This window comes from Cygnus atratus, chromosome 32, assembly GCF_013377495.2.
Source record: "Cygnus atratus isolate AKBS03 ecotype Queensland, Australia chromosome 32, CAtr_DNAZoo_HiC_assembly, whole genome shotgun sequence".
NCBI lineage: Eukaryota > Metazoa > Chordata > Aves > Anseriformes > Anatidae > Cygnus > Cygnus atratus.
The window spans coordinates 421,454-491,974 of NC_066393.1; the positions used below are offsets into that span (position 1 = coordinate 421,454).

The window sequence follows — 70,521 nt, forward strand, 5'->3', positions numbered from 1 at the left end:
TATCTTTAAATGTACAATATGAAAGCTAATTTAATGATTTCTAAATTTTACTTTGCAAAGGCAATACAGCTACTAATGTTTCCTGAGCTCAGCCTTATCTGTTTATAAAGGATCAGAAATTTACAGGTATAAATCACAGATAAAAAAGCTGTTACACTTACCTTGTTGAATGTCCTTTTGTGCATTTACTGTGAACAGAGAGAAAAATGTTTGAATCCTAAAAATAATTCAAGCACTAAACATTCAGTTTTAAAGACTACACAGAAGTGATTAAACCACAACAATTTGCACGTATATTTGTATGTATGTATTTGCATGCATATTTGTACATATACATAAATTGTTGGTTGTATCTGAATGCTAGGGAATAGCATTCAAAAATAAATTATTTTTCATAGACACATTTAAACAACTTCAGTAGTGTCATTGACTGGAACAAAAATAATAACCTTGTTTCCTCAAGTTAAGCCTGTTTCCTGCAATATTTGAAACAAAAATAGTAGAGATCAAGGGCAAAACAGATTTTGACATCTAACCTTGTTTTCTCTGCTGTTTCAAACTCATGGCAATTCAGGGACCAGCAGCTAATGACACTTTTTTGCAGTCACAAAAGAGCTGAGCTTGGAAGGGGACCTCTGGAGGCCACCTAGTCCACCCAACCTGTTCAAACAAATTTGGCCCAGGGCTGTGTCCAACTGGATTTTGAATGTTTCCAAGGAAGGAGATTCCACAACCTCTATGGGTTCCAGTATTCATACACCATCACAATAAAAAGGCTTTTTTAGGTTGTTCTCTGATGTCAGTATATACTGAGTTTTATTTCACAAGCCATACTAACTTACCATCTGAAAACTGGCAAAATGGATTAAAAATATTTCAGCAAGGACTAAATACAAATTTTATTAAAAGTTTCTGTAGACATATTCCCAATTTTAAACATCCAAAACATTTTTGTTTGTATGTAGTTTTCTAAGTTTAGTTTCTGGGTAGCAGTCCATTCCCTTAAGTATGGCAGAGAAGTATTTTCTTTTCTCTGGAGTTACGATTAATATAAAACAGCCACTGGATTTATTCTTATTCTCTTCTGTAACTCAGAAGTATTAAAAAACAAAAACAGCTTTAGGAATACAGGTAATTAGCCCTATTGTTTATACCACTGGCCAACTCTATACTGCTGTATGTATCAAGGTGTTCATGATGAAATGCAGCATTAACATTACTTACATGCACGAGTTGTAGCCTTATTGTTCACTGAGAGAGAGAGAAGGGGGAGGGAGGGAGAAAGAAAATGTTATCTAGCTTTCTTCCTTGCTTACTTCTATGTTTTCAAATGAAACTTTTCATATTCTGTAGTTGTCATGGGTACTGTTTGGTAAATACACAAATTATCTTCAAAATATCTTGATTTACATATATTTTCCACTACAATCATGAGAAATCACACATAATTTAATGAATAAAACTAGTGATATTGACAGAAAAATATCAGACAGCAAACTTCCTTGGCAACAGATTTATGTTGTAGAACTGTCCTAGAAACAGCATATAAAGCAATAAAATGACTTGCAAATAAATGAAGCCAGTGGATACATTTGGGTAGAGTAATATATTTTTGTGAGTGTTCCTTTATTTCAGTAATGAGATTAAGTTGAAACAATGATTTCACTACAGTAATGTGTTGATTCATATTGTCAAATGTAATTGTATAGATTTATAGCCCAAAATGTTGGAGTAGTTAACAGTTGCTTAAAAATGAATATGTAAGGTAATCAAAAACACATTAAAAAGTCATAGCTGAAAAATCACAAGTGTGATTGCTCATAATGCTGTTTACTCCCCAGATAACTCTGGACATGGTGACAGTCTTTCAACCAGATTGTACTAAGCATTCATCACCTTAAGAGTAGAACTTACCTCTGAGTTTATAAAATGCAGCAATAACGAGGAATACACTCAGGAGTAGGATCACAACAAAAGCTGCCAGCCAAGGGGAGGTGGCAGGAAAGAAGACATCTGCAAATTATTTAAGGTGATCAGTTATCATTTTATTCGCATAACTGACTATTAGCATTCTATCAGATTCATATGGGTAAGGAACATTGTCTGTAAAGCACTAGGAAGAGCAGTAGCTATCTCTGTTCATCTTTGATGCCTAGTTTCAATAGGCTAGTGACCAGTTTCAACTAGGCAGAACATCAGCATGAGCCTGGAAACAACCTCAAGTGTATCAGAATCCAGAACAATAAATGTTTATGGCTTTGCCTCCTGTCTTATCAAAATAAAGGTTCAAAAGCAAATCTCTGTGAATCTCAACACCTTTCAAAAGTTGTATCCTTAGGCTCAAATGAACGATGCTAAAGATATAGTTGATAGTTACTTGTGCTATAAATGTATAGCTGTGTGTTGTGACCACATTTTCACTTTACTGGAAAGCACAGAAGAAAAATTACTAGGATTAGTCTTCTTCCAAAGAAACTAGTCATCCATCTGTCAACAACTGGCAATTTACTATTGGAACTTCACATACTACAGTCTGAATAATTTTTGGAGTGGCCTATTTACTCCACTGAATGTAAAAAAGTAACTTTATACTCTGATTGTATGCCTAAAGTGAAACAAAATGAATTTGGATCTATGCTTCATTCCTAGACACCTGTAGGAGCAGTTCACCAGGACTTTTTTATCCTTGGGTTATTTTATTGTGTTAGCAAAGATTTGACCAAACCACTGCATTAGGTATTATATTAATAGAATAATAAAGGGAAGAAAATAGAGAGGGAGAGGAAGGGAACTGTATCCTCCTCCATCCCTGTGAGTGAGACTAGGTATCACCTGATCACAAGAGTTCATTTCCACCAGGCATGATCACACCCATGGAAGGGTATTTTCATTAATATTTTTACAAAGTTTTCCACTGACCTACAGAAGCTTATAGCTGTTCAGTTTTGTTAAATATATATTTATACATATATTACAGAAGAAAACTTCTGTGAAACTGATAATTCTGTTCCACTGCAAATTTGTTTTCCTGGAGCAATCTGGTCTATACACATTAGTTCACTATTTTCCCTCCCAAGCCAGAAGCTCATTCTCACCTGCAATGACAACTGAAGATTCTGTTGATGTTTTCAGCAGTTTATCTATTATTTTGCAGGACACAGAGTTTCCAGATCCTGGTTTCAAAATGATGGAGCTGCTGACATTAGCAGTGCTGGTACCAGTAGTGAGAGGAGTTCCAGTGATATTATCTCCTCTACTGTCTGTCCACAACATCTGAACTTGAGAAAACAACCTTTCAGAGAAACATTTGAGTCGAATACCATCATCCTCGTAATCATCCACAACAAGCAAGGGATCGTGGCCAGCACCTACAGAAGAGAGAGATGAACAGGTGAGCCACACACAGCAATCTCAGTGGTTCTACAGGGTAAGGGGAAGAAGACTGTGAGAAGTTTTGCATTTATAATGCCCTAACAGCACTTTCTCCACTGAAGATGCAGCCTTTATCAGATAACATCAGCATGTACTCCCACAGCTCTCATCAGAAGCAGCAGACAGATTGTAAAGCACAAGTCTGAGGATTAAAAAAAAATAAAATAAAATAAAAAAATCATGGATGCCTTTGAAGCACAAGTCATTAAAAGCTGTCCCTATTTTAAATGACCAGCAACAAGCACAGCCATGCAACTGCCAGTCAAAATTACCTTGACACCTCCATTCCCAGTACTGACAACACTAGGTTATCTGAGTATGTTCATCTCATCAAATCTTAGCTATCTAAAAGATAAGTACCTCATGGACGCAATTATCTTATAGAGAAAATGTGGAGAAACAGAACTTGCTACACAGTGTTTCATTCCTTTGGAAGATGGTAACATAAGATCTGTTATACTTTTTGAGCTCCTGTCTTCTCCTATTCACTGTACAGGTATCTTAGATAAAACTGAGCTCTCAGATGCTCAGTTTTAATGCCTGCACTTGAGCACACTGAATTCTAGAATTCGCACCTGTGCTCCCTGAAATCCAAAGAAATCATCTAAATCTGGACCTCCTGGAGAGGAGAAGACAGTCATAGGAGGCATCCATTCAAATGTATTCATAGTCTCTAAACAAATTTAGTACAGAGTGAAATTATTACAGAGCTCAATTACCTTCAGTGGGCTGGTGTGTAGATATCAACACCAAGATGAAGATGACTGCCGTCAGCTGGACTGAAAGCCCCATGCCTATATGGTAGAAGAAAAAAAAAACTGTTTGAAGGTAAAATAAAGGATGTGGGGGTCTGCATAGTTGAATTACATCATCCCCAAATTCACTCTTTCACTTTAAGATCTTGTCTACTGCTCATGTACACTACCTACATGCTTAACTGCAACCCAAGTGAAGCAGTGGCCAGAGCAGTCCTATGACTGCTCCTGTGAGCTGCATGGAGACGCTCCAATGCTGATATAGCAGTTGATGATTATGAACTGAGCAGTTCCTGAGCCAGGTAGACACATATCTCATTAGTCATACTAGTAAAAGAACTTGGGATGACTCTTTTGAGTTAAGGGCGAAGACAATATTGGTACAAAACAGAACACAAAATCTGCCATATTTGGATATGTAAAGCTATGTTATGGACACTGAAAAGTCTTTTTTTTTTCATGCCAACTAATCTCTGCAATCCCAAATTGAGTTTGATGCAGTGCTGTTGATCTGTGGCTCCCTCTTGTGATTCTTGTGGTTGCTATTGAAACTAAAACTTGAAAATGAAGTCAACAGTTTTTCAAGACATTCAAATTTCAAGCCCAGCATCTTTTTTTTTTTTTGTTTTGAGGGGCCATCCCTAATTATAGATTTCCATAAATATCCCTGACAAAGTATAATCTAAAACACATAAATAAATATACTCTTTAAATAAAAAGGCATATTGGGATTGGTATTTTCTAAATTAAATATTTCACTTTGGAAACAATATAACCATATTTTCCTTAGATATTTTAAATGAAACTGTTTAAATAAATATTTTTTAAGTAAATTAACCATGAATTTAAAGCAGAAGTTTCCAATATTTATATAACCAAACCCTCTCTTGCTTTCTGTATGTATAGATAGACATAAAACTATAAATAAATATAATTAGAATAAATGTAACTCTGTATATATAGTCAAATAAGAATGTTTCACTTTGGAAATACTAAAAATTAACTTTTAAAAAACTGTAATTTAAAAAAAGAGAGAAGGGAGGAAGGGATGAAGGGAGGGATGGAGGGAGGGAAAAGATAGATCTTCCTTTAACATAGTAAAACAAACAATGCTTTCCTTTGAAGACCACCATATCTCTTGGTAGGTTGTGTTTTCTTCTCCCTTCCCCACCGCATGCACTATCTATATATATTTTGTTCTTTGTTTTGTTTTTGTTTGCTTGTTTGATTGCAAGGTAAAATGGAACTTCTCATTACTTTTGGCCCACCCATACTTCTCTGAGAATTTTCAGCATTTCCTCTGGTTATAATGACTAAGACAACTAATCACTTAACACACAGTAAGGTCACTTTCACAGGAGAAAAAATCCATATACCATGACTGGGAGATGCCTACTTTTCTTCACTGACTGTAAAAAGAGAGCAGGAAACTAAATTATATATAATATAATATATAGTATAAGTTCTACTTTTTATACTTTTTGAGGAGCATTGTAGTCTATTCCTAAAGCCATTAAGAATGTGGGACACTGACAAATTTATGACTGGCTTTATCAACTTTTTTTTTTTTAACTTTTTAAAAATTTACTTATTTTTTATTTATTTTTTGACCCTTTACACATTTTAAGGTCTTTTTTTCATGGCAAGATACCTAGAGAAAAGTTTTCACTTTTTTTTATCATAGCTAAGATTCTGATGGAAATACAAGAACTGAGATGCCTGGGATTTGAGGAAACAGGAAAGGAAAAAGCATAATATATTGAAAGGAAAGAAAAAAAGGAAAACAAATGAATGGGATCAAAAAATTAAAGTGTCTGCAGTCTGACTGCATTTGTTGTGTCATTGTCATTGTAAAGACAGCAATGAACACTCTGAAAATGAAGAAAAACACTGCGCACTGAGTGCACCAGCTACAAGCAGGAGCAAAGGGCAAGGAGTATTATGAACATCAAAAATGAAAGTAATGCCTTATACCTAAGAAAGAAGACAAAATGGCGGAGTGAGTTAAGGGATCTGCTCCCATTTCATGCTATTAATGCATAATCTCATCTGGGTCTTACCAAAAGGATTGTACATCCACATCTCACTTCAAGAGTGTGGATTTCCCTCTGCTAAATCTGATCTTATTTGAGCCTGAAGCCAAATCTAAAAGAAAGTATGGCTTCAAGACACGTAGATATGACAGTATGTTTGAAGTTTTTACCGTCTCTTGCAAGTAGCAGCTCACCATTCAGAAATACATACAAAACAGAGTTCAGCAGTTCCCAGACATAATCCCAAGAATTCTTTCAAGACAATACCTGAAATATCTACCAATCAACACAACTCAATGCAACACAACACAACAACTGCAAGAAACAGAGAGCTAAGAAAATATTCAGAAGTCCTCCCTACATAAGCAGCTAAAGAAACCACCGTATTTGTTAATGAGAAATACAAACCTGCATTTCCACAAATGCAGCTGTACCCTAAAGAAATCTGCATGCAGGTGCTTACATTTGTTGGCGATACTCAGAAGGTTGCTGGTACCTTTGGACCCTGACAGCAACAGCTTTCCTGAGCATAAAACTAATTCATTTATTTCCATAAGTTACCCATTAACCTTTGCAATGCAACAGTAAAATAAGGGAGGGGATGAAAAAGGAAAAAAAAAAAAAGGGGTTGTGGGTGGGGTTGGGGATTTATACTGCTATTTGGGGTCAAATACTCTACGGTAGGTAAAAAGAAGTGTAAAGTGCTCTCAGAAAACTTCAGACAATGGAAGCTTTCAATAATGTTGCGGAAAATGAATCTAAGTAACTGCTAGGGCTGGCCATTATTGGCCAGTTTATACTGGTGCTAATCTAAAAATGTGAGTTTACTGTTGGATGTATTGGAGGAGGTTTTTCAAGACAAGAAGAGCATTTCTACTTAAAATTTGGCATCTGTGTCTTCACTTTTTGTGTACAAATGAATGTTAAATATTTTGCATAAAACCTCCCTCCTCAGGAAGTGTTGCATCCTTCTAAGACTATTTCACAGAATCACAAAATTGTAGGGGTTGGAAGGGACCTCGAAAGATCATCAGGTCCAACCCCCTGCCAAAGCAGGTTCCTTAGAGCAGGTTGCACAGGTAGGCATCCAGATGGGCCTTGAATATCTCCAGAGAAGGAGACTCCACAACCTCCCTGGGCAGCCTGTTCCAGTGCTCCATTACCCTCACAGTAAAAAAGTTCTTTCACATGTTGGTGCAAAACTTCCTGTGATCAATTTTGTGGCCGTTGCCTCTTGTCCTGTCCCCACCAACCACTGAAAAGAGGTTGGCCAAATACCAGTCTCCCACACTTAAGATACTTGTAAACACTGATAAGATCCCCTCTCAGTCTTCTCTTCTCAAGGCTGAACAGACCCAGGTCTCTCAGCCTTTCCTCATAGGGAAGATGCTCCAGGCCCCATATCATCTTTGTGGCCTTCTGCTGGACTCTTTCCAGGAGATCCCTGTCTTTTTTGTACCGGGGAGCTCACAACTGGACACAGTACTCCAGGTGAGGCCTGGCAAGGGCACAGTAGAGGAGGAGAGCCACCTCCCTTGACCTGCTGGCCACACTCCTTTTAATGCATGCCAGGATCCCACTGGCCTTCTTGGCCACCAAGGCACACTGCTGGCTCATGGTCAACCTGTTGTCCACCAGGACTCTCAGGTCCTTCTCCACAGAGCTCCTCTCCAGCAGGTCATCCCCCATGTACTGATACATGCGGTTGTTCCTTCCCAGGCGCAGGACGCTACACTTGCTCTTCTTAAACGTCATTTGATTTCTTCCTGCCCAGCTCTCCAGCCTGTCAAGGTCTCGCTGAATGGCAGCACAGCCTTCTGGCATGATGGCCGCTCCTCACAGCTTTGTATCATCGGCATACTTGCTGAGCATGGACACTATTCCCTCATCAAGGTCATCAATGACAATGTTGAACAAGACCGGACCCAGCACCGACCCCTGGGGAACACTGCTAGTCACAGGTATCCAGACAGACTCTGCACTGCTGATCACCACCCTCTGAGCTCAGCCAGTCAGCCAGTTCTCAACCCACCTTACTGTCCACTTGTCTATCCCACACTTTCTCAGCTTTGCTAGCAGGATGTCATGGGAGACAGTATCAAAAGCCTTGCTAAAGTCAAGGTAGATGACATCCACTGCTCTCCCCACATCTACCCAGCTGGTGATGCCATCGTAGAAGGCAACAAGGTTGGTCAAGCATGACTTCCCCTTGATGAATCCATGCTGACTACTCCTCATAATATTCTTCTCTTCCAATTGCTTGGAGATGGCATCCAGAACAAGCTGTTCCAACACCTTTCCAGGGACAGAGGTGAGACTGACTGGCCTGTAGTTTCCCGGATCCTCCTTCTTGCCCTTCTTGAAGACTGGAGTGACATTGGCTATCCTCCAATCTTCAGGCACCTCTCCTGTTCTCCAGGACCTTTCAAAGATGATAGAGAGCAGTTCAGCGATCACCTCCGCTAACTCCCTCAGCACATGTGGATGCATCCCATCCGGACCCACAGATTTGTGTGCGTTGAGCCCACTCAGACACTCCTGAACCATTCGCTCGTCAAACAGGTGGGAGATCTCCACTTCCCAGACTCTTTCTCCTCCCTCCAGGGTCGAGGAGTCCCAGGGGGCGAGTCTTTGAAAGAAAGACCGAAGCAAAAAAGGCATTCAGTGTCTCCGCCTTCTCAGCATCCCCTGTTACCAGGACACCCCCCTCGTTCAGCAGGGGACCCACATTATCTCTAGTATTCCTTTTACTTTTTACATACTTAAAAAAAAAAAAAAAAACTTCTTATCCTTTATCTCTTTTGCAAGCTTCACCTCCAGGTGGGCTTTAGCCTTCCTCGTTACATCCCTGCAGGCCCTGACAACACTCCTATACTGCTCCCAAAAGGACAGGCCCTCTTTCCACATTTCATAGACCTTCCTCTTCCTTTTGATCTTGTTGATGAGCTCCTTGCTCATCCACGCAGGTCTCCTGCCCCCCTTCCCGCATTTCCTATTCTTAGGGATGCACAGATCCTGAGCTTGGAAGAACTGCTGTTTAAATGTTGCCCAGCTCTCAAAAGCACCCTTGCCTTCTACCAATCTAGCCCACGAGATACCCACAGGTAGGTCCCGGAAGAGGTTGAAGTTGGCTCTTCGAAAACCCAGGGTAGCAATCCTGCTTTTAGCCTTACTTCTTCCACCAAGTTCCATCTTGAACTCCACCGTCTCATGGTCGCTCCAACCCAAGCTGCCCCCAACCTCTACATTCCTAACAAGCCGATCCCTGTTGGTAAGAACAAGGTCCAGAAGCCCCCCCCCCCACATTGGTTCCTCCACCACCTGCATCATAAAATTATCTTCAACACATTGAAGGAACTGTTTGGACTGCACATGCCTGGCTGAGTTACTTTCTCAACAGATATCTGGATAATTGAAGTCCCCCATGAGAACCAGTGCCCAGGATCACGAGGCTACTTCCAGCTGCTTGTAGGAGGTGTCGTCATGACCCGGAGTACACCCGCACAACAGTGTCACCCATACCAGCCGGCCCCTTAATTCTCACCCCCAAGTTCTCCACTTGTCCTTCACCCTCCCCCAGGTGGAGCCAGGCACACTCTAATTGCTCTCTCACATAAAGGGCAACTCCTCCCTCACACTTCCCCAGCCAGTCTTTCCTAGAAAGAACATAGCCCTCCATGACAGTGTTCCAGTCATGTGAGCTGTCCCACCACATAGCTGTGATTGCAATGAGATTGTGGCCCCACGACCGTACACAGATCTTGAGCGCATCCTGTTTATTTTCCGTGCTTCGTGCATTGGTATATAGGCATTTTAGGGAAGCAGCAGGCTCAGTTACCCCTAGAGGGACACATGAAGAAGATTCCGGATGGGGTATCAGGAATATTACTTTCCCTGAGGAGCCCTTGGGTGATCCTATGGGACAACTCAGAGCTTTTTCCCTACTATCTTCATCAGAGTCAGCAGTGACAACATCCCCCAGCCCTTCTGTGTCACTTCTAACTGCCCTCCCTTCCCCCGTCAAACCTAGTTTAAAGCCCTGGTAATAAGTCCAGAGAGCTTTCTCCCCAATATACTTGTGCCCCACTTGCTGAGCCAGAGTCCATCAGCAGCCCACATACCTGGCTTCTCAAAGGCCTGCCCAAGATCAAAATACCCAAAGCCTTGATCCAGACACCACCTCCTCAGCCAGTCATTTACCTGACCCATTCTCCTCCTTCTTTCTGGGTCCTAGTCACCCATCAGGAGGACAGAGTAGAACACTACCTGCACCCCCGATCCCTTCAGCATCCTTCCCAGGGATCCAAAGTCCTTTTTAATATTACTCATTTTTCTTGTTGCAGCTTCCCAGGACCCAACATGAATGACAATAAGAGGATAGTAGTCCTCCAGTTTAATGAGCTGTGGCAGAGCCTTTCTTACATCTCTGACACATGCTCCAGGAAGACAACACACCTCTCTGGAGAGGTTATCCGGGCGGCAAATGGGAGCCTCAGTGCCCCCCAGCAAGGAGTCTCCAGTCACTAAGACTCTTCGCCCTTTTTTTGTGGCACTGTTTTTGATGCAGTGCCGTCTGGCCCCACTCCCTTTGCTTGGTACTCCCCTCATTCTTATCATGCTTCTCGGAGTCCGGGTTTCTGACTACTGTCCAGACCCTCATCCTTTTCCTTTTCTTGCCCGTGAGCCTTGAATCTGTTACCCAGGGACTCCATGGAGGTTGGTGGCTCAGTGGATGTTGGGGGCAGATGCCTCCTTCTGCTTCGCACAGAGACAAGGTACCAGCCCCTTTCCTCTCGTGGGCAGTCAAGCCCTCTGTCCTGCAGGTGAGCAGCTGGATCAGCTACTGCTCCTTGCAGGGACTTTGGAGGGAGCTGCCGGGTCTCAGTATGGGCAGGCTTACACCTCCTCAAAAGACTATCCATCTCCCTCAGAGACTCCCAGAAGCCTCTCAGGCTGCCAATTTCTCGCTTCAGCCTGGCCATCTTCTCAAGCAGTTCCTTGAGCAGGGCACACCTGCACCAATGACAGTCCTCTCTTCCCTCAGGGCCCAGAGGGGCCTTCAGATTCCGGAGCTCCCCACAGTCTCCAGCCTGGACTGCCACATCACCCCTCAGAGGATCCACCTGGGTGCCCACATGAGCCCAGAGAGGCCGTGTCCTCTCAGTTTGGGTTGCCGCATCAGCCTGACTGCTGCGACAGGTGCCCACCATGGTGAATTATAAGTTATAAAAGGTAGAGTTCCCAGACGAGAGGAGAGGAAGAGAAAGGGGTTTGCGAAAGGGAGGAGAGGATCCTCCCCGCACTCCTCCCTGCCCCGTGCAAGCTGCCTGCGCTAACTGCCAAAGTCCGTCCTGTTAGTGCGTCCTGTTGGCGGTGCTCCTGGGTCGCGGCGCTACCTCGGGACTGCTTTTACACCGTCAGGGTGTTGGTTGGCTGCTCTCACCCCTGGCTTTGCCCTCAGCACGTCAGTGCCGGCGGCGGCACAAGCACAGCTCGGGGAGGGGAGGAGGGGTCGGAGTTGCGGCTCTGACCAAACGGCTCTGCGCCGCGTTATAGGGGGGTGGCGGGGGTTAGGGGTTGGCTCCGTTCGTCTCCCTGCCAGGAGCCCTCGCTGCAGCCGATCCGCGCGAGCTCCTGTTTAAAATGTTATTTCGTTATTTTTATGCACTAAAAAAATCCCTTCAATGAAAATATGCGGAGTAGGATTTTTAGCAAGTCAAAAGACATGGTGATAGAAAGTCAAACAGAATAAACTCATTCTGTTGTGTCTGACAAAACACTTCATGAAACGACAGTGTTATCCCACAAGAGGGAGTTGAAACCTCAGTTGAGCTACTCTGAGTTTGCTGTGAACCAAAAGGCAAGTTATATTCCTTCTACCAATACTTCTCCTTTTTGTGGATATGGAAACTAAGAGCCTCCTTTTCCTCCTACAGACCACTGGAAGCATTTGGATTATCTGACCAAAAAAAAAAAAAAAAAACAACAAACAAACAAACAAACCATGCTAGAAAGTACATTTTCCCCAGAGATACTCGGTTCCCTTTTTCTGTCTGGATGTAGAAATTAAGAATACTCTTTCCTTTCTCAGCCACTACCAACTGGACGTTCCTGACGACCAAGATAATAAATGCTGTTGTCTATTAAGCATGAATTTTTATAGTGTTCTTTTGGTTTTGATCAAAAGTGCATTTGGAATTATATTATTGGCTGCCTCCAAAAACCCTTAGTACCAAAAATTATGACAATGTGTCAAAATTACAATGTCATTACATCTCTTACCATTAATTCTTTTTTAATGCTACAATACATATACATGTGTAAATGTGCTGAAAAGGGAATTCAGAAAAATTAGTTGTATCTGGACATCTGCCAAAAGACAAGCTCAAACACCTCCACGTCTCTGCCAAGAGGCTGCTCAGAAGAAAAACACTCTGACAGGATTTGGGAACTTGGGTCTGTAGCCCCTTGTCCATGGGTTTCTGCCGTGGTAATTCCAGCCTGTGCTGGGCTATTCACAAGCAGGATATCTGCAAGAAGATCTGGTTTGTGTCACAACGCAGACAGCCCTTGCACAGGAAATTGAGCTTGAATGAGTAACGTAGGAGCTTCTGGCTTTTCAGCTGGTAGGAGTTCTTTAGCTTCTTTCCAGTGCAAAACTTTTATTTGAAGTACTCCATTAATTTTGCATGCAAGATCAGCTCCAGGGCAGATGTGTTCTGTAGCATCAAGAACACGAGCAGCCAGGAGCACGGCAAACAGGGCAGGTAGTCAGGACGTGGCACAACAGTTCACGCAGGCAGGGCGAGCAGGGTCAGTCATGTCTGTGTTCTGGGAAGGACCTTCTACTGAAGAAATGGTGTCTGTCCGGCGAGCCTGCCGGTCTGCAGCTGAAACCCAGACAGTGGGGCCACAGCCTCCCCGGCAGATGCCTCCACTCAAACAGACCTCCTGAGGACTGAAAGAGCAGCCAGGTGAATGACTGGCTGAGAGTCTGGTGCTGTGCCTAATGTTTTTGGTTCTATGACCTTGGACGCACTTTTGAGGGACCAGGCATGCTGATGCCAGATGGGGCACAGCTGTCCAGGTGGGGCAAGAGTGTTGAGGGAAGTAAGCTGGTTGGACTTATCAGGAGGGCTTTCAACTAGATGCAGTAGGGGAAGGGGATGAACCTTTGAGTGAAGAAAGCATACCTGACAACACTGTCACTCTAACTAACAACAGGGAAATACTTGTGAACTGTCCCAATGCAATCAAGAGGATTCTAGAAAAGCAATACAACCGATTGCCCATTTGAAGTGCTTCTACACCAATGCACACAGCATAGGAAACAGGCAAGAAGTGTTGGAAACCATGGTGCAATTAGACAAATACAACCTGATTGCTATCACAGAAACGTTGTGGGATGAATCACATAACTGGAACAGAGGACTACAAGCTCTTCAAAAGGGATAGATAGGGAAGGAACAGAGGGGGTGTTGCCCTCTACATTAGGAAGGAATTGACTGTGAACTGTTGCCTTTGAGAAACAGCCCCAGACAGGTTGAGAGCTTGTGGGTGAATGTCAAAGACTGCATCAACAAATGACAGCTTGTGGTTGGGGTCTAATACAGGCTGCCTGATCAAGGGGAGCCTGTGCATGAGGCCTTCTTGCTTCAACTGTGCTCAGGTGGCCAAGAAGGCCAACAGCATCCTGGCTTGTATCAGGAATAGTATGGCCAGCAGGATGAGGAAGGACAGCATTGAGGACATAGATGCCCTGGAGCATGTCCAGAGAAGGGCTATGAAGCTGGTGAAGGGCCTGGAACACAAGTCCTGTGAGGAACGGGTGAGGGAACTGGGGTTGTTTAGTCTGGAGAAGAGGAGGCTCAGGGGAGGTCTTATTGCTCTCTACCACTACCTGAAAGGAAGTTGTGGGGAGCTGGGGGTCAGCCTCTTCTCACAGGTAACTGTTGATAGGACTAGAGGGAATGGCCTTAAGATGTTCCAGAGGAGGCTCAGGTTGGAAATTAGGAGGCATTTCTTCTCAGAAAGAGCAGTCAGGCATTGGAACGGGTTGTCCAGGAAGGTAGTGGAGTCACCGTCCCTGGGGGTATTTAAGGAGAGGTTGGATGTGGTGCTTAGGGACATGGTCTAGTGGGCGACATTGGTATTAGGGTGATGGTTGGACCAGATGATCTTGGAGGTCTTTTCCAACCTTAATGGTTCTATGATTCTATGAACTACAAGAAGGATCGCACTCACACACCCTCATCCTGAGGGAGGATTTCGACCACCCAGATGTCTGCTGGGACAACTACACAGCAGGCTGTAAGCAATCCATAAGATTCCTAGAGTGTATTGAGGATAACTTCCTGGTCCAGGTACTAGACAAACCAACCAGAGGAGAAGCGTTACCAGACCTGGTGCTCATCAGCGTGGAAGAGCTCATTAAAGAGGTCAAGACTGGAGGCAGTCTGGGCTGCAGTTACCAAGCCCTGGTTGAGTTTGTGATCTTGAAGAATACGGACAAAGAGCAAAGTCAGGACCCTGAACTTCTGAAGAGGAAACTTCAAGCTACTTAAAGACCCAGTAGCTGAGATCCTCTGGAACACTGTCCTTAAGGACAAAGGAGCTGAGCAGAGCTGGAGACGTTTTCCTTGGAGGTCAAGAACTCTCCATCACCCTGTGTAAAAAAGAAGGCAGGGAGGGCAGGCAACTGGAATGGCTGAGCAAGGACCTGCTGGTCAAAGTGAGGTGCAAGAAGGAAATGCATAGGCAGTGGAAGCAGGGAGACCTGGCCTGGGGAGAGTATGGGGATGCTGTCCAGATGTGCACGGATGGAACTGAGACTGGCAAAGGAATGGAAAGAATAACAGGAAGGGTTTCTATAGGTACATTGGCCAGAAAAGAAGGGCCAAGGAGAGTGTCCCCCCTCTGGTGGATGAGAATGGTGAACTGGTAATGATAGACATGGAGAAGGCTGAGATACTCAACAACTTCTTTGCCTGAGTCTTCTGGTAGTCAGGCTTCCTGAGTCTTTCATTTCCCTGAACCCATAGATGGAGGCTGGAGGGGCAAAGTCCCACCCACTGTAAATGAAGACCAGGTTCAAGACCTTCTGATGAAACTAAACAAGTGTAAGTCTATGGAGCCTGATGAGTATAAGTCTAGAGTCCTGAAGGAATTGGCTGATGTAGTCACCAAGCTTCTCTCCATCATATTTGAAAAGTCCTGGCAGTAAGACGAAGTCCCTGGTGACTGGAAAAAGGGAAACATCACTCCCATTTTTAAGAAGGGTAGAAAGGAGGAGCCAGGGAACTACAGACCGGTGAGCCTCACCTCTGTGCCTGTGAAGATTATGGAAATGAACCTCCTTGAAGAAATGTTAATGCACATGCAAGACAAAGAGGTAATCCGAAACAGCCAGCATGGCCTCACCAAGGACAATTAGTGCCTGACCAATCTGGTGGTTTTCTATGATGGAGTGACTGCATCAGTTGACAAGTGAAGACCGATCGATGTCATCTACCTGGACTTCTGCAAGGCCTTTGACATGGTCCTACATGACATCCTGGTCTCAAAATTGGAGAGATATGGATTTGAATGGTGAGGCATTCAGTGGATAAGGATTTGGCTTGAAGGTTACACCCAGGGAGTAGTGGTCAATGGCTCTATGTCCAAGTGGAGGCCGGTGACGAGTGGTGTCCCTCAGGAGTGTCCTCAGACCAGTACTGTTTAATATCTTCATCAGTGACATAGATGGTGGGATTGAGTGCACCCTCAGCAAATTTGCAGATGACACCAAGCTGAGTGGTGCAGTGGATATGATAGAAGGAAGGGATGCCATCCAAAGGGACCTGGACAGGCTGGAGAACTGGGCCCACGTGAACCTAATGAGGTTCACTAAGTCTAAATTCAGGGTGCTGCACCTGGGCTGGGGCAATCCTGGACATGACTACAGATTAGGAGAAGAACTCATTGAGAGCAGCTCTGCAGAGAAGGACTTGGGGGTTGTGATGGATGAAAAGCTTGACATGAATTGGCAGCGCATGCGCTTGCCACCCAGAAAGCCAACTGCATCCTGGGCTGCATTAAAAGAGGAGTGGCCAGCAGGTCAAGGGAGATGATTGTCCCCCTCTACTCAGCCCTTGTGAGGCCCCACCTGGAGTACTGTGTCCAGGTCTGGAGCCCCCAGCACAAGAAGGATGTGGAGCTGTTAGAGCGAGTCCGGAGTAGGGCCACAAAGATGATCAAGGGGCTGCAGCACCTCTCCTATGAAGACAGGCTAAGAGAGCTGGAGCTGTTCAACATTCAGAAGAGAAGCCTCAGGGGCGACCTCATTGCAGCCTTTCAGGACTTGAAGGGGGCTTATAAAAAACATGGAAAGCAATTCTTTGCTCAGTCAGATATTGACAGGATGAGGGGGAATGGTTTTAAACTAAAAGAGGGGAGATTTAGATTAGAGGTTAGGAGGAAATTTTTTCACTCAGAGGGTGGTGAGGCACTGGAACAGGTTGCCCACAGAAGTTGGACACATCCCTGGAGGTGTTCAAGGTGTTAGATGAGGCCCTGAGCAACCTGATCTGGTGGGTGGCATCCCTGCCTATGGCAGGGGGGGTGGAACTAGATGATCTTTGACGTCCCTTCCAACCCACGCCATTCTATGATTCTATGATTAGTGTAGCCCTGTTGGCTGTCACCAATCACTACCTTGTTTTCCATGAATCTTAGCATAGTTTCCAGGAGGATCTGATCCTTCATCTTTCCAGGAACAGAGGTGAGACTGACTGGCCTCTAGTTCCCCAGGTTTTCCTTTTTTCCCTTTTTAAAAATGGGGGTTATGTTTCCACTCTTCCAGTCAGTGAGAACTTCACCAGACTGCCACGACTTCTCAAATATGAGGGACAGTGGCTTAGCAACTACATCCACCAGTTCCCTCAGGACCCATGAATGCCTCTCCTCAGATACCATGGACTTGTGCACCTTCATATTCCTTAGAAGGTCTCAAACCTGATCTTCTCCTGCAGTGGATGGTGCTTCATTCTCCCAGTCCCTGTCTTTTTCTTCTGGGGCCAAGGCTACATGGCTCGAGCTCTCGCCAGTGAGGACTGAGGCAAAGTATTCATTGAGTACCTCACCCTTCTCCATGTCAGTTTTAGCCAGGTCTGCCTCTTCACTCATCACAGGGAGTACAGTTTCTTTTAACTTCCTTTGCTGACATATGTATTTGAAGAAACCTTTCTTGTTATTTTTTCACATCTCTAGCCAAGCTCAGCTACAGCTGTGCTGTGACTTTCCTGATCCCCTTCCTGCACTCCCAGGCCTATAATATTCACAGGAAGAATATCCCTGCCTCCATTGCATATGCATCTTATTTTTGTGCCTTAGTTCGGCCATATCTCGGAACCAGAGTTCCTTTCTGGTATCGTCCTCATCACAGACGTCCATCTACCTCCAGGATTTTCAGGAGTTTAGCAGATCTCACCGGTCTTGTCCTTGTCCTAGTCCTTGTCACAGGTGAGTCCTCACTGTCTCCATTTACACAAAGATGTCATCCATGAGACTTCTAGCATAACAGCTACAACACAGAACATCTCATTGCTGGTTTAGTGCAGGACAATGGAAATGGGAGTGACACCATGCCAGTCAGGATGTCCCTGCAGAGAAAAAAAAAAAATCACTTGTTTGGCCACAGTTATGTCTCTGAACAGCTCTCCTTACTAGCAACTTTCTGCTTCATGCCCTGATATCAGCTTTGGTTCCTCTTAGCTATCATCCAAATATACCACCAGGAAGATATTGACTATAAATGCGCAGTGTATTCTTTTGAGGATGAAAGTTCTCTGAGCAGGAGGAGAAAGAAAGATTTTGATGTCACTGTGAGGAGCTAGAAGCCTAAGCAAAGTTGCTTCTGTGTTCTTGCATGGCACAAGCCACAAGGCCTCACCCAAATAAAGGTATGCATGGGAAGGATGTGGCACTTGATTTCCCCTAAGATACGTTTCAAGAATGAGGAGCACACTCTGTTTCTGCAGAGTTGTTCTGTACATGGCAAAGATTTGTTTTGCCTTAAATAGCTGGAAACTTTCCAAGACCTGTCATAAATAATGGCAGGTCTGTTCTGCAACAGAGAAAGTCTGAGGCACCTCAACAGCTAGAGACACCATCAGGTGGGTGCTGGGAGAAGGGAGGAATTCACACACTATTCACCATGAAAAACGTTTACTTATTTGAGCACCTGAAATAACCCTGTCCAATTCTGTTCTGCTCTCAGAAACTTAAGGCAGTAGGAAGATACCTCAATCAAATCAAGAGGAGGAGAAACCATCCAGTCAGAAAAAAAAAAAAAAAAAAAAAAGCTTTTGAGAAAATGTGTATTTCTTTAAAGGGAATGTAGGTGGAGTGTATACATTTGAAGCAAATTCAGTAGCAATAGTGGGAAAATGTTTCAAGCAGAAAAACACTTAGAAGTATCAGTGCTTCAGGAACTAGAGTTAACTTAAAAAAATCACAGGTTATATATTTGAAGCAGGAAATACATGTGTCAATTAGAATAACTTACACTGGAGATTTATTTTATTTTATTTTATTTTATTTTATTTTATTTTATTTTATTTTATTTTTTATAATGAGCAATATGTCCAATGGGTAAATTCCTCAAATGGAAGAGAAAAACAAGTATTTTTTTTTTTTCAGTTTTTACTTCATCCCCAGTTGAAGATGGTGGCACCTGACCTTAGAACAAAGATGTCAGTTATCAAAACCTGGCTGAAAATATTGATCAAAAAATGTTTACAACTGAAAAGACAAATGACCTGTACAGTCCGAAAAAGAAACAAAAGAAAGTTGTAATTATTAATGCAGACTTTATATGTCATAAAAGCTGAGCCATTGTTAGCCCTTGGCAAAGTTGTACTAGTGCATTATTTCAGTCACAGATTAAGCAGGCTCATCAAAATCTAGTCATTAACAGACATCATATGTCAAAACTTTTAATGATTAATTCCTATGCCTTTCATCACCCCTACAGACTGCTGATGTTTGTAGAGATCATGGTTTCCTAAGATACTTTGCCTGAGGGCTATAATGTCTGCAGTGACTGATGTCAAACAAAAATGTATATGCATTAGAACACGATGTTTTAATACGAACGTTCAAGCTAAATCAAACAACTTTCTGTATGCAGTTTTTTTTAAGTAAATTAACCTCTACAGTTGTTTTTGCAATTACAGCATAGCTCTTGAACTCCTTCATGCACTGTTTAATGGATCATACTGTCAGAGTTGCAGAACAAGTCTCAAATCTCATCCAGCATGCCTGGTTTAAGGTAGGCAAAGCCTTCAACAAATTGTAACAAGGCCACTAGTTACTAATGAAAACAAACAAACAAACAAACAAAAAATTTAAACAGGCCCAGGAACTATTATGGTTTTCCAGCAGCGCTCCAGGTTGAAGCAGGTCAAACATCACAATTGCTAATGGTTATATCATTTACCTTTCTACTTATATCATTCTTTCTACAACACAACACAGAAAAATATTACAGCTTGAAGTCCTTGATGCACACCAGCAGTTTGGTACAACACAGCAGTGCTCCTGCTTCCCTTTGCATGAGAACATTGCCAAGCTGCCAGACAGCTAACAAGCTAACACTGAGCAAGGGAAGAAAGGTGAAAGACAGGTGTAAAATTGTTGAGATGAGAATTACTGATGCGGAAGCTGAAAAATTATAGCAGAGTTGGTTCAACATGCACATATCTGCAGCAGGGCTGTGGCAAGGTAAAGACAGTGGTGTAACTATCTCAGTAGCTCAATAACTCACTTTCAAATATGTTCTTTGGAGGTTTTTAAAGGAATTATATTTCAGGAGGATTTGGTCCTGTATTACACTATGCACAATTCTCAGGCCTAAAACGAACAAATGAAAACAGATAATTTTAGTTACTCTATAATACAGACACATATGAACACAATCTGCAAGAGTTTTGTGAACTATTATTGCATTTAATTGCCTTCTTTATAACGGGCAAACAAGGGGAACACACTTTATACATGGAGCCCGAAATTTACTGGTAGATTAATTCATGCTATAACAGTTCAATGAAAATAAAAATATTGCTGTAATCATAATAATGTTAACACTTATAGCCATAATTATCCAATTACTACAAGAAAAAACAAAACCTGCAAGTGGTATATATACATAAGCATCCTAGAATCCACCTTTTTTTTTTCTCTGGGGTAATGCTCTTTTTTTTTTTTTTTATCTCTCAGGGTTTCATATGTTTGTTCAGCATCACTACAGTTAAAATTATACCGTCACCCCTCAACCTCAATGAAAATACAATGTTAATATTTCTCAGAAGCTCCATAGGTTTTCTTATGCTTTTCATATCTGTTTATAGCTTATTTGATTGAATTTCACTAAGGAAGAGTCACATGAGCTTTAGAAGATTATTGTAACAGCTAAAAAAGCTAAAATCTGCTGTGGTGGTTTTATTCGGGTGGGCAGCTGAGCTCCACCAGGCCACTCTCTCACTCCCCCTCCTCAAAGGGAAAGGGGGAGAAAATACTATGCAGAGGTCTCAAGGTTGAGATAAGAATGGGGAGATCGCTCAGCAATTATCATGACAGGCAAAAGAGACTCAGAGTAGGGAGATACTAAGATTTATTGCCTATTACTAACAAGCTAGAGAAGTGAGAAATAAAGGAAAGAAACCAAAAACACCTTCCCCCCATCCACCCTCTTCTCCCTCCTCCCCCCAGGTGGCACAGGGGAACGGGGGCTGCGGTCAGTCCATAATGCTTCGTCTCTGCCGCTCCTTCGTGGTCACTCTCTGCCCCTGCTCCACGTGGGGTTCCTCCCACAGGATGCCGTCCTTCCAAGTTGATCCTGCGTGGGCTTCCCACAGGCAGCAGCTCTTCAAGATCTGCTCCATCACGGGTCCCCCGCAGGCAGCAGCTCCCCCCAGACCCTGTGCTCCTGAATGGGCTCCTCTCCACAGGCTGCAGCTCCATCCCGGGGCCTGCTCCTGCGGGGGCTCGCCATGGGCCGCAGCCTCCTGCTCCACTGGGGGCTCCTCTACGGGCTGCAGCGTGGAGATCTGCTCCATGTGGGACCCAAGGGTGCAGGGCGACAGCCTGCTCCACCAGGGGCTCCTCCACAGGCTGCAGTGTAAAGATCTCCTCTGCCGTGGGAGCCATGGGTACAGGGGGACAGCCTGCTCCACCAGGGGCCTCTCCACAGGCCACAGGGGACTTCAGCTCCCGCTCCTGGAGCACCTCTCCCCCTCCTGCTTCACTGACCTTGGTGTCTGCAGGGCTGTTTCTCACTCCTCTCTGTCTCCCAGCTGCTGTTCCCCAGCAGTTATTTTTTTCCCTTTCTTAAATACACTCTCACAGAGGCGCAAACAACATCGCTTATTGGCTTGGCTCTGGCCAACGGCAAGGCCCTTATCTAACATGGGGCAGCTTCTGGATTCTTCTCATAGAATTCATCCCTATGGCCCCCCTGCTACCAAAATCTTGCTACATAAACCCACTACATCTGCTTAGATCAATGCAATCCTCTAGCCTGCTTAGATCAAAGCAAATTCTCTAGCCTCTAGCCTCACAAACCTATGACTTTTTACTAGTAATAAAAAGGCTGTACCTAGTGGAACTACAAAACTATAGTATGCAAATGTCACAGCTGGATAAATTGAATAGGCATAATCTATAAAACATGCAACCATCAGTTGATTTATTTAAGGAAACAAAAAATCAGAAGTTTGTGACTGGAGTGAGTTACGGACTCCAAGAGAACCAGAAATTTTCATTGTGTCAAATCAGTGAACCCAGCTTCCTTAATACCTTAAATGACCTGGCCACAGAGACAACTTAGAAAACTTTGTGCTTTTATATATAATTTAGGCTTCCCCCCGCCTCTCCTTTTTTTTTTTTTTTTCTTTTTCTTTAATCCTAATTAATTTTGCATCATGTTTTTCTGTTGTTGTCACTCTTCAGCCAGATCTTCATTGCCACCAGTAAGAGCCAGGTTTGAATTTAAAGCAGTCGCTACTTGAGTACCATCCTTGGAACCTGGAAGAAATAAACAAACAGTCTTGGGGCCTGCATAGCTAGATTTCCCTGCCCACAAATGTGATTCGGTGTTTTCAATACGCAAAAGGTGGTTTCAACACACAAAAAACAACCACAAGGTGGAAGAGAATACCTACCTAAATGGAACTGCGGATGCTTGCAGACCTTTATGAATTTGCAGTCCCCTACTTGCATTTACCCCTTTCCCCAGGTCAGTGTTTGCAAAGCTTGCTGGAAGAAGAGGTGCAATGCAAGCTGTTTGTTGCTGCTTCATCTCCATCTCATTCCAGTAACATCAGGCTTTCATTGTCTGTGATTTGGCAGGACTGACTCCAGAATAGAGTAAGAGCACTGTTGAAAGGCAACCCTACGTAATACAGCTGCAGTAAATGTTCTGGCCCCAAAGGTAAGGGAGAAGAGCACAACCAGGGCTGAAGAAAGCAAGTGAAGAATAAGTATCTACACTGCTGCTGATAATCTGTAAGGACACCAGAAGGCTATGGGGTTCTGCAAACAGTCTGGATTTTTTTGTTTTGCCTGCTAGAGTTGGATGGAACTGACCCAGACTCCACTTATCCCTCCAAACTTTCAAGCTCTGGTTGTCCTAGAGGAGTTGCATTGCCTCTTTTCATCTAAGGTAGCACCAGATCATGAGTATGACCATAGCAAAGGAAAATCCAGGCTTCACCACAGTGGAAAGGCACACACACTGCACTTTCCCCCTTTTTTGTGTGTACAGAAAGAGTTCAAGTTTCACAGCCTTGGACATATGCTCTGTGTGTATGTATATATATGTGCACATATATGTAGTGTGTGTATATATATATATGTGAATGTAGATGTGCACACACACATACCCCTGGTGTGAAATTCTCAGCATGCAGTCATCTGCCTCCATAGAAGAGAAGAATGAAGAAAAAGATGAAATTAGGAAAGAATGAAATTAGGCAAATCATGAGAATAGAAAGCAACATACCACAGAGAATAGCATTGGAAATTATAAGTAATGCTAAAAATCTTATGCACTCAATGGGAAGAAATAAAGAATATACCCCAAACTCCAATCCTATCTTTAAAATAACTAGAGGTATGTTAACTGCTAGGAATAAAATCGTCTAAACTCATGTAGTCACAGTGACAAAGCTCCCAAGGAGGCTTAGAAACATCTGTCACTGAGAACTCCAGAGAAGCAAAGCATCCTCATCCTTTGTTGATATCTGTGGTGGGTTAACCTCAGCAGACTGCCAGGCACTCTCCAAATCACACTCTCACTCTCTCTCCCCAACACAGGGAGGACAAGGGGAGAAAGTAAGACAATTGCCTATAGGCAAATGGATATACCACCATACTGTAGTATTATGTAATGTATTTTATAAGATAAATGAATGCATCCATTGCTAACATTATCTCATTCTATGCAAGAGAAGAACAGAACTCTAGTAGGTGTCTGAGCTTTGTTTCTGAAAACCTGTCTTATTTCTCCCTAGTTCCAAAATTTTCATTTCCATTTGATTTCCTGCTTATCGGATAAAAGTCGAGCCAGGCTTGTTCTGTCCACATTCATTGATGCTTTATCTGTATTGCTAACTTTAATGCCTTCTTAAAATACCATAGCTGACTAAGAGTTAAGTGGCATACTCCACTACTCCACTAATCTAAGACTTGTTAAGTCCCAGCAAGAGAATATGTCTTCAGGGACCTTCGCATGTTTTAATTATGCCTTATAAAGGCTGACATTGAATTGAGATCATAGGAGAGACAATAAAAAGTTGTTCCTGTGTCTTGAAAACTTCCTGCTCTTTCCCCACACTCATATTTGGTGGTGAAGCTGTCTCTGATAAGGTCATAAATATATTAGTTAATAGTAATCCTACATTTAATCTGATGTCTTTCTTCCATCCTGCATCCCAGATATGAGCCCAATAATAATAATAATAATAATAATAATAATAATAAACTACAAAGATATTATTAAGGTTATTATTACTTATGCCTTTGCTTCCCACCTTTTAAGCCAAATTTGAGGTGGCTGCTGGAGCTTGGCTTCAACTACCTTTCTTGTGATGAGGCCACCCTGACCTTTCACTGAAATACTTTTTGTTTGCATGAATTCAGCCTCTTTGTGGTGTTTGCTGATTTAATGCACAGCTTTAGGGTCACACAGTGGCAGGGATGTTTGTCAGTAGGACGATATGGCATGCAGGCCCCAGCATATCTGCTCGCTAAGCTCACATGAGTGTCAGAGGGCTCTGCAAGAACCTCAGCGTCTGCAGCAGGGAGAGACTGGAAATACCTAAAGGACAATCCCACTTATATGCAACCTATCCACAGGAATTATGGTGAGCCAGCAATGGAATTTGTATGGCGTGTTTGTCCCACATCTCCAATATAGTTTTCCTCTGTGAGATCAGGCTCCAACAAACCCAGAATGAGCAATTTTTGTTTCAGCAGCAGTGTCCTTAGCTGCCTGCCAGCAAACTGATACCAGCAATGCTGAAGAATGCAGCTCTAAAGTTTGGAGTTGCCTGCATTGGCTCTAGGGTTTCTGAATGTTCAGGTCACCATGAACAATGCCACAAATAGTCATCTATGGGGGTCAACCTAGGAGGTGCTTCTCAGTCTTAAAGGGTTTAGAGGAGAAGTAAGGGAGATATTGAGCACCCTTGACAGCGCCCCTAGGTGGAGGAGAAAGGGAGCCCAGACATCAGCACAAGCAGAAGAGATCACAGACCTACAAGTACATCACGAGAGAGCAGGTGTCAGAGAAACTCCTTACAGATTCCACAAAATAAAATTTTGTATAGAGGATAGCTCAGACAATAAAATTCAGTGGTGTAATATCACCCCAATTTTAAGTGTCTAGGTTTTTATAAGAAAGAGATGTACTTTCTTTTGACTATGAAGGTTAGTATAAAAGAGAGACATGGTTAGAAAAGCCTCTTGCAGTTACAAAGCTACAAAAAAACTGACTACACTGCAAAATACAAATACCCACTGGTATGACTGTGTGCTGCTGGAATATCCGTTCCACTTTCCCAGCCAAAAAAAGGAAATTTCAAACACAGAAGTCTTGTCCAAGTACAGCATGCACTGTCAGGTCCGGAGCCAAGGGTGCTTTACAAGAGTTTAGGAAAAGGTGTTCAGAAAAGACATAGCACCTCTGTTGATCCAGCCTAATAGAGACTAAACCAGGTGATGGGTTTTAATAAAGCAAGACCAGTTGTACACTATTTCATGGGGATTTAGAAGTATAGCCTAGTCTTTGTGCAGGGAAAACATTATATTACAGGACAGGAACTCCCTAAGAATCATTGAATGGTTTGGTTTTTGAAGGGACATTAGGGATCATCTAGTTCCATGGGCAGAGACACCTTCCACTAGACCAGGCTGCTTAAAGCCCCATCCAACCTGGCCAAGAGCTTTGCAGGTAGTCAGACTTTTATAGACATCTTATGTCAAACCCCACAGAAAGATTTTGGGGAATCAAGGAAGGAGGTCCTTCTTTGTGGAACTTGGCTTAGAGATGGTTCTATGATTTATGTATCCCCAAGCCTCCACAGAGCCTATGAGGAAACCCGTCTCTTCACAGCTGCCAAAGTACAGCCTGTAAAAAAAACACAGCTTTATTTCCTGGGACATCCAGCTAGAGACAGCAGGGCATGGCTCCAAGCTTGACAAGATACTGCCTGGTCTATTCAGTCCTAGTCTTTGTCTTCATTTGATGTTCATTTTATTATCGTTGGGTCACATTGCTTTCATCACCTTGCTCTGCTTCCCTGCTTCTGGTGTTGTGGGACTATTCCCTGTGGGTGAGGTGCATCAGCACCTGTGTGGAGCCTGCCCTCAACTCCTGGCTTTTCTTCATTTAGAGAATGATTCTGTTCTTATATACTACAATCAAATGGCTTTACTTGTATGCTGTGTTCCAAATGTTTGCATGCCTTGTTTAAACACTTGCATTCAAGCCAAATGTGTCTGATCCAACATCTAGCACGATGCTCCTTCCCATCCTGTTAATACTGCAAACAGATCAGTGCTGCAGCACTTTGAACAGATTATGTCGTATGCTTCTGAGAAGAGTTTAGGAAAGAACAATGCAACAGACTCCCCTCCTTCAAATATGAGGAGGGGAGGTAAGACCAGTCCAAAACCAAAGGGAGATATAGGAACAAGGGAATGCAGAGCTGCTCCACTACTTGGCCAAAGGCCTATTGTTTTCAGTAAGTGAGGACAAGGAAGATATATAAGGTTATATTAAAGGTCAAAAGGAATAGGACTGAAGAGTAAACAAGGAACTACTAAACCAATTGAAGTTGAAGGAAATAGTAAATAGAAGGCTCAGAACACAAGCTGAAGGAACAATGGCTACTTGAAAAAAGACAACTTGATTGAAAATGTGAAGTAATAAGGTAGAGCAGGGAGTCCAACTGGCACCTCTGACAAAAATCTGCACATGAGGACTTTGTGGCTCCCTTCAGAGACAAAGAAGGCATTGCTGATAGTTTGTCTGCAGCAGAAACGGCTTGTTCATTGTTGTTTTGGTATCTCATTGGATCTCCTCTCTTGGCTCATGGTCTCTTCAATATTGTCCCTTTCCCTCTTGCAGCCCACTCTGTTCCAAGCCTTCCTTCAAGTAGCAAGCTCATCTGTTCAATTTTCTTTGTGGCATGTGATTCAGTAAGGTCCACCTCTTAACAATTTTCTGTGCATATATGCTTCCTTTTCCATATAAGAGTCTTTCATACTCCCATATGCTGAGAGGGGAAAAATACGGAACTAACACTGGACTAAATAAATTGAACCTCCTGACTATCTGCATGAATCAAAGAGTTTCTGCATTCAGTCTTGGTCTGTGCCATGGTTTAGCTCAAAGGATCTACAAAGATAGAAAAGGACCTAGATTGCATGTTCAATAAGATGAGGTTGAAAGAGCTGTGTGTTTCTTCTGAAGAAGAGAAAGCAAATGTTGATGAAATAGCAGCTTATAATCACCTGCAAGTCAGCAGCAAAGAATGGAGTCAAAAGGTTTTTGACAAGGACAGGAAATATAACAAGGAACAACAACGAATTGCAGCTTGGGAGGTTGGAATTTAAGAAAAAAAATGCTGAATGGTGGTTCAGTCCTCAGGCTGTTGCCAGAGAGACTGTGGAGTTTTTCAAGATGTAGCTGGACAAAGCTGCAGTGAATTTGACCTAGAGGAAGCAGTAGTAGTGCTTTGATCAGTGTTTTGACTAGAAATCAGCAAAAGCACTTTCTCAACAACACCTCTGTGACTCATAGGCTATTAAACCAGATCCAAAATTAAGCATCCCTGTAGCCTTTAGCTGTGCTATTTGAACTCAAAATGCCCATGTTTGTCTTATCTATGAGGAAGCCCCTGCAGCTTCCACTGCTCCTCATGCCTCCAGATGAGCAGAAATCCTTGCCCAAAACTTCATCCATGATCTATGTCCAAGAAAATAACTGGGCTGTAACATCAAAAATATCATCAAGGTGAATCAAAAAAGAAAAAAAAATCTGTAACAACAACAACAACAAAGTTTAGCCCTGTAGGCCTCAGAGATTGCTCTTCTAAAGAATTGCACCAATGAAGAACATTTCTTTAAAGAAAAATTGTTTCCTGAAAAATCATGTACTGCAGGCTAGCTGGAAGATTGTTGGTTTTTGTGTTTTTTGTTTGTTTGTTTGTTTTGTTCTGTTTTGTTTTGTTTTTTTTTTCTGAAAACAAAGTTTATTTTAATCACCAGTAGTACAACTGAGTGCTATTTCAGCTGATGTTAAGCAAACTCATTGCAAGCCATATCTCCTCTGCAGGCCATGTTTATTTTTTGCACCCTAATTTACTCTCATATGTGTGCATGCAATGTCCCTTTCACGGGACAATGTCTCGTATTGAACTCTTTGATCCTGAAGTTCTCATTATTGCAATTGGTTTACAGTGACTTCACCAGTGCAGCCCCATCCAATTCCCAAGTGACTCCTCCTCACCCCCACTACCTGGAGAGTTTCACTGTCCCCCAGCTCAAGCAAGAGTTAATCCACAACATCACTGAGGTAGGAACAGGCCTCTTATTCCTCATTGAGACCAACCCCCTGCTCAAGCACGGTCAGCTAGAGCAGTTGTCAAAAGCTGTGTCAAGTCAGTTTTGGAGATATCCAAGGATGGACACTTTACAACACCTGTGAACAGCCTGTTCCTGTATTTGGCCACCCTCACAGTAAAAAAGTGTCTTCTTGTTTTTCATATGCTCCCCATTCCTAGACAGCATTTAAGAACTGATCAAATAGGCAGACCCAGACATCATTCCTGCCTTTTCCAAGAAGGGCACTGCCTATTCACAACCTTGTCCTGCTAGGAGAATGATACTTTTAGAGAAGTAGAAGAAACAGTTTGATTTTTGCTAAAACAACAGAGGACAAAAGATTACTTTCTAGCATGGGCTATTTTTCCTCATTATGTTGACAAACAGAAGAGCATGGGAGGAGGGAAACAGTAATAGGGAGATACAGGGAAGCAGAGGGAGGTGGCCAGAGCTCTGGTGGGTGAAGAGGGAGAGGCCAATTAAGGGGAGGAGTCAGAGTAAGCAATATTTGTCATCTACCTCAACTCTTGGTCCTTACTGTCTTCTCTCCTTCCTGCCCAGCCAGTCACTGACTCTGAGCTCTTTGTCTCTCCTAAAAGGGACGTTATTCCAGCTCTACCTTGTCCAGGCCTTCAAGGACTGGATTGTACAAGGTCTCTGCTGCTACCATGGGACCACCAGGAAGTCTTCTCCCATCCCAGGATTCCCACAGCAGGGGTCTGTCTGCCTTTGGTGGAATGAGGATGGAAACTGTGCTTTTCCTCCTGGCATGGCTTTGGGGTAAGTTTCCTCCTTTGCTCCTGGAGAATGGGTTTCCAGATGTGGTCTGATAAATGGTGCTGATGATGGATTGACCCCTCTCATATCCCTGGTTCCAGCAGGAAAGTGGGTTTTGTGGCTGGAAAAAAAAGGACTAAAAATTCAGTAAGCTTAAGGAAGGGCTGCCATCCAGGGGGACCTGGACAGGCATGAGAGGGGGGCCGATATGAACAACATGGAGTTCAACAAGGCCAAGTATCTGCACCTGGGTCAGAGCAATCCCAAACATGAATACAAGCTGGGGGATAAAAGGATTGAGAGCAGCCCTGAGGAGAAGGACTTGGGGGTGTTGGTGAAAGAAAAACTCTGCATTAGCTGGTAGTGTGCACTTGCAGAAAGCCAACCATAACCTGGGCTGCATCAAAAGAAGCGTGGCCAGCAGGGTGACGGAGGTGATTCTCCCCCTCTACTCTGCTCTTGTGAGACCCCACCTGTAGTAGTGTGTTCAGCTCTGGGTCCCACAGCAAAAGGAAGACGTGGACCTGTTCCAGCAGGTCCAGAAGAGGGCCACAAAAATTACCAGAGTGTTGGAGCACTTATAGTTTGAAGACAGACTGAGAGATCTGGGGTTGTTCAGCTTGGAGAAGAGAAGGCTCTGGGGAGACCTTATTGCAACCTTTCATTAAGTAAAGGGAACATACAAGAAAGATGAAAAGAGACTTTTTATAAGGACATATAGTAATAGGACAAAGGGTAATGGCTGTAAACTGAAAGAGGGTCGATTTAGATTAGATATAAGGAAGAAATTCTTCACTCTGAGTGTGGTGAGGCACTGGAATTGGTTGACCAAAGAAGTTGTGGATGTTCCCTCCCTGGAATTCTTGAAAGCCAGGTTGGATGGGGCTTTGGGGAACGTGAAGATGTCCTTGCCCATGGCAAAGAGGCTGGAACTAGGTCCCTTCTGACCCAAACCATTCTATGATTCTATGGTAAATTAAACTCCTGGTACTGGAAAAGGACATGACCTTTCTCAGGCAAGAGAAGACAGTAGCAGAGATCATCATTTGGCTTCCAAAGCTCACCTGGAGATTTAGAGCTATTATGAATGCAAACATACAGATACAAACCCTGGAAACAAACCAATGCAAGCATAAAGACAGATCTTTCCTTGATTGATCTCTGTAATCCAAAACTTAAACCTTTTATTTTTCCCTCCCCTCTACATTCACAGACTAGATTTGAACCAGGACCTAAGAAGGAATCAGTATAGCAGACCTTCCCTGCCTTTCTGTAAGAGCTACTGCCTAGTGGGGTTGCATTTATATTCCACAAACCAGCATTTTCAGATAACTTAAACAAAAAATAAAACAGTAAAATAACGGGATAGGGATTATCTGGAGACAGTAATGTTACTCTTTAACCAAGCCTTACACAAGCTAAGGCTGCTTCGGGGACTAGGGTGAAGCAAAGGCTGGGCCAGAATTGTAAATAATCAAATAGCATGATTTGGCAGTTTCAAGCTTGTTAAGAAAATCACAAAATGATAGGATGGCTTGTGTTTGAAAGGGACCTTAAAGATCATCTAGTTCAACCTCCCTGCCATGGACAGGGATGCCACCCACTAGATCAGGTTGCCCAAGGCCTGATGAGGATCCATCTTGGCAACATCTGTGCTTCTTATTATCATAGAAAAGTGGACCTGGCAAGCCCTTATGCAGAAGCCCTTGCCATAAACCCGCTGTTATAATGCATAAAGGCTGTGGGAATATAATGTGTTATGATGTAATGTGTTATAATGCATAAAGGCTGTGGGAAGCAGCACCCAGGATCAAAGATACAGACACAATTTAGGCATCAGACAAGGTCTTTCTCAATAAGGAAGGAACCATGGTGTCTTCTGACAGGTTTGGATCCCAATAGCAGCCTGAATTTTCCTTTCAACAATGAAGAGAAACAGGCCCTTCTGTACCTCAAGTCCTCCTCCCTTGTTATAAGATGGATGCTAATTGGAAATATCATTTTCTCTTCACTGTGTGGGAGCCCATTTGTTTAGCGCAGACAATGCTGGAACTGTCAGCATGCCTACCCTATCTGCTGTAAGCATTTGTCTGAAAATAGGTGCCTAGAGCCATTTAAGTTGCCCTAGTTTCTCTTTTCAGGACTCCAGCTACTTCTCTACAGGGTGCAGAGCTACAAATGACACCAGCAACACAGTTTAGACATATAAAGTATTCTTCCCATGGCCCCAGGTGAGCAAGCTCTGGATAGCACAGATCTGACAAATGTTTTTGACAGGTACATGGAAATCCTAATTTACACTCAGAGTAGTGAACTAAAAATGTCCTGCAACAACTTGCACTGTACAGGGAAAGTGACAGGTCTTGGGAGAAGCATTCATGGTGGAGGAAGCTGCACAAAGAGTAGGTGGGTAGGGATGACACAAGACCTGCAATGCTGCAGTAGCACAAGTCCCATGGAAACACTGTCACCTCCATCTCCTTATGACCTGAGATTTTCCTCTGAAGCTACATGGTACAGCTTAATGTTTCTGTGGTGTGGAGCTGTCACATCATGTCACATTTGCACCACTAACTAGCCAACAAACTTTTATTTCCATGTTCTTGCTGAAAGCACCAGTGGTTAGCATTTCAGCAATCCTCCTGCAGCCAAACCCAAACTGGCATTATTCCTATGTGAGAAAAATCTCAAATAATTTTCTTCAGACAGGATCTTCTGTGAAGCTATTTTATTCGCAATTGCAATGGCGGGCGTCCTGTCAATCAGGAGTGCATTTTAGTAAACAAATCATAACCTTTTATTCCCTATTACCCAACGCCTGATCACCTCCCCTGTTTCCTCATTGGCTGAGTACTACAGGTTCACAAGCTACTTGACGCTCCTCTATACCATATATGTACAATTTTTCTTTTTTTCAACCCTTTAATTTCTCCTTTCTTATGTTTTGAGAACTTGTGATCTCTGTTTTACTGTTCTCACACTGCTCATCCTGTTTTTCTCAAGCTTCTACCTTATTTTGAACAGTGAGGCCTTCTACTGTCCACTTCTCTACTTAGCATTTCTCCTTATTATGACTACACAACTACCTTGGAATACAGAAAAGTAATTCTCTACTGCAAAAACAAAACTTTGTTTCTCACACCTACAAGAGCAAGATGTTAACATTCTCCACTGTCAGCCAAAAACTGGTTCATGCCTATTTCCCATCTTGTCTTCTTTTGTGATTCAGGTGTTGCCAACTCAGCTCCAATCAGACTTGTGAATGGCCCCAACCGCTGCACGGGGCGGCTTGAGGTGCTTTGGAATCAGCAGTGGGGAACGGTGTGTGATGACAGCTGGGATCTATCCGATGCCATGGTTGTATGCAGGCAGTTGGAGTGTGGGGAAGCACTGTCAGCTCCTGGCTTGGCTCAGTTTGGCCAAGGAACTGGTCGTATCTGGCTGGATGACATGAATTGCAATGGTACAGAAGTTGACCTTTCTGCGTGCAGGACCAGACCCTGGGGAGAGCACAACTGCAATCATGGAGAAGACGCAGGCGTTGTGTGCTCAGGTAACTTGTGTTTACACCACTCCTCATGAGGCACCAAGATGCTGTGCTGTGTAGAGGGTTGTTTTTAAGCCTGTTTGCAAGATTTTATTTCTCAGTCAGTGCCACCCTTAGGACTCAGATTGGAGATGGATGCTTCAGAACTGTCCTGTACCATGCCAAGGACAAGCTCAGTTCTGTTGTCAGTTAAATAGTGTGTATGGTAGAGCAGTGATTTGTTCTGTCTGTGCTGTTCTGTTTTTTACTCCATCCCCATACAGTTAATGAGCAAAAAACCTGAAAGGAACACCACCTGGATGCATATGCTTTCCATGCATGCATGGCTTAAATATGACTTAGAAGTTGAGCATTCCTATTTTTGTATTTGTATTTTTTTTGTTCCATTTGTATTTTGTGGCAATACTCCTGGTGGATGCATTTATTCTCCAGACTGGCACTGTGATGAGAGAAGACCAATATTGGGTCATTTGTCTATGAGCCAGTTCTGACCTGGATGTCATGGTGTTGATGAATGCTGAGCTCCTGGAACTGGGTGGGAAAGGCTTGTGGGTGTTTCTTACCCTTCTACATCACAGTTAACTGGGGACTAAAGCATAATCAAGTGGCCCATAGGTCCCAGGCAGTAGAGAGTGTTGGGAGATGAATGGGCTGCCCATTGCCCCTTTTCATGGCAGTATTTCCCAAAGACTGCTCCACGCAGCACTGAGCAATGAACAAGGTTTCCAAATGCACATCCACCTAGTTGGATCTGGAATAGGATTCAACTCCATATTAAGACCTAGACTTACCTATGTCTAAATACAGGTGTCACAGTTTGGGCTGGGTGCCTTTCTGTTAGGAGCAGTGTAGTCCATTCCCCACACAGTTGCCACACAGCTCAAAATGCCCTGGGGCATCTGACATAACTGCATGAGACCAGCAGATGAGACACATTCCCTAAGGCAGACCCAACAGGATACCAGCTGGACTCTGAGGGAGGAATATGTGCAGCATTGCAAACACTGTTGATCACCTTTTTGGGCAATTGAATCAAACCTCAATATTTGGTGAGCTGAGACACCATCAACTAACTAGAATTTCAATATTCATCTCACATGGAGATACCAACATGTGTATAAGACATGAGTGTCTGGATATGCAGCCAGTTGCCACCCTGGAACAGTTTCACAACATCAGTTGAAGTCCTGCTTCATAAGAAAATCCAAATCCTTTCTATTTATCTTTCTAATTAGGAAATCTGAAACCACAGAGAAAAGTTCAGAAGTTTATCCTCATCAGCATTTTCAAGCCCTGGACAGTACTAGTGGAGAACTTTCCTTCAGTCTCTAGGGGATCTTTCCACGTGCAATCCCTGATCCTATTAGATTGTTGTTGTTAGTGATGGTTGGTTGATTGTTTTTTGTTTTTTGTTTTTGTTATTTTTTAATGCAGGACTTAATAAAACAGTTCCGCTACGATTAGTGAATGGTACAAGTCACTGTTCTGGGAGAGTGGAGGTCTTTTATGGCCATCAATGGGGAACTGTCTGTGATGACAACTGGGATATAGTTGATGCTGAAGTTGTATGCCGGCAGCTGGGCTGTGGGACAGCCCTATCTGCTCCTTCCTCGGCTTATTTTGGGAGAGGCTCTGAACCCATTTGGCTTGATGAGGTTATCTGCAGAGGAACTGAAGCTGCCCTGTCTGAATGCAGTGCAAAGCCTTGGGGACTCCATGACTGTGTGCACGGAGAAGATGCTGGTGTTGTGTGCTCAGGTAATTCTCACACAAGTGGGTTTTGTGGGGTGCGGAGATATGCCAGAGATGTTACAGGGGATCCTGTTACCTTTAGAGTAGAGCTGACCCAAACACCCAGGAGAACTGTAAGGTAAAAAAAATATTTATACTAAAATGGTCTTGCCTCTTCTCTCTAATTGTCCACCACATGAGTCACAGGTAAAACCAGTGTTGCTGCAGGAATTATTTGTAGGCTCCCCATGTGATAGCACATGGCCAGTGTATGACTTGGTAGCGAATCTTTTCTCACTGCAGAAAGCAGTGGCTTCAACCACCCCTTCATCTCACCCATGTCAGTAGACTTACTAACTTCCTAACTTCCCCCAAAACTGTTGAATTAAGCAAGGTTTTTCCCATGGCACATTTTGTCCCTCCAAATGTATTAATATCAGGTCTTCAAATGCAACCAGAAACCCAAGGTTCCACCTTCAAGTCTCCCTTCATGATTCCCAGATTCACTCAATCCTTTCCAATTCACCAGCTGTCTAGTAAAGCAGAGGCAGCATATGCCACAGCTGGTTTACCCTTTGGCATTTGCTTGTGGGCCAGTTATTACAAATATGCTGATTGCTTAGACAACACAGGAAGGAGAAGATTTGATCCTCAACTGTCTTTCCTATAAGGAGGCACTAATTAGAGTATCTCCTTTCTAGCCACATACGGTTTTGTAAAGTTTGTAAGAACTTTAAATATTGAGAAATCCACATTTTCTTCATTGACCTGTGTATAACAAGAGTATTAACATGAGACTGAGGGGCAGTTGGAGAGAGAGGTAGTATGAGAGTGATTCTGGTACCTCTAGTTATCTAGACTCTTTAACACACATTATGGTACCTTGGACACCTACCAGGGGCTGGCAAACATGCTGCAAGACATACAGCAGAGCTAAGTCCCCTTGTAATGGCAGATAAAGGCTAGAGCATCTTAAATAGCACTGGACATCGACGTTTAAATAAGACTGGAGATTGCCTTCTGGCACCCCAAGTATATTTTAGTTTATGAAATACATTGAATCATAGAATATCCTGAGTTGGAAAGGATCCACAAGAATCATCAAGTCCAACTCCTGGCTCCACACAGGACCACTCAAAATAAGACATATGTGTGAGAGTCTTGTCCAAATGTTTCTTAATTCTGGCAGGCTTGGTGCCATGACCAGTTCCCTGGGGAGCATCTTCCAGTGCCCAACCACCCTCTCAGTGAAGAAACTTTTCCAGTCCGATTAATGCTTCCCCTGACATAGCTTCATGCTCTTCCATTGGATCCTATCACTGGTAATCAGACAGAATAGATGAGCACCTGCCCCTCTGCTCCCCCTCAGAGAGAAGCTGTATATTGCAATGAGGTCTACTGAAAACCTTCAACCTTCTCTTCTAAGCTGAACAAACCAAATGACCTCAGCCACTCCTCCGGTCGTGCCCTCTAGACCTTTCACCATCTTTGTTTCCCTCCTTTGGAACCATTCTAAGAGGTCGATGTCCTTCTCCTCTTGTGGTGCACACAGGACTTGAGCTGAGGGCTGGCCACACTAGTGCAGAGGGCAGTGAGACAAACACTCCCCTAGACCACCTAGCTCTAACCTAGCCCTACCTAACCTAGGACTACCTAACCTAGCCCTACCACCACCTAAGCTCACCTGGCTTAATACAGCCAGGATACACTTGGCCCTTTTGGCTGCCAAGACACATTGTTGATTCATATTCAACTTGCCATTGACCAGGACCCCCAGATCCTTTTCCACGGGGCTGCTCTCCAGCCTCTCATCCCCCAGTCCATATCAAGGGTTGCCCCTTCCCGGGTGCAGAATCTGGCACTCGCTTTTGTTAAACTTCACGTTGTTGGTGATTGCCCAGCTCTCCAACTTGTCAAGACGTCTCTGCAAGGCCTCTCCACCCTTGAGGGAGTCAACAGCTCCTCCTAATTCAGTATCATCTGCAAACTTAGTTTGCATTTGAGTCCTGGATCCAGAATATTTATAAACTATTGGAGAGAACTGGCCCCCAAATGGATGCCTTTGGAACCCCACTGGTGACACTGCTGAACAGATAATGCTGTGATGGTGGAGGATTAGTTTGTGTTGCTTCTTTATGTAATATTTTCCCGTGTCAAAAATCTACAAAATGCAAAGCCATAAGTGAGAGTCACTATATTCATTGACAAGTGGGAGACAGATAAAACAAAATCTACATATTTCTCCTTTTTTTTTTTTTTTTTCTTGTAGGCTTTGCAAAACCTGCCCCGCTCCGATTAGTGGATGGCTTGACCCCCTGCTGTGGGAGAATTGAGGTGTTTTACGGCCAACGTTGGGGAACAGTGTGTGATGATGACTGGGACTTGATTGATGCAGAAGTTGTGTGCAGGCAGCTAGGCTGTGGGAAGGCCTTGTCAGCTCCCCGTGGGGCTTACTTTGGACAAGGATCTGACCCCATCTGGCTTGATGATGTCAACTGCACGGGGACAGAAGCTGCTCTCTCCGAATGCATGGCCACTCCCTGGGGAATCCATAACTGTGGGCATGGAGAAGATGCTGGTGTGGTTTGTGCAGGTACCCTTAATTCACCTTAAATCATGGGGGAAGTTATCTGTGAGTGACCCTGGGGTCCAGGTCCTTCACCACAAATAGGTCTTCCAAAGAAAGTGACACAGAGTGCTTCAGAGAAAGATGTGCCTAAATCTATAGGCAATTATGACCTCTTTTTCCTCACATAAGTATTTTTAATAGGTTGCTTCTGGGGGCCAGTTTATTAAAGCAGAGCGCGAAACCCGCATTATGGGGTGTTTTCTCATCTCAGCTACTCTTTAACCCAATAATTTTGCAATTCTTATTGCCTAACAGAGAAAAATACGTGAAGCATGGGGAGTATTACTGCATAAGTCAGATTGTAGCCAATCCACCCAGGGCTGACAGCTCTGGGTCTCAAGTGCTACCATTCTTTCTCCTGTTCCTCTTCCTTCACACATTCAAAAAATGTGTCCGTCAGGAATGGCTGTAGGTCTTCCTCTCCACTGCTCTGCCCAGCTAATCCTGAGCAGTTCCCATCAGCAGCTGCTGAGTTTTAGGAGAAGAGGTTCATCTTTCAAACCTCAGACATAAAAAGTGCATATATTAAATCTAAAACTGTGGTTTGGCCTCACATCTGTGAAGGAAACGGACACCCCTGGTGAAATTTGTCTGTCTTACCTCACAGTTGTCCCAAGACAGATGCTGCTGAGCATTTAAACACTTATAATAGGCCACATTAATTCTATCCCTCAAGCTTGCTGCTGTTCAAGTAATATTCCTCAATGATGTTATTGCATAACTTCACCCAAGCAAGTCCCCGCAGCACCAAATACTAGATGCTCAACATCATGAACGCATTACAGCTTCAGCATCTGTTATTGTCAGTCCTCAATCAATGCCTCGTGTCTTACAGAAATTGCTGATCTGAGCTGCCAAGAGTGCTTAACACAGCCTAGACCGTAAAGCCCCCTGGTGCTCCTGGACCAGTGTTAGTCCACAGGTCTCTGTCCCTTCCAAGCTCAGCTCACCAGCCCAGACTATTCCCCCTAGCCTGGCTCATCACTATCACATGGTGCAGGCATAGCTTGAACTTCTGATGAAATAAGGGTTCAACAGAGCTGGCTGATTTTTGGTCAGGACCAGTCAAGAAGAGAGGTCAACTGGAGACCACCATTCTAGGAGACAAGAACTGCTGCAAGGATCTGCTAGTCTGTTATAAATAAAGAGTGCCACACAGCTGCAATCCAGGCAGCACAGAATCAGTATGAACAAAAACATAGAATCACAGAATCATCTAGGTTGGAAGATCCAAGATCACCTAGTCCAACCTCTGACCTAACACTAACACTAACAAGTCCTCAGTCCACATTATTGAAAGCCCCAAAAATTGATGCCTTTACTATTTCTCAATACAGGATTTGCTGAGCTGTTTCCAGTCCGGCTGGTGAATGGTTCAAATTCCTGCTCTGGGAGAGTCGAGGTGTTTCATGAGCAGCAGTGGGGGACCGTCTGCGATGACAGCTGGGATTTGGCAGATGCTCAAGTGGTGTGCAGGCAGCTGGGCTGTGGGGCAGCGATCTCGGCCCCTGGCTCTGCTCGGTTTGGGCAAGGAACTGGCCAAATTTGGCTGGATGATGTGAACTGTGCAGGAGCTGAATCTGTCCTCACAGAGTGCCGGGCCAAGCCTTGGGGAGACCACAACTGTAACCACAAAGAAGATGCTGCTGTGGAGTGTTCAGGTACTGCTAACATATGCCATGACATGTGGAGTACAATGGAGGGAATGCATTTGTGAGAAGGGTGCTGGTGGCTCTAGAGTCCCCTCATGGCCAGGAGAGTGCGTGCTGATCATGCATATGTGGGCTGAGATATAAGAAGAGTGATACATGGATGCTAAGGTTGTTTTTCTTTCTGCACTGATCCCACTGCTCAGGATAATCCCTGGGGGATGTGAGCCATGGAGGAGACCTAGGGCACTGTGTCACCCGTTGTGCCCAGAACCTGGAGCCATGCTCCAGGGAGCAGTTTGGAGCTCTCACGGGGACTAGAGTGCTATGGACTTTGACAGTGAGTCCTGATGGCTGGATTTATAGAGGCTGACGAGTAGGAACTCTGCAGTCCCAAAGGAAGAGTTTCCCCCTGCACTCTAGTCCTGTCAATACTCCCCAACCCCATTTTGATGCCCTGCTATGGGGGAAGAAATCTGGGTGCTCAGAAATGAACACTCTACAGATGAAATATTCATTGCTAAAGTACCAGCCAAGGGTGTGGGAATAAATTCTGAGGCCATCCACTGTAGCTTTACACACCAGGGGGTCAGGTGCTGTTGGCTACTGGACCATTGTGATGGTGTTCTGTTTTGGCCCCTCCACAGCACACTGAGGCATGCAATGTTCCTGAACATTTTGCAATTGTGTTTTGGTCCAGGTGTTGAAGAAGCAGCTCCCATCCGGCTTGTGAACGGTCCCAGTCATTGTGCTGGTAGAGTTGAGGTGTTTCATGACCAACAGTGGGGAACCGTGTGTGATGATGGCTGGGACATAGCTGATGCCAACGTCGTGTGCAGGCAGCTGGGCTGTGGGGCAGCACTGTCAGCCCCTGGCTCAGCTCGCTTTGGAGAAGGCTCTGACCCCATCTGGCTGGATGACATGAATTGTATAGGAACTGAGGCTGCCCTCTCTGAATGCCAGTTCCAGCCTTGGGGATCCCATAACTGCAGACACGGAGAAGACGCTGGTGTGGTATGCTCAGGTAACCCCTGCCTGTGTCTCTGTCTGCATGATAGGGAAGGTTTTCTGTACCAACCTACCTGAAGGCTCTGTCTTGATGATGTACCCTCAGTTCCTGAATGTGTTGTGACCTCTCTGTCATCATACTGGAGATGCGTTACAAATTCCTTTTTTTCGCATGCATGTAGGTGTCTTTGTACACAGAAGTTCTGTGTTTCCTTTGGCTTAGAAGAACAGAGCAGAGCAGAGCAGAGCAGAATAGAATAGAATAGAATAGAATAGAATAGAATAGAATAGAATAGAATAGAATAGAAAGAATAGATCAGTTGGAAAGGACCTACAAAGATCATATAGTCCAACTCCCTGACCACTTCAGGGCTAACCAGAAGTTAGAGCATATAATTGAGGGCATTATCCAAATGACTCTTGAACACTGACAGGCACGGGGAATCAGCTACCTCACCAGGAAGCCCGTTCCAGTATTGACCAAATTCATAGTGAAGAAATTTTTCCTAATGCCCAGTCTGAACCTCCCCTAGTGCAGCTTTGTGCCATTCCCGTGCATCCTGTTATTGGCTACCAGGGAGAAGAGGCCAGCAGCTCCCTTTGTGCTTCCCCTCCTCAGGAAGTTACAGAGAGTAATGAGGTCACATCTTAGCCTCCTTTTCTCCAAAATAAGTGCCCTCAGTCTCTCCTCACAGGACATGCCATCCGGCCCTTTTATCAGATTTGTTGCCTTCCTCTGCATGCTTTCAAGGATTTAACTTCTTTTTTATACTGTGGAGACCAAAACTGCACATAATATTCAAAGTGAGGCCACACCAACACTAAATATAGCAAGAGAACCACCGCTTTTTACCAGCTGGCTGTGCTGCTTTTAATTCATACCAAAATGTGTTTTGCCCTCTTGGCTGCCAAGGCCCACAGCTGACTCATGCCCTTGAGCATGCTGTCAACCAACATCCCCAGGTCCCTTTCTGCTGAGCTGATCTCCAGCCTGTGTCTGTCTGGCATTGCTCCGTTGCAGGTGCAGAACCCAGTATTTTCCTCTGTTGAACTTCATGCTCTTACCAATTGCTCAATGCTCCAATCTATCTAGATCCATCTGCAAGGCCTTTCATCCCCCTAGGGAATCAGCAGCACCTCCCAGTTTAGTGTCATCCTAAACTTGCTGAGGATGAGCTCCACTCATGCATCCAGATCATGGATAAAAACGTTGAACAGGACTGGCCCTAGAATGAGCCCTGGGGAACAGTGCCGGGGATAGTTTGCCAGGCAGATGTAGCCCCATTCACTACAACCTTTAGAGCTCTACCATCGAGTCAGTTCATCACGTGGCGTAGCGTGAACCTGTTCATCTCACAGTTGGACAATTCATCCAGAAGGATGCTGTGAGGAGCAGTTTCATAGACCGCAATGAAATCCAAAAAGACTGCATCCACTGCCTTCCCTTCATCCACCGAGCAGGCGGCTTTGTCATAGAAGGAGATCAATTTACTAAAGCAGGACTTTCTCTTGATGAACTCATGTTGACTCTGCCTGATAATAGCTTTGTTCCTTAATGTCATTCGATATCCCCCAGGACATTCTTCTGCATAACTTTTCCAGGGACTGAAGTCAAAGTAACAGGTCTGTAGTTTCCTGGGTCTTCTCTCATGCCCTTGTTATGGATGGGTGTAACATTGCCTAGCTTCCAGTCATCAGGGACCTCTCCACACTCTTAAGACCTTTATTAAATTATTCTGACTTATACTATACTATATCTAAATTATATTCTGCAGAATATGGTACACAGACAATTGTCCACTTAGTTTTGAACTGGGGAAGATATCCCAACTTCAGGCAACTGGATAACTGTATCCTGGATGTCACAAGATACTCACTGTGATTATGTATTTTATCTTACTTCTAATCAAGCTAATGGCAACTCAGTAATGTGTATTCCTGCCCTTGCTATTTTCTTCAGATATACCAAGAGTAGCTCCACTCCGATTAATGGATGGGCCAAATCATTGCAGTGGGAGAGTTGAAGTTTTTTATGGCCGGCAGTGGGGAACCGTGTGTGGTGACAGCTGGGATATAAGAGATGCAGAAGTCGTTTGCCAGCAGCTGGGCTGTGGGAAAGCGCTATCCACTCCAGCCTCTGCTTATTTTGGAGAAGGGTCTGGCCCTATCTGGTTGGATGATGTGAATTGCGCAGGAACTGAAACTGCCCTTTCCAAATGTGAGACCAGTCTATGGGGAGCCCATAACTGTAGTCACGGAGAAGATGCTGGTGTTGTGTGCTTGGGTAAGTCTCTTCTATTTCACTTTTTGATTGACATTTATGGTATGTGGAGGGATGCTTGAAATGCCATAAGGTGCTCTCTTCCCATCCTACAAATCTCAAAACACAGTACTAAACAGAAAAAGTGCTTCAAGCAGGGATGTTTGTAAATGCATTCGTGTTCCCCTCTCCTTCCCATTCAAAATCTAACCATAACACTGTGGTGCTGCAGTCCAGCCTGCCACTTGCTGTGCTCAAGAATTTAAATTTGGGACTCTTTCCCACATGAGCTACTTGTAAACTTGACGGCATTGCAGGACTGGTGTGATTCATCCTAGTGTAGAAACAGCACACTGTCACTTGGGTTCTTCTGTTGTTGTCAGTGACAACCCCAATGAACATATCACACTTGAAAAATCAAGATACACGCTGTTTTCTTTCTTTCCTCTTCAAGACAAGAACATGAAAAAGTGTTGCAGAAACTGGTTAATATACCTTCCCTTCTCCTTTCCTTGCTAGAACCATCTTCAAGAGACCTGCTTTCACCAATGTTTTTCCAACGTCTTCTCTGAAACCTTTACAGCTGACACAATTTCCTCAAAATTGTTGCACTGCACTTCTTTGCCACTAGAAGGAAACTCTGACCTGACTACCTTTACCTGGAATTTATTGTACAGTCTCTTATCTCTTTGTAGTGTGGATTGCTATTTATTCTTTGCATCTACCTTTTGCTAAGTGTGTTACATCCCCTCTCAGTTTTCTCAGCATCTTCATATCCCCCTCTTGAGACATGTTTTTAAGCTTCCTCGCATTCCCCTCATTCTTCTCTGGTTTCTCCTTAGCTACTAGGCATATTTCTTCTAATCTGTTACCAAGCTAAGGCTTTGGAAGGCCTGAGTAGCTCTGAAGGCTTGATTTGGATATCTTGTAGTTAGCACTGCCTTTTATACCTGTCTATGTCTTTCTTCGAAAAGCACAACACTTTAGAGTGCCACTCTTAATCCTTTCTATCTCTGTGAAGAATTGCCATGTAATTAATTCCTCTTCGTCCTATGTGCAATCATGTTACCTCCCCAAAGTGGTACACTTTTGAATTGCCCTTACTGGAGATAACCTGTTTCTCTCTGGCTACTTGCCAACAACTTGAAAATACCCTGTGGGTTCACTGACTAAACACAGATGCCTGTGTCTGAATTAAATGTACTGTTGTCCCTTTGCAGCCGGCAAAGACTAAGACAACACAGTCTGTGGCAGGATTTGGCCCCAGATGCATTTGGGATGCAGACACCCAAAGCAGATTAAAGAAACTGCAGCCCAACAGAGCTTATTTTCTTTCTGTGACTGTAAAGGGTCCTCAGGGGAGTTGTAAAAGTGGGGTTCAGTTTCCAATACATACTTGTCTTGTGCCATCTGAGGTATTCTGTGATATCCCACGCAGTCTCTAATTGCAGATCCAGAAGGGCACAAATTACTCTTGATCCTGTATCAAGTCTGCCAGCCCCACTGGGATGTCTGGGATTCCCTGGGCATCTCAAATAGCACTAGGTACCAATAATCAGGAAAGCAAATCAGCTTCTTGAAGCTTAATCTAGCTGAGGTGAATGATACCCCAGTGTTCCCACCATGTTCCCTAAAGAGCTCACTCTGGCAAATGTCCCTGCCCTTGAGTCATGGAGTTACTTGGATTTGCTGTCTGGGCATGGACATCTTTCTAGTCAAAGACAGGGAGAAAAGGGTTTCAAGCACCTCGGATTTGGGGGTTTGAATCATCAGTACATCTCTTTTCCTTTGTTTCAGGCAGCACTTTTCCTTGACCTTTGGGGCAAGCAGGGAAAGCAATCACATTGAACCTCCTTCTTTTCTCCATGGTGCTTGCCCCTGGAATTCAGACTAAGCCAACGAGTGCATGCAATGCTTGTTATGTGGCAAGCAGGAATGTCTTTGCCAGAATAACTTAACTTGTCTTACCTTTGTGGCTCAGGTGTTCCAGAACCAGTCCCAGTTCGGCTGGTGAATGGTTCGAACTTCTGCTCTGGGAGAGTCGAGGTGTTTCATGAGCAGCAGTGGGGGACCATCTGCGATGACAGCTGGGATTTGGCAGATGCTCAAGTGGTGTGCAGGCAGCTGGGCTGTGGAGCAGTGATCTCGGCCCCTGGCTCTGCTCGGTTTGGGCAAGGAACTGGCCAAATTTGGCTGGATGATGTGAACTGTGCAGGAGCCGAAACTGCCCTCTCTGATTGCAAGGCACGGTCCTGGGGAGACCACAACTGTAACCACAAAGAAGATGCTGGTGTGTTCTGCTCAGGTACTGCTAATTCATACCATGTAACATGGAGTACAATGGAACCTCTTTCAGGGAGAGGTACCTGTGGCCCTGGGGGGCATGTTTATCAATGTTTCTCTTGGATGGGTTACAAGAGGATTAAATTCAGTGCTATTTTAGATTACTTAGGGGATTCAAGACACCTGCACATTGTGGGAGGATATGACATAGTATTTGAAGAAGCCCAGAGTTCCTATGGAGCTGCAGCTGGAAGTCAGATGACATTGATTGGATGTTTTCTGGTTGCTGAAATCACATCGGAAGTGTGGGCCAAGTGGGGAGAGGGTATCCCAACATGCTGCAGAGTGCAGTCAGCCGGTGATGTGCAGAACTGTTGTGTTGAGTAATGAGGTAAATGGCTGTTGTGGTTTAGGCCGGCTGGCAGCCAAACACCACACAGCCATTCGCTCACCCTCCCCCCTCCCTCTCCGGGATGGGGGAGAGAAACGGGAAAGTGAAGCCTGTGAGTTGAGATAAAGACAGTTTATTAAGACAGGAAAAATAATAACAATAATAATAATAATAATAGTATTAATAGTAATAATGTGTACGAAATAAGTGATGCACAATGCAATTGCTCACCACCCGTTGACCGATGCCCAGCCTATCCCCGAGCAGCTGGCCCCCCCCCCACCCCGGCTAGCCACCCCTATATATTGTTCAGCATGACGTCAGATGGTATGGAATACCCCTTTGGCCAGATTGGGTCAGCTGTCCTGGGTCTGTCCCCTCCCAGCTCCTGCTGCATCCCTAGCCTGCTCGCTAGCAGGACAGAGCGAGAAGCTGAAAAGTCCTTGGCTTGGTGTAAGCACTGCTCTCCAACAATTAAAACATCAGCATGTTATCAGCGCTCTTCTCATTCTAATCCAAAACATGGCACCCTGCCAGCTACTAGGAGGAAAATTAACTCTGTCCTAACTGAAACCAGGACAATGGCACTCTTTAAGTCATGACTGCACAACATCATGACAGAGACCCATAGCACAGTCACTGGGGTATGTGGGAAGCAGAAACAGATGACACAGACTACCCTGGCCATCCTAGACCCTAGATCCCTAGAAAAGGGGAATGTTGTGTAACCAATGATAACACTGGCAGCATCTGCTGCTTTCCCTGGGGCCCTAAAGCAAGAGCTCAGCTCTTGGTGCTCTGTCCAGTAGCAATCTTCTACAGGTACAAATGAGCTCTGAGGCACTATCAGCAAAATCTTTCAACAACTTGTTTTGGCACAAGACCCCTGTGAGGAAAGATGTTTTCCCACTTCCACAGAGCGCTGAGGCATACAGTGCACCCTGAACTTTTTCTGTGATTGCTCTGTGTTTTGGTCCAGGTGTTGAAGAAGCAGCTCCCATCCGGCTTGTGAATGGCTCAAGTCCTTGTGCTGGTAGAGTTGAGGTGTTTCATGACCAACAGTGGGGAACCGTGTGTGATGATGGCTGGGACACAGCTGACGCTAGCGTTGTGTGCAGGCAGCTGGGCTGTGGGGCAGCACTGTCAGCCCCTGGCTCAGCTCGCTTTGGAGAAGGCTCTGACCCCATCTGGCTGGATGACGTGAATTGTATAGGAACCGAGGCTGCCCTCTCTGAATGCCAGTTCCAGCCTTGGGGATCCCATAACTGCAGACACGGAGAAGACGCTGGCGTGGTATGCTCAGGTAACTCCTGTCTCAGTCTCAATGGTGTCCACAAACACGGAAATAAGATTTTCACCTTCTTTTACTGACTTCTTTACTAACTTTTCTGAGCTCAAGCTGCTCCTAATGTCTGCTGTTAATGACTGTGGTGTATAAACCCAGTCTTGTGTGATGTATACAGTGCTCATGGCCCTGGCCATGGTCAACAGTCAACACTGGAAGATGGTCCATAATTACTGAGTTGCCATCAGCAAGCCTCAATCTGATAGTTTGATTAGTATGCCATCATTCAGCTTCTGAAGGCTCCAAGAATTTTACCAGGGCTGGATAGGTACCATAAATATCCCATTCCTGGTTGATTTATAAGGCTCAGGTTTGTAGTCTCGTATGAACGGAGTCATCTCTGAGACTGATAGTTTTACAAAAATATCACATGTAAAACTAAGCAGTGTTTTCAGCAAGTCTTGGCCTCTGGCTGACTGGGAAGTCTGTTTCATTCTGTCATGAGAAGTAATAAAATGTCACATTTCACTATTTATAGGGAGTTTTGGAAAACTGAAACCACAGAATGTGGAATGTGTCTTTACAGCACTTTTATCTAAGTGGTTTTTCAGTTTTCTCTCCGGTGTCTCTTGCATACCTGCAAGAAGTCTCCTGCTTTGTTAAAGCGGTTGAGAGGTTCCTTGGATCATAGGACAATTCAGACCTCAGGAGGTCTCTATGCCAGACTCATGATCAAAGCAAGGTCAGCTGTGAGGGCAGACCAGCAGGCCTTCATCCAGGCTTGAAAACATCAGGATAATCATCCCTCAGGGTAATCCTAAAGAATCACAAGGTTTTCTTAAAGATCTGGTAGCCTATTTTCTCATCTTTTTGCCTTTCTTTTCTACTTTTTGGGGATGTCAGAGAGATAAATTATCAAAACTGTCCTGCAGTCCCTCCTTCTTTCCATGAAAAGCTTTGGGAAACTTCAGGAGAACTCAAAGCTCTTTCAAAAGGAGTCTGACCTGCACATAGAAAAGTACGCATCTCCAGATGACCTGGCTGTGCACCTCCCGCTCCAAAGTCAGCAGAAAGAGAAAGGTTCCACAAGTTCACCTGAATCACCTTGGATGATGGGAGTTGTAGGTGTACAGTTCTACAGCTCTGCTTGTGGGGAAAAATCCCTTTCTGCTTTATATATTTGGGATATAGGGTATCTCCCAGAGGTGCTCACTGCCTCCGTCAGGAGCAAAGCAACAGCAGCATTGCAAAGAGCAACAGTTCTGCTGGCTCTCCTGAAATGCTTACATCCAAAGGCTTACAAATGTGGTAGATGACGTTACTCCTCCTTTGGCTTCATTGTCATGATGGATTGAAATGCTGTCATCTGATGCTAGTACAGAACAGATCTTTTGTAAACCAAAGTATTTATTTTACTCTCTCCTTTTGACTGATTCTGTGGCACATGGCTTCAGTGCAGAGAAGAGTAGGCTGACACTTCCTAAAACCACTTATTTTCCAGTCCTTCTGTCTTCACCAGGCACGAGAGGTTTCAAGGAAGAATAAGTGTATATTAGTATACACTACTGTAATCTAGTTTCTCCTAGCAAATTATCCAGAACACATATGATGAATATTTCAGTAACTGGAGTAAAATGTAAGGCCAAAAGAAGGTTTCAGGAACATGGTCTATTCACTGGTGGACATTATGAAGCCTCACACATGTGACCCCCTTTATTTAGGAATGCATCACGTTTCTGAACATAGGTATCTAATGCTATATAAGACACCTAACAGAATGCAGAAATCTACATAGGGCCAATATGAGTCCAGGAGCTATGTGAAACTTCCACCCTTCTGACATGAGAGCTGAAGAATGCCAAAGATGCTCCATGGCATCTCATATGGGAAAAGACACCTAACTGAAGGCTCCTGAATTGTTCCTTTTGTATGGGTTTCATCTGTAATATCTGTAGACAACATTGCATTTTTGTTTCAGAGCTCTGCAGAGCATATTGCTCTTCATATGGAGAAGGTATGGTGCTCTGTGTCACACAGTGATTCAAATAAACTATCTGAAACATGCCAGCTCAGAAGGGATGAATTAACATTTCTTACTGGCTGGGAGACTGAAATACCACTCTCAGTCCTTACCAAGACATTTCAGCAAGTCTGCAGGCAGAGGAAACAGAGAGGGAACATGGATAGGACCTGAGGGAATGGCTTGAAGCTGTGACAGGGGCAGTTCAGGCTGGATATCAGGAAAAGGTTCTTCACTGAGAGGGTGGTCAGGCACTGGAATAGGCTCCCCAGGGAACTGGTCACGACACTAAGCCTGCCGGTTTTTGGTTCAAGAAGCATTTGAATAATGCTCTCAGACACATGGTCTGAATTTTTGGGTGATCCTTTGGGGATCCAGGAGCTGAACTCAATGATCCTTGTGGGTCCCTTCCAACTTGGGATATTCAATGATTCTATGACAGTATGGAGGTAACCCTGGGAGGAGCTCTGTCCACCCAGGAGGTCCTCTTTATCCATGGGACAGCTTGGTTGGCACTAGGACACCACAACGTGCCTGCTGTCAGTAGGGTTTAGGTGCAGGGCATTTATGTGTGCATTTATCTTTTTGGGTTACTTTATCTGCAGGGATTGCAGAAACAGCTCCTCTCCGGCTGGTGAACGGCCCCACTCGTTGTGCTGGGAGAGTTGAGGTGCTTCAGAGCCAGCGGTGGGGAACAGTGTGCGATGACAACTGGGACCTGAGCGATGCTGCAGTGGTGTGCCAGCAGCTGGGCTGTGGGACGGCCATGTCAGCCCCAGGATCCGCTTATTTTGGGCAAGGTTATGGCCGTATCTGGCTGGATGATGTGAAATGCTCCGGCAGAGAATCAGCCCTCTCCAAGTGTGTGGCAAGGCCTTGGGGAGTCCATAACTGCAACCATGGGGAAGATGCAGGCGTCATATGTTCAGGTAACCTTCATCCATGTCCCATCCTGCTAGACATTAGTAGCTATTAAACCTCTAAGCTGGGTTTTGGCACTGGTGGCCCTTCATCCCTTCTCAGTCTCAGACAAGTGCCACTTGTCTCACTTTCACTGTCTCTTTCCATGTCTCAGACAAGTGCCATGGGGTAGGGGGAGGTGGAGGTGTGAAGTTGGAGCTTGGTATTTTGAAGGATGATTTCCATCTCTCCACATAGCAGCTCATTTTTCCTATTTGCATCTTTGAAATATCACTAGGATATTATATGTATACTACTAACACTCAGTGGCCTTGCAGGATAAAGCAAGCTACTTTTACAGATCTGGATTGCATTCATTTCCTTCCAGGTGGGATCTAAACCTCACAGGTCTTCCAGAGTGGAGAAGACAGACAATAGTGCCAGCCGACATGTGTATGACATTTATTCAACCCAAACCAAAGTGATCCTTGAAGGCCAAAGAGCATGCAGTACAGAAGCAAATCCCTGACGCTCAGATCTATCACACTGAAATGCGAACATAAAAACACTGTGCCCAAATCGGGGGCATGCTTGCCCCAGGAATCTTCAGCTAATGAAGAGAGATAGGCACTTGCATGGGGCAAGTCAGCCCAGCTGTCTCCTGAGTCACTTCAGAACCCTTTTCCTCCCCTGGCTGTAGAAGGAGCCTTGGGTGATTTTGTGTCTGATTTGGGTACCTTTGTGGATGTCTGCAGATGGTTGGAGAGGACATGGTCCCACTGACCACAATTCCATATCTTGGCCACAAGATCATTTTCCAGGCATATTCTCTCAGGGGGGAGGGATTATCTGGAGAACACGAGTGGGCATTTGAAGTCAACTTGAATCCCTGCAACATCTCACATTATCATGCCCTCTGTGCCCAAGAGATCATACAGTTCCCATGCCAGTTCAACTTCTCCTGCTGATAATGCCTCTAATCCATGAAAGCTTTCTTGTGCTGATTGTAGAATACATTATATAAACATCCAGCTTTTGCTGTATTGGCTCGAACAGCTTGAGGTTCCCTTGGGTAGCCATCACCCACCCCCAGAAAATGTTTAGCTACTGTCATGAAATCCTCGTGCAACCTTCCCTCTGATAAGTAAAACAGATTGTACCTTGTGGACCCTCTCTGCAACATTTCCACCAAGCCTTGAGCCACTTCTGTGCTGCTGCTCACTTTTCATCTAAAAAAAAATATATGTATATGTAGGCATGTGACCCGAACTTCATGTTTCTGTGAGTCTGTCTGATGCTCTGTGTCACAGTGAGATCGCCACCAGCTTCACCTCATTTCTGCTCTCCTTGGAGCCACACTGAACCAGGCACTTCCCAAAAAGCAGATGATCCAAGCTCCTTTAGACTTGCTTGGGGAGGAGATCAACTGTTACATGAGGAGGAGGGAGGAATGGAGACGGTGTTGTGTTGTAACCTGGCTCAGCATTACGCAACCGTTCACTCACTCCCCCACAGTGGGATGAGGGAGAGAACTGAAAAAGGTAAAAGTACAAGAACTCATGGGTTGAGATAAGTATAGTTTAATAAAAAGGAGCTTTCTTTTCTTTTCCAGCCAACTTCTCCCAGTTTTATTGCTGAACGTGATGTCATATCGTACAGAATATCCCTCTGGCCAGGTGGGGTTCTGTTCCCTCACAGCTCTTTGTGCACCCCCCAGCCTCCTCACCAGCAGGGCACCATGAGAAGCTGAAAAGTCCTTGACTGTGCAACCACTGCTCAGCAACAGCTAAAACATTGGTGTGTTATCAACATTATTTTCATCTTAAATCCAAAACACAACACCATACCAGCCACTATGAAGGAAATTAACACTGTCCCAAACAAAACTGGGATATACAGTCATCTCTCCCACCCATACAAACAGCTTGAGTTGGCTGACCAACTTGGAGACACCCAATGTCAATACTGAGATGAAGACCTTAGTGCTTTGCTTTGCTGGGACAAAGCATTCACGTTGTACTGATGGGCACAAAGCATATTGCTTTTTGGAAAGCAACAAATCAGACACACACATACACAGTAATATGTTAGAGCCTAAGTCTCGATTGGACATCCCCAGAAAGTGCTAGCTTTGGCCTTTAGGAAGAGCGAGAGAGGAAAAATGGTGAGTTCTCCTTTATGGGGTCAGTTCCCTTGGTCCCCTCTAAGGAGGGGCAGACAAACCTACAAAACTAAACTTGTGCTGTTCAGTGTCCAATACCTTTTCCAAGGCTTTTATAGTTGTCTTCTTACCAGTCTGAACCCCAGTGAAAACAAATGCTTGTCAGCAGAGATCTTACAGATACTTCCATAAACTTGGTATAAATATTCATCATGTAGGACAAACAGCTTCTTGACAGATATATGCTCAAGCAGCGGAGGTCCATAAGCAATTTATGAGACAGACAGAACATCAGTTTTAGGGGAAATTTATTGATACTTTTTGATGTTTGCTTTTCAGTGGGAAAACATGTTGAGATGTGTTTTCTATCAATGTAGTTATAAACAAACTTGTAAATCATTCAACGGATGAGATAACGGTTTTGCCAAACCCTGAATTCTGTCAAGGCACGCTGATGGTTCTTTAGCATCCCTACCATTCTCCTTCTCAGCTGAATCTTACTGGCCCTTCTCCTGTGGCAAGGTGAGCACGGTCTGGTGGGGCCAGCACGGCACTCACGATGTTTCCAGCTCCTCCAGATTCTTGTTAACTGCAAAGAAAGGGAACAGGTAAAATGAAATCTGCTCTCAGGAATTCTTCTGCACCAGAATTTACACCCAGAAGTGACATGGATTCTGCTCTAGAAGAAGGCCTGCATGTTAGGTTATACTGATATATTTGGGTCTATTGGTGAAGAATACTGTGGACACCAGAGCATTGGACAGGTCCCTCTGGAAGCCAGGATATGGCTGCATGAAGACCAGACTCTCACCCTGATGCAAAATGCACTGCTTGATCCAGAGGACTGCAGCATGTAGTCCTGATAGAACAACTTTGTGCAGCCCCCAGGTGAAAGCCTGCAGGTCTGCCAAGACCCTACAGCCCTTTTCCTCCATAACAAAACCAACCAAAGACACTCAAGGATTCCTTCCTTCACTTATGCAGTGCCTGTCGAAGCTTCTCTCCCAGGAAACAGAGCGTGAGAAGTAAGGAGTTAAGCTCACAGAGGTTTCAGAGAGTTAAACTTAGATATTTCTAGAGTACAGATGATAGAGAGGTGTCTCTCCCTAGACATGGTTCCAGCTGTCCTCCTCCTGCCTTCCACAGATGTTTGTCATTGCTTCCTATTCCAAAAACTGTTCTACTTACCCTTTTGCTGCCCATTAGGAACCTTGCCCTATAGAAAACTCCCTTGTAAGCATCTCTCCATCAGAACCCATCCCATAGTCAGACTGTCACTGGTGTGTTTGTCTGTGCCCTGCTGATGACATCTAACCCACCATATCCACCCTAATCAGATGTTCCATATTCCTTACGGCTCCCTGCTTCACTCATTTCCCTGCCTCCAACAGCATCTTTCTGAGAGCAAGAGCCTTCCTGCCTTGTGATTTCCCTTTTGTCCCATCCAGTCCAGCCTGCTGGCTTTGCCACAACTGCTTGACCCTGTCCCCACATCAGTTCAGGTGTCACAGCAGTGGGTGGCTTACCTGCACAGACAACATCAGCATCCTCTCCATGATAGCAGTCGTGTTCACCCCATGGCCTGGCCTGACAGTCAAAGATGCTTTCTTCTGTCCCCATGCAGTTCACATCGTCCAGCCAGATGACGTCCGGCCCTCGGCCGTAGCGGGCACCTCCCAGGGCTGACAGTGGTGACCCGCAGCCCACCTGCTTGCACACCACCTTGGCATCCTCCATGTCCCAGTGGTCATCACACACGCTGCCCCACCGATTCTCATGGAGTACCTCAACTCTTCCAGCACACTTGTTTGGGCCATCCACAAGCCGGATTGGCCCTGTCTCAGGAACATCTACCTCTGCACAAATGCCAAAAAAAAAAAAAAATGTTAAGGGAGCATCCTATGTGCCCCATCACCTGGGGAAAGCATGCCTGCTCAACAGGGGCTCAGCTGCCCCTGAGCACAATGAAGATATGCCATCAGCTTCCTCCTAATGACACCTGGGCTTTTCTGGGGTGGGAAGGAAGGAAAGAAAAAAAAAAAAAAAGAAGAAAAAAGAAGAAAAAAAAAGGGCAACCAACAAAAAGAGAAAAGAGGCTGTAGGAAAAGGGCAAGAGGAAGTTTTCCTGGTCTATATGGACAGCTTCAGGCTCTACTGGGTATCTGGTTCAAGGAGTCTGTTGATCATAACCACCCTGCAGGACAGAGGTGGGACAAGGGACCACAGTGTAGGAGAAAATTTAATGCTACCCTGGCACTGCTACATCCATGTGTCACCACTGGGTCAACCCTGCTCTGCATCACAGGGCTGGCACCTAGTGGTAGGATGAGTTCCTCTGCTGTGTCCCTCTGTTTCCACTAGAAAACATACACAGAGCTGCACTGCCCCTTTCACAAGGGCTTGGGATGATACCTGATTCAGGATTATGTATGGTGGGATCTGCTCATCCTACTGCCCAGCACATGCAGGGGTGGGCTCAGAGGTGGTTACCTGAGCACACCACGCTGGCATCTTCCACGTGGTTGCAGATGTTCTCTCCCCATGGCTTGGATTCACATTCAGTGAGAGACCCTTCTGTTCCTGTGCAGTTCACATCACTCAGCCATATTTGGCCCTTCCCTTCTCCATATTTTGACTCTGGGAGGGCTGATAGTGCTGTCCCACAGCCCAGCTGCTTGCACACAACCTTTGCTTCCCTTAAATCCCAGCCATCGTCACACACAGTCCCCCAGGCATCATTGTGAAGAACCTCGACTCTCCCAGTGCAGCGGTTTGGGCCATCCACCAGGCGGACTGAGGTGGAGATGGTAATCCCTGATTCTGCAGAGACATCCAGAGAGAGCATGCTCAGGAAGGCAGAAGGCTGTGCACTTTTACCTTGGTAGCCCCACCTGCATAACCTCTCCCTCCCATGCTCATGGACATGGTCCGTGGTCTTGTTCATGGTCTTAACCTCAAGCCTGAACTGGAGAAAAATGACCACAGGACACCCCAGTGAGCAGACAGGACAAAACCTTGCAGACTGAAGCCCTCTTCTATGGTGTAAGGACCCCAAGCCACTAGCAACACCAACACAGTAGGTGAGTGCTTTCTGTTAAGTCCTAGTTCCTCTCCATGATTGTATCCACAGTTATTGTGAGTGCACCCCAACACATAGCTGACAAAAGGGGAAGGATGCAAGGATTACCTGAACAGATTGCACTGGCATCTTCCCCATGGTAACAGTTGTGATCCCCCCATGGCCTCGCCTGACATTCAGAGAGATCAGCTTCTACCCCCGTGCAGTTCACATCATCCAGCCAGATGGTGTCAAAGCCTCGTCCAAATTTGGCTCCAATGGGGGCCAGCACTGCATCCCCACAACCCAGCTGTTTGCACACAACTTGGGCATCTTTTATGTCCCAGTCATCATGGCACACGCTGCCCCACTGCTCTTCATGAAGCACCTCAACTCTCCCAGCACATCGGTCTGGGCCTCCCACCAGACGAACAGGCCCTGGCTCAGGTATGTCAGTTCCTAAAAATCAACAAAGAAAGAAAGAAAAAAAAAAACAGGGAGAAGTTTTAGAGAAGTGTCTGTGTCCTTGATCACCTGGAGAAAGCAGAATCTCCCACGATACACCAAAATTCTCTACTCGTCCCTAACACCTATCAACAGCTCCCTTCCTACCTTCTGGCTTAGGAAGAAAGGTTGGTGGAAGGAAAAAAAAAAAAAAAAGAAAAGAAAAGAAAAGACAGCATGGAAGGTGTTAGGAGAGGAAGCAGACTGCCTGTGTTTAATCCCAGCTCTGTTGGACTTGTGATGCAGCTTCTCTGGGTCAAAGTGGATAGGAAGATGGAGCTCAACAAAGTCACTCTGCATCCCTAACCTCCTGGTTGGACGAGTCAGAAATTGCACCATAGCTTAAAAGAGGCAGAAGGGACAACGTGGCACAAAGTAGAAGACATCTGGAATTTACCTGAGCACTCCACGCTGGCATCTTCCACATGGTTGCAGGTGTTCTCTCCCCATGGTTTTGCCTTGCATTCAGTAAGGGACCCTTCTGTCCCTTTGCAGTTCATGTCACTCAGCCAGATCTGGCCCTTCCCTTCTCCATATTTTGACTCGTGGGGGGCTGACAGTGCTGTTCCGCAGCCCAGATGCCTGCACACCACCCTGGCCTCTCGTAAATCCCAGCCATCATCACACACAGTCCCCCAGGTATCCTTGTGAAGCACCTCGACTCTCCCAGAGCAGCGGTTTGGGCCATCCACCAGACGGATCTCGAGTTTGGTTGTGTCTACATCTTCAGGGAAGAACAAACACCCCAAGGTGAAGATAGGGAATGAGAAAGAGGGCTGTTCCTCCCCAGGAGGCTGTCCTTATGGCCAGGAGGAACAAAAGCCTGGTGTATCCTAGCATCCGAGATCTTTGGTGGTCTGGGAACCTGGTTTTCAGTTGGGAATGGCCAAATGCTGCAGGTGCCTTTGTGACCAAAAGTCCATTTTGAGAAACAAATTGCAGGGTTCATTTTTCAACCATAATGGGAGAAGTGTAGCCACCCCAAAACTACCCAGGCATTCTTTTTCTGTCTGAGTTTGCCCATGGTTAAGGCCAATGTCTCCCAACAAACACTGCTACAAGGCACTAGGATAGTAGAACGGAAGAGAGAATTGAGAAGTTTTCACCCTTTCCCCAGGGAAGCTCTCAGGACCGGAAAGGATTGTCTCAGTGACTCAGTCCTGGTCCAGTTATTAAACTCACAAGGCCACAAAATCTGTCTCAAAACCTATCCCCAGTTACCAGTCCTCTAATCACAATACCTGCCACCCAGATATCAAGAACTGAATATCTCTAGACACCATCACCCCTTTGCATGGATCTGGGGAACTCCAGTGGGAATAATTCAGTGACTTGAAAGTACCAGGGTCTAAAATCTGAAACACCTTCATATTGGCTCATATAGGTCAAGGGGACACCAGGCATTCATGTGATTGAGATCAGACTCTGGTATTTATGACCCATGATCCACTCTACTACAAATACTGACCTGCCAGCAGGACTCCTGTGAGGGAAGCTGAAATAGAAGAAATATGGGATGTTAGTCTGAATCAGCTCTGCAAAGTGCAGAGATTCAGGACAGCAAAACACCAGGCAGGAGGCAAGACCCTGTGAGCTCTGCTAAAGCCCATCATTGTTCTCAGCTTCCCAAATCCTGCTGTCAATGGGTTTTGCCCATCTTAGTGCATGTGACATTTGTGATAGAGTTCAGATAAGGAGAGAAAATGTGGAGAGAAATATATATATATATGTGTGTGTGTGTGTGTACTGGGAAAAAATTATTTGGGCAGATAATGTGAAAATACCATAAGAGATCAGTTGAGACTCATCCTGTCCATACTCAGTGATCTGAAATTCTTTGTGCAGACTGATTAAATTACCTAGGCTCCTGTAATAGTCAGCAGAAAGATCTGAGTTGTGGCTGAAGCACAGACAGCCCATCCTAAGACTGGTGTCCAGAGCAGTGGGTCGAACTGCATCTGGATCTGTTTGTCTCTCCCTAGAGGCTCTGGATGTGACATGCAGATCTTAGCAACAGCTGGGCAAGAGGTGCACATCTGGATGAAACTGCTGAAAATCTGATAAGCTGCAAGTGCCACAGCATTGTTTCCTTTTTTTGTCAGGACCAGACCCAATGAAGAGGCATTGCTGCTTCTGAACTTCAGGTAGACACTGGACGAAACTAACTCCAGGGCTACTGCCAGACCTGTAGACATTAATGGTAGGAATGAAATGCAATGGGGACAGTTATGGGCCAAATAATAGGGCTGTGCAAAAAAGCGTCTTCAAGGTGGAAATCTGTGAAGAGTGGTATTGCTGCCCAGAGGCTTCCTCTGGGGATTAATTAGAGGCTGAGGCAAAGTTGGGAAGGGAAAGCTTGCCAGGATCTGTTTGTCCTGGAAACTCAGGAGAAGACTTTGTACTCACTGTAGAAGGTCAGAAGCAAACAAGAGCTCAACACAAACAACAGTTTATGCTCCTACATGTAACAGTCTGGCAAGGTCCCAAGCACTGACCAACAACTTCAGGCAAGGGCAGACTTGCTGACACCAGAAGCGGCATTAGAACTATTGCCCAGGTAGGTGTTTTTACCACTCACTTTCTTTTTAGCTACTTTTAAAATTCATAATTACCTCCTTCTCTCTGTAAATTCCAGTTATGTTCAGATAGCTTATCATCTGCAGTGCCTATCCACGTACTGCAACCACAGTGCATCCGCTGCCCACTGCCACTAGGTCTGGTCCCGTCCCTGACACATGGAAACCCACAAAGCCTGGGGACCCACAGGGGAGAAACAAGGGCACCCACTTTGTGCAGTGCTGTCTTATCTCATAAGGGTTGGGATTCGGTTCCTGAACGAGACACTTCTTAAGGTGTCTAGGTATTGGTGTTAGATGGGGCATCATCCACCTGTGGCTGTCTGAGATGCCAGAGGGGATCCAAGTCACCAATTGCAGCCCTGGTAGTCTAGAGAGGGATTCAGCTCACTGCAAAGTAGACACCACCAATTGCATTTCACTTCCCTGCAATGTCACATCTGTTTTGTGCTATGGACTATGGAAGAAGCAATGATGGAAGGGAAGGACTGTTGGTAAAGTTATGCCAAGCCAAAAGCGAAGAGAAAAGAATCCCACCTCACTTACCCCAGAGGCATGCCAGGAGGACAAACCTCATGTTGGTAGCAGGGAGCAACGTGTGCTCTGTCTCCACGGGAGAGGAGGGCAGGGAAGAGGCAGGACATGCACCCAAGGGACAGGGTATTTGAGAAGTCCCCATGGCCCTGGCTCCTCCCCTCCATCCCAAAACCTCCGTCTGTGCCCCATGGCAGGTGTTCAGCAAAGTGCGAGAAGCCAAGGGGCTCTGCTGGGAAGTGACCCTTGTGCCATAAGTGTCACGTAAGCCGTAAGCCATAGAATTGTGAAACTGGGCTGTTTCAGGAATTTGCTGAGCAAAAAAAGTCCTCTCAGTTCAGATCTTTCTGGACCATTTTTTGCAAGGATGGGGGCACCTGGTGTTTTGCAACTCACCTTCCAGGACTGGCTTCAGGCAGGAATAGGGTACTAATGGAAATATAGGGAAAATATATGGGAAAATATATAGGGAACTATATGGGAAAACTAATTGGATCCCTTGGCACTAATTCAGCAAGGGAGTCTGAAAAAAAAAAAAAAAAAAAAAAAAACAACTTTTCCCAGTGCTGAAAGCAGTGGCTTTATCCTAAGAAGAGATTTTTTTCCCTTTTTCTCCTATGTTTGTTCCAAGAGGAAGGAAAATTTTGTGAAATATTGTTTTGATATTTGTCTGTGTTCACAGTTTAGTTAATTTTTCTGTCAGTGTGATTACTTCTCCTAGTCTTGACAATGCCAGATACAGAAGCAGCAGGATGCTCTGTCGCTGGCAATGAAAGCCAAGATCCCAGGTCCCCTGTGAGGCTGGATCACCCAGATAGTCACATGCCCAAGCACAGAAATGATGCTGCAGGGATATGATGGTGCTGCTATCATGGGTGGGATCTACCTCATACCAACTTCTTGCACTCAGATATCTTGCATGCTCAGCAGAGCTCATCAAGCACTCCTAGGAGGTGATTGCATTCATTTTTTGGACTCAGACACCAGTACTGGAGATGTCTAAGCAGGGAAATGCCACCAGGCTGGCTGAGGAGGTGGATATCCCAAAAGGAGAGTGATATAATGCTAGGAGAATCACACTGCACCCTCCACTGCTGTACAAGAGGGGCTCAGAAAATACTCCTTGCATTTAGACTAGCAACATGTGTGTGGTTGACCAGTATGACCATTGCTCAGCATCATCCCTAGGAAGCCCAGAGGTGGGTACAGAATAGCTCAGCTGAACACATAGAAAATATTACTGCTGAAAACACATAGGGATGTCTTTCACCCCAGTGAAAAAGCTTGGTGAAAAAGATGCAGATTTTGTGCATCTTTGATGTATTCCTCTGCTTAGACTGTGCAACCCAGGGACTATTTGCAACACCCCTCTGTCTTCCCCAAGCCAAGGAAGAGAGTGAAGCTGAGATAGTCTCTGGAGATGACAGACAAGGAGAGAAAACCTCTGGCAGAGATGGAGTGTAGGAACGGGTGACAACTCACAGGGAATGCAAATGAATGTAGAGCTAGCAAATCCTTTCATCGCAACAGCATGTCCAGAGGATGAAAGGTGAAGGTAATAGGCCAGACAAGCAGGCCTGAATTAGTATAAATATCAAGCTACCTAGGTCATGGCTCTCTCAGTTGCAGACATGCATCAGTACAAATTTTATTCAGATTTTATTATTAAATTTAATATCAGAGCTGTGTGTGGTGAAGGAGAGCATTGCATCCAATTCAGAGCAGCTGAGCTTCGTGTCCTAGTGTTTGAAGACTGTTCACATCCATCTGCTTATTTTCAGGGTTTGTCCATCAAGCAGACTTTTTACCCTCTCCATCTTTGCCCTGTTTTCTATGTTCTGATAGCTCTTGCTGCCTCACTCGTGGTCTATCTCAAACAGGCCAGCATCTGGCCAACACCTTTATCAAAGGCTGATGCCCACACCCAGACGCTGATGTGTGGCAGGGACCCCAGAGCCTATGGGAAGATAAGAGTGTCACACACATTACTCATAAATGAGAACCCCCGTTATAGATGTCTCAGATGAGGTTTGCTTTTTTTTTGCAACACCCATATGTTATTGATCTGCAGCCTGTTGTGCTTTGATACTGATCCTTAGGTTCTGTCTGTCTGTGTTGGCCAGTAATTCCCGATTTGTATTTGTACAGTTGATTGCTCACTTGATAGCTAAACTCAACAAACCTGTGTTCACTGATAACTCTTAGCATGTTATCTACTAGGTGACTACAAACAGAAGTATTGTCCGTCTGCTCCATACTTTTCCAGGAACTGAACTTAGACTGAATCTTCTAAATATACTGGGGTTGCTTCCTTCCTTTCTTCCCTCCCTCCCTTCCTTCCACCCTTTCTTCTTTCCCATCATGATCATACTTTTTCTCTCATTCATCCATTTATTCATTCATTCTTTCCTAAACATACACACCAGGTCAAACCAGCCAGTTACCTGGAATCTCCCCCATCTTACAAGCATTGTTGACGATGATCATTGCCATTTCACAAAAATATTAAAGGGTGATTTTTGAAAGGATTGGGATTTCAGATTAAGATTAAAATATCTGACTTTCCTGGGTGTACACTCAGTATTTCAACCTGACTTCCATCTTTATTGTTACTGGTAATTACTTTAGCCCTGTCAAAATAATAAACATTTTAGTAAGAATGGAAGAAAGTGGAAAAAAAATAAACATTTCAGCTTGGTTTGCATACACTTTCACTAGCTTGTCTTCCCCTCTGCATTGCTGATAAACTCTTTCCCTACTCTTTCCCTTGCTGCAAATGTGGTTACGCAATGGATTCTTGTTACCTGCTATAACCTTTGATTTATTTATTTCATTTTGCACTGTTGACTTTATAATTATGACCCAATAAGCCATTCTGTCATATTCTCTCCTTAGTAATTTGGTATGATTTTGTCCTTCTGGATGATTTTTCACCGAACATTACATCACTATCACTCCTATCAGCCTATCACCGAGCAGCAGCCCCCCACCACCCTGGCCAGCCCCCCATATTAATTGTTCAGCATGACGCCATATGGTATGGAATACACCCTTGGCCAATTTGGGTCAGCTGTCCTGGGTCTGTCCCCTCCCAGCTCCTGCTGCACCCCCAGCCTAGCCCTACATCTCTAACTCCTCTTGTTTATTCCCCATGCTAGTTTAGTTAGCATAGAGACATTTGAGTTAGACCCCTGATGAAGCTGGCTTACTGGTTGGAGAGGCTGGAATTCCTCTGTGCCGCTCTTCAGGTGAAAGATGTAGCTGGACCCCTCTCTACAACTTACCAAAGATCTTGGGATTGTGGAGCGGTCCCTGCTGACTGGAAGCTAGGCAATGTTACACCCAACCATAAAAAGAGCGTGAGAGAAGACCCAGGAAACTACAGACCTGTTAGTTTGACCTCAGTCCTGGAAAAGTTATGCAGAAGATTGTCCTGGGGGATACTGAATGACATTAAGGAACAAAGCTATTATCAGGCACAGTCAACACGAGTCATCAAGGGAAAGTCCTGCTTTAGTAAATTGATCTCCTTCTATGACAAGGCCACCCGCTTGTCAAAAAACAAAACAAAACAAAACAAAATATTTTGAGATGCATTAAACGCAACATAGCCAGCTGGTAAAAGGAGGTGATTCTCCCACAGGAGAGACTGTGGACACTTGGGTTGTCCAGTTTGGAGACAAGAAGGCCAAGAGACAACCTCATTGCTCTCTGCAACTTCCTGAGGAAGGGAAGCACAGAGTGAGGTGTCAGCCTCTTCTCCCTGGAAGCTGATGATAGGATTCTTGGGAATGGCTCAAAGCTGCAGCAGGGGAGGTTCAGACTAGATATTAGGAAAAATTTCTTTGCCATGAGGGTGGTCAACACTGGAATAGGCTTTCTAAAGGGGTGGTTGATGCCTCATGACTGTCAGTGTTCACAAGTGCTGTGGTTTAATCCAGCAGGCAGCTCAGCACCAAAAAACTGCTTGCTCACTCTCTACCAGGAGAGTCTTTTACCAGGACAGGTAAAAGTGCAAGAACTCACAGGTTGACAAAAAGGCAGTTGACTAGATAAAGCAAAAGCTTTGCATGCAAGCAAAGCAAAAGAAGGAATTAATTTACTCCTACCTATCAGTGGGCAAGTGTTCAGACACTTCACAGAAAGCAGGGCTCATCGTGTGTAACTTACTTGGGAAGACAAACACCATCACTCCAAGTGTCGCCTTCTCCCCCTTCTTTACCTCAGCTTTTACTGCTGAACGTGGTATGAGATATCCCTTTGGCCATTTGGGGTCAGCTGTCCTGGTTCTGTCCTCTCCCAGCTCCTTGTGCACCCCCAGCCTCCTTGCTGGCAGGGCAGCATGAGAAGCTGAAATGTCTTTGACTCTGTGCAAGCACTGCTCTGTGACAACTAAAACACTGGTGTGTTATCACCACTATCTTCATCAAAAATCCAAAACCCAGTATCATACAAGTCTCTATGTAAATAAATTATCTCTATGTCAGCCAAAACCATGGCAAGAGGTGTTTGGATAATGCTGTTAATAGTACGTTTTAACATTTAGTTTACCATGAAGTGCCTTGGCAGTTTGACTTGATCATCTTGATCATCAGTGCTCATGCTATCTTTCAATAATATCATCACTTTCTCAGACATGCCAGGATCAAGCTTCAGTATCATTGTCATTCTTACAGTAAGAACTCAGCCATTTGTCCTTTTGTCATCAGACCTACTGTGTTGAATGTTTTTCACAGTGCTTCACCAGGAGATGCTCTTTGCCTTTTTTAGGTGTAAGGATAGATGTGCTGTGTTTTTCAGATCAAAATATTTGAGATAAAGGGATTTTTTTTTGAAGCCTGACAGTGTTATTTTATATCGGAAGAAGATTAGATGTGTTGGGTGTACTGGGGAGCGACAGGGAAGTGTGTGCACAGGGAGGCACAGCTGGCTGGAATAGTGCTAGATCTTTGAAAGGCAAAAGCAGTTTGCTACAACTCTGCATAGCGCATCTGGGACGGGCGCCGGTGAGAGCAAAGCTGTGCTCTGGTTTTCCCTGGGGAAAATAAGTGGGTCAGTCTAGCAGAGAGGGTTGGACAGGATTAGTGTGCATGTATTTTTAAGACAGAGGGAACAGGCAAGAGTTGAAATAACTGTAAAAAGAGATATCTCATTTGGGACCTGATATCTGTGCCCTGTTGCAAGGTAGGATTAATAACTGCAGCTGGTTGATCTGAGGTGAGATGTAAGGGTATAAAAACGTGAAGGATGCTCTCCGTGTGTCTGAGGAGATGCATGCTAAGACAAGTGAAGTGTACTCTCTTTGCATTCTCCCTCTGGAGGCTATAAAAGCACCTAGACCTTGCCCTGAGCATAGATTTCAGTTCCTACCTGTTAGTGAGGGCCCTGCATTTAGGAATCAGTTAGGGGGAGAAAGGGTAACCGTGAACTGAACTTTTTTTGCTAGAACAGCTCTATTTGCTCTGTTTTCTTTGGGCTCTTCTCCTGCTGGAAAAGGAGTTTGAGTAACTGAACCTGAAAGTGAACACAGCGCGTTCAGTGAGAAGTCCCAGGGAAACATCTCAGCTGGCTGCAGCTACTGAACAAGCTGACCTGGTCTGTGCCCTATGGATAGGACATGTTTCACCTGTGTGCTCTCAGGGGTGTGCTACCCTCCTCTAGCAGCAGGAGAGTAATATGCTGGAGGGCAGGGAGATGTGTCCTACCCTGGAGGGTGCCCAGAGCTTATTTCAAGGCCAAAAAGGGTTGAGGGATGGAACAGACAAGAGATGTACAACTCAGGAGGTTCAATCCCCAAGCAGAAAGGGTGCAAATTAACTGCTTGCATACTGAGGTGTTGAGACGTTTGTATCCCTGGGTCCAAGGGAGTGGCATAAAAGCACAAAGGTACCCCTGGTACCAATAGCTGGTTTACACCCAGTGCTCAGCTGGCTTCAGCTAGGTCTGGATCCTAATGTCTGTCCCAAGGAAAGGCCATGTTCAGGCCCTGCATCCTGTCCTGATAGATCCTGTCGAAGGTCTCACTCTGTGCCACTGTGAAATGGTTCTTCCAGTCCCCGCAGATGCCTGAGGAAGGAACATTTCTGCCTCAGCACACCCCAGTGCACAGCCCCCTTTCTGCTCAAAGGCACAGGCTCAGCTCTTGGGTACAGTTACCACCCTGAGGGGCTGTCCAAAATGAGATACCTTCCCCATGGACCCCATTCTACACTCCCAAATGCAGATATTGCTGCCCTCCAGACACCCTCTCTCTGGCTGTCCCCTTGGGGACACCAAAGCCCCACTGCTTCACCCGCCATGCCCCCCCCCACCCCCGCTCACCCTTCCTCAGGAACTGGCCCTTAGTCTGGTCCATGATGTCCGCAGGGAGCAGGACGGAGCTGCACATGGGGTTCTCCCTCATGGCTGAGAAGGAGGCATTTCGAACTACCGAGGAGACAGCATCGTCATCTAAATCCTGTCCCAAGAACTGGCAGATGCGTCTCACACTGCCCTGCAGGTCCTGGGGGAACAGATGAAGCCTGTTAGCACTCGGGGGCTTGTGACACATCAGCACGTCTGGAGCTGGTGGGTCTGCCAAGGTCTCTACCTGTTTCAGCTCTTCATAGGTGATGAAGAAGAAATTTTCCTGGTCCTTCATCTCCATCCAGCCTTGGACGTGTTCAAACCAGGAGCCATGGGGCACTGATGAGAGACAAAAGGCAACAGGGGCATGGGTCAGATCCTGCCAGGGTTTTATAGGGTTTGCTGACCACGACTTCCTGAAGACATCTGAACTCTGTAGAAGAAGGCAGGGAAATGGAATTTCCATCTGCTTCTGAGCCCAGCAGGGCTTTGCAGGCCTGTGCGTGTCTCTCCAGAAGTATTTTTTTTTTTTTTTTTTTTTTTCTCCCTGAGCCATTCACCCTTCTTCTGGGGGAAGCTTGGCTTCACAGCCATCATCAGTGGACCATAGGAAAAAAGCCCTGAGTCAGAGGTGATGAGAGACCCCCTCCACAAATGCTCTGAGCAAGCCACAAACCACACTCACACTCTCCACTGAGAAAGTCCCTCAGGAACTGCTCAAAGGACATGGGGTCCTCATAGCTGCTGCACATCTTGGAGAAGTAGTAGTAGGAGACAACGACATCTCGAGGATCCCGTAGGGTGTAAATAACCTGGGGTAGAGTGCATATAGGATTGAGACACTCATGCCAAGGGAAGGCAAATTTTTGGCACTGTCACTGGCTCTGTAAATTGAGGGGTCTGGCACAGAAGGATCAATGCTCTGCTAGACCCCATCACACAGACCTTGGGCAGGGGTTCGTAAACACACAGGTTCCATAGAGCCATTGGAGCTTCCCCAGAATATCCAAGGATGCAAGATGTGAGATAGGGGGCTGCATATTTCCATCTGGGGGGTGTGTAAGGACTCCCACCCTAGGCCGCTTTGACACTTTGGTGTCAAAGTCCTCACTCACCAAGGCCTCCTTACTCTTAACACTTAATACTTAAGATTTCCCAGATCATGGGCAGTGGCCCACCCAGCCTCCCAGTCCCCTTCAAGCTCTGCGTGGGTGCCTGTCCCACCTTGGCAGTGGAATGGGAGAAGGACTTGGGGAAGATGTGCCTGGGGAGGTGGCAAGTCAGCAGACGAGGTGAGGGGTAGCTGAGGGCTGCCTCCAGGCCCAGACGGGTGGAGAACCAAGGCATACGGTCAGAATTGAGGACGGTTTGGCTCCAGCTGGGGTGGCCACGGCTGCGAATGAGGCTCAAGATCTCAGTCATCCACACAGTGCCTGCCAGGAATAGCAGAGATGCAGGGGCTTGCCCAGGGGGTTGGGATGGGTGGACCTCACCAGCACCCTCACCACCAAGGCTGTGCCCTCCAAGAGAAGGCTCTCCCTTGCCCATGCAAAACCACTGTAGTGGAGAGGAGAGGAGAGGAGAGGAGAGGAGAGGAGAGGAGAGGAGAGGAGAGGAGAGGAGAGGAGAGGAGACACCCAAAACATTCTTGTTCCCCACCACAAGAGAAGACTCACCCTCCAAACAGCACCTGGAGATGATTCCACAATCCCACCCATTTTCTGCCACAGACCTTCCCCCAATACCTACAGAGCACTCCCCCAGTCTCCCCGCCTCCTCAGCCACCCCTGCTGTACCAGACTTGGGGTAGGTGACGTTGAAGACATCATCATCCCGCACCAAGAACTCGTTGTGGGCAAAACTCAAGCTGTGCTCAGAGTTGTAGGCAGGGGGGAATTTAATGCCTTTGTACGTCACGTAGTGAACCGACATTGTGCCCGGGTAGGGATGGGGCACTGCAGCTCTGCAGCCCTGCACTGGGGAGGGAGAGAGACAGGGTGCTGACTCCCAGCCAGGAAACATCTTCCCACATAGCAGGTCCCAAAGAGGACCCCATCCATCCCATTTCCCAAACATCACGGGAGGGGTGTATTATGCAGTGACACACACAGATACTCTCTGATCCTTCCTCTTGAGGATTGTACATCAACAGCAGGTTGTCCAGATGGGGAACTGCTGGCTTATAGGGTATTTAAGAAACCCTAGGGCTAAATTCCTGTTAATGGACCAATGTCTCTTCTTCCTCCCTTGCTGCCCCAGGTGTTTACCTGCCCTCACAGCTTGGATGGGTGTGTAGCAGTTATCTTAGCAGGATCTTGGGCCAGCCAGGGAAACAGGAGGCAGCTGGAAGCCAAAAATTCCCTGTCCGGTACCTAAAACACAGCTTTACTCTGCTGCAGGAGCTATAGGACCTCAGGGCTTCCAGGAGCTGGAGAGAGAATAAGCAGCAGAGGAAAAGGTTTCCTACCCTTGTGCTGCCGTTCTGGAGCAATGATTAACAAGCTCCAAAGTCCAGCAGCCCTCCCTTTCTTGCAGGGGGGAAGCGGGCGGGTAGAGGGAGCAGGTGCTTTGGGAGCACAGCAGGGATCAAAGCTGGTCCCTCATGTCCTCTGCCCTGAACTCGGACCCCCTGCAAGAATCCCACTTTTCTCCCATGCCCCTTTGCTTTCCCATGTAACGCTCCATTTTCTTCCAAATGTACTATTTAAAGCCTCCAGAAAGACCCAAGGAGTCCTCCTGCAGTGCCTGCATTTCTTACCATTTACATTTCCCACAGCTGCTTTGAAAAACCCATTCTATTCCCATGAGCTGAAGGTCGTTTCCCTTATGTCAAACTATGTTGAGATTGCATCTCAAAAGTGCTGTATCCTCCAAAAGAAGGGGAACAGACCTCAGTGCTACACAGGAAAAGAAAAAGGGGGAAAAAAATAAAAGCGATTTAGCAAATCCGCCTGTGACATTAAAAAGTAACCTGCCAGGAAAAGAAGAGATGCCTCTGCAGCAATAAGGAATGGGGTAATTCTTGGTTACTCTTCCTCTTCTTCATGAAAAACCTTCATAACTGAACTACAGGGAGAGGAATAGGGGAAATTCTTCCTCCATTGAGGCATCATATGGTGCTTCACTCCAAGGACAGGGATGTTTAATGCCATTAATTAGAAGCAAGCAAACCCCAAACAATATTTTTAGTAAATAAGGCAGCCACATAGTCAGATGTGAAATTCAAGGTATTTTCTAAATGCTACACTAAGGATGAATACAATAAGCTTTTTCTTGAAGCTTTTTGAAAAGAAAAAAAAAAACACAGGTATTTTGAAAATTTAATGTGACACAATGTTCTGATTAAGTAGACTGAAAAAATAAGTTAAGTACATGGTGTGTGTGAAAAGTGTTCGAGTAGTAGTAAATATTGGCTTTGAGTGCATAGGACAGTTGTTTTTAAGACAAACAACTAAAACAGCAGTTTCCCTTTTGATCATGTCTTGTTTTCAAAGCAAACAGGAGAGAAAAGGGGATTAAGAAATGTTTAAACACTTCAAAGAGGAATGTTAACTGAACACAGGCAATCAATTAACAGTAGAAGCAAGAAATGCAATTAATTAAATTAGCTTTGAGCTAAGAAACAAGTTAAACAAAACTAAAAGCTTCAAGGAAAGCCCCCCCAAAATTACAAAATTTTATTTTTTCCTTGCAATCCAGGGGAGAATCTACATTCTTCAGAACAGAGCTAAAGAGAATCTATCTGTCTTTTTATAATCAGCCGTTAATAAATAACTAGACTTGCCTGACTCCAGTAAGTAAATATACTAGCCTAAATGATCATTTAAAAATGGACAATTAATATGTTTGTAAACACCCTATTTTAGATGTATAGTTATTTAAAAAATAAGGTCATAATCTATATTCTAGAAATATATATCTCATCACATTTAGAAGGCAGTAAAACACTATAAAATGTTTGGTTAGTTAAGATAAAGACAAAAATGAAAAATATGATACTAAGTTTTAGATATGTGGAATTATTTTTATTTAACAGAACCATCCATGCTATTGGAAAAAAAAAAAGAGAGAGAGAGATAAGACAAGGATTTTAAAATGTAACCAAGTGTTTTAAGTTAAACTTTAAGAAAAACCTGTAATTTTCAAGATTGTCAAGTAAAAATACTAATATGCAACAATTTCAAATTATGCTTGTTACAGCACAATTAATACAAAGTAAGTATTTAAAAGTGTCCTGGTTTTGGCTAGGATAGAGACTATTCTCATCCGAAATCCAAAACACAGAGCCATACCAGCTACTAGGAGGAAAAAATAACCCTATCCTAGCCAAAACCAGGACAAAAAGCTAAGAAAGAATTAAGGCATGCTTGTCTTTTAAAATATAATTATGATGTATGAATAATAAATTCATTTTTGAGCACCAAGAAAGAAGCCCCAAACGTATCCAATGAAACCTGAATTCAAGGGAAAATAGAATTAGTTTAAATCAATTAAAGTCATTAATTGAAATTATTACTTTAATTTAAATTAACCTAATTAAGGTTATGATAGCAGAGTGAAGTCTCATTAAAGAAAAAACATTCATGCCAAAGGGGAACAGAAGTCAAACACGCCACACTTCCGAGCAGCCTGTGCAATTACTGTGCAATTGTTGCTCCCAGTCCAAAAAGACCAAGTCCCTAGCTGGGTGGAAATTAAAAATAAATAAAGCACCAAAACGTCAATATCAGGTTTGGAACCGAAAGGAAAAGAGACTTTTTTTTTCCCCCCCCCCACAGATCTCACCTAAAGGTGACATAGTGGTAATGCACTACCCTCTCTGGGTACCTAATGAGTTGTTAATTAGATGTAGACTGCAGAAGGGTGATTTGTCTCAGCATAAGGCAGGCTTCTGGGTCTCCTCTGGAGGCACCCAGTGGTGGTCCTGTGATAAGTGATGCTGAGCAGCAACACATCCAGATGGGATTATGAGGAACATCAAATGCCTGCTGCTTTGAGACCTGATACTCTGCCCTTCCCCACTGAACATAAAGGGATGCATAAAGAAATTGACATGTCTAATTCTCAGGTGCTTATAAATGCAGTCCTCCAGGCTGGTGAGCACGATGGTCCCCACTGGGATAAGCCACAAGGAAGTCCGTGTCACCATGTCATCGTGTCCCCATGTACACCAGTTGCCCCAAACCAAGCCATTCCCCACCTCCCAAGAAGGCAACAAAGTGTGTTGCAGCACCGAGGTGTTGTCAGAGTCCAAGCAGCTTGGGGAGACATGAAGGAAAATCTCATTTTGAGCATTTGAAGCACCTCCAAAGACCCCTTCACCTCCTCTGACTGTGCTGGTTTGCAAACCTGTTTGAAAAGCCACACCAAAACCAAACAGCTCCTGCATTTCTTTTATTCCCTGCCTGGAGCAGATCCATGCAGCTCTGTATCTCTTTGTTTGCTCTGCCTCTTGGCAAACTTAATTCAAAGAGCTGGATTATCCGTGGGTCCTTGGAATCACTTGCAGCTCTTGCAAACAATTAGGCTTACATTTCCCTGCCTTGTTCTTGTACTGGGGAGATTGGTTTAAGAGGTTATGTTACACAATGCAGGTGATTTTGTATTTGAGCTCTTTGAAAAGGTTTACGTAAATCCTGATGGTGATTGTCCATGCTATTGGTTTATCCTAAGCCCTCTTGTACCAAAACTTTGGCATGAGGATAAAAGGTGGCAGAAGCCTCTCAGAGATTCCCCAAAGCAAATGCCAAAGGACAGGTTTGGTTAGCAGAGTCATGACCCAACAAAATGGCTTCAGGAACTTCAGATGGCATGTGACAGGGTCAGTCCTTCCAAGGGACAGGGGCTGGCTGCTCCTTAAAAAAACACACAGGTGCTATTCCTGTGACACTGCCCAGAGAATAATCCTAAGAAGTTGTCCTAAAACACACCTTTTGCACCTATTTTGAGCTATTTTGCTTATTTAAGCATAATTTCTAAAAACTGTTGGCTGCTCTGCTGGAATAGGAAATTCATACTGACTACGCAAATCACATCTTCACAGAGGATGAGCCATCTGTCAGTCTTGCTGATTGAAAACCATCTTTATAACCCTACAGTGGAGCTGAGATGCTGCTTCCAGTGCTCACGGCCCCCAGAGTCACAAGCACTGTGAAGGGTCTTGCCCCTTTCAGTAACTTAGGTCTTGGGACTTGTATGCAGGAGTTTTAATTTGCTCTTAATGTCCTTTAAAAACCTCTGGAATCGCCCAGACCTTGTACAGGTGGTACAAAAAGAGAAAAGGTAGCAATGGAGGTATTAAAGACTAACAGAGATGGCAATGCATGCATCCGTCTCAATATCACCTTTGACTTTTTTCTCTGTAGCTGAAGTGAAAATTTCTGCACCTGCAAGGTCTTCGTGATCACAGCCCCCATACTCTCCACCAGCACCACCCCATGTACCTCCAGTCATACACTGTCATATCTTCCATATCCTCCAAAAACACTTTCCATGAT

The 70,521-nt window shown here is 44.8% G+C and overlaps 4 protein-coding genes across 4 annotated transcripts in view; 1 reads left to right on the forward strand and 3 right to left on the reverse strand.

Annotated features, from left to right (window-relative positions):
• LOC118259882 (butyrophilin subfamily 3 member A3-like) overlaps positions 1–6,718 on the reverse strand; it is a 13,429-nt gene extending 6,711 nt beyond the window's left edge. Inside the window, exons 1-6 of the mRNA XM_035569740.1 lie at positions 6,684–6,718; positions 4,152–4,226; positions 3,096–3,368; positions 1,915–2,013; positions 1,225–1,251; positions 162–188 (exon numbers count right to left, since the gene is read on the reverse strand). Coding sequence (XP_035425633.1) covers positions 162–188; positions 1,225–1,251; positions 1,915–2,013; positions 3,096–3,368; positions 4,152–4,224 — 499 coding nt within the window. The 5' untranslated portion in view covers positions 4,225–4,226; positions 6,684–6,718. The remainder of the gene's footprint in view (positions 1–161; positions 189–1,224; positions 1,252–1,914; positions 2,014–3,095; positions 3,369–4,151; positions 4,227–6,683) is intronic.
• A 22,316-nt stretch (positions 6,719–29,034) lies between these two features.
• On the forward strand, positions 29,035–49,039 carry LOC118259888 (deleted in malignant brain tumors 1 protein-like). The gene is made up of 11 exons (XM_035569746.2): positions 29,035–29,146; positions 32,373–32,696; positions 34,125–34,448; positions 36,691–37,014; positions 38,388–38,711; positions 39,400–39,723; positions 41,668–41,991; positions 43,949–44,272; positions 45,621–45,944; positions 48,552–48,814; positions 49,022–49,039. The coding sequence occupies exons 1-11, from the start codon at positions 29,035–29,037 to the stop codon at positions 49,037–49,039; spliced, it is 2,985 nt and encodes a 994-aa protein (XP_035425639.2).
• A 2,522-nt stretch (positions 49,040–51,561) lies between these two features.
• On the reverse strand, positions 51,562–57,722 carry LOC118259878 (soluble scavenger receptor cysteine-rich domain-containing protein SSC5D-like). The gene is made up of 7 exons (XM_035569738.1): positions 57,692–57,722; positions 56,038–56,064; positions 54,967–55,293; positions 54,195–54,524; positions 53,498–53,827; positions 52,534–52,863; positions 51,562–51,596 (listed from the first exon to the last, which is right to left on the reverse strand). The coding sequence occupies exons 1-7, from the start codon at positions 57,720–57,722 to the stop codon at positions 51,562–51,564; spliced, it is 1,410 nt and encodes a 469-aa protein (XP_035425631.1).
• A 5,907-nt stretch (positions 57,723–63,629) lies between these two features.
• On the reverse strand, positions 63,630–65,956 carry LOC118259879 (sulfotransferase 2B1-like). The gene is made up of 6 exons (XM_035569739.1): positions 65,821–65,956; positions 65,249–65,457; positions 64,710–64,836; positions 64,269–64,363; positions 64,001–64,181; positions 63,630–63,745 (listed from the first exon to the last, which is right to left on the reverse strand). Exons 1-6 carry the CDS (start codon positions 65,954–65,956, stop codon positions 63,630–63,632), a joined length of 864 nt encoding a protein of 287 aa, XP_035425632.1.
• Positions 65,957–70,521: the final 4,565 nt, after the last annotated feature.

What these genes read in the sequence shown, in the direction of transcription:
- LOC118259888 (XM_035569746.2), top strand. Translation starts at nt 29,035, where the DNA reads ATGGGACCACCAGGAAGTCTTCTCCCATCCCAGGATTCCCACAGCAGG. An exon ending in TGCTGGTGTTGTGTGCTCAG is followed by an intron (nt 34,449 to 36,690) that starts GTAATTCTCACA and finishes TTTTTCTTGTAG; the next exon opens with GCTTTGCAAAACCTGCCCCG. An exon ending in CGCTGGTGTGGTATGCTCAG is followed by an intron (nt 39,724 to 41,667) that starts GTAACCCCTGCC and finishes TATTTTCTTCAG; the next exon opens with ATATACCAAGAGTAGCTCCA.
- LOC118259879 (XM_035569739.1), bottom strand. Translation starts at nt 65,956, where the DNA reads ATGTCGGTTCACTACGTGACGTACAAAGGCATTAAATTCCCCCCTGCC. An exon ending in TCTCCCATTCCACTGCCAAG is followed by an intron (nt 64,837 to 65,248) that starts GTGGGACAGGCA and finishes ACTCTACCCCAG; the next exon opens with GTTATTTACACCCTACGGGA. An exon ending in GGACTTTCTCAGTGGAGAGT is followed by an intron (nt 64,364 to 64,709) that starts GTGAGTGTGGTT and finishes GTCTCTCATCAG; the next exon opens with TGCCCCATGGCTCCTGGTTT.
- LOC118259878 (XM_035569738.1), bottom strand. Translation starts at nt 57,722, where the DNA reads ATGAGGTTTGTCCTCCTGGCATGCCTCTGGG. An exon ending in TGCCAGCGTGGTGTGCTCAG is followed by an intron (nt 52,864 to 53,497) that starts GTAACCACCTCT and finishes GCATTTGTGCAG; the next exon opens with AGGTAGATGTTCCTGAGACA. An exon ending in TGCTGATGTTGTCTGTGCAG is followed by an intron (nt 51,597 to 52,533) that starts GTAAGCCACCCA and finishes CTTTCTTTGCAG; the next exon opens with TTAACAAGAATCTGGAGGAG.